We start from the raw sequence: 61,103 nt of genomic DNA, 5'->3' as shown, positions 1-61,103 counted from the left end.
TAATGAACATAAATAAGTTAAGAAGGACTTTATTGTTTCTTTATAACATAAAATCGTTATTTTTCAATTTTTTTCTCTAAGCAAATGAACTCTAAATTAAGTAAGACTTAATTCATTAGATTCATTAATGAGTTTATTAATTTTTTACAAATAATTTAAAACTTAAGTAATATAAATTTATGGATAAAAATTGGTTTACAATGATTTTATTATTATTTTTCTACATATAGTTATATTTTTATAAATATTCTCAAAAGAAAAAAAAAACTTTAAGTCAAAGGATATTCTCATTTTAAGAAGTTCTTTATTTTATTTTTCACTTTCTTCCCAATTTTATTTTATTTTTAATTATGTAAAGCTTATTCATAGATTTTTAAACAAAGAAATTATTAAAGATATAAAATTTGAAAAATTCTAACTTACCAAGTGGATATTTATCGAACTATAAACATGTTAGAAACAAGTGATACTAGAGTATAAATAAATAAGATTAAGGTACAATAAGATGAAACTAAGGTTGATATTCACAATACAAATAAATGATATTCAGATACAAAAACATGACACTACTAGATTGATGATATCTTTTCAATAGATACTGAAAAAGTAACTTTCAACCCTAGAAAAACTCATAAAAAACTTAGAATGATTTGTTTGGAATTTCATATCATCCAACTCAAATTTGGTATCTTCAAGACAACAACTAAAATCAAATCACTAGTGAAGTTTCTAAGAAGGTTCAAAATCAAAATCAATCTACTTGTCAATTCTAATAAAAGATATTCAGGACAAACAGAAACATACACATGTTTTCACTTTGCCCATAACATTCAAAATCCAGTCAGTTAAATGGTTTAAATTTTTTACTATCAGAGAGAGAAAACTGAAAAGACTGGGGTTTTGGAGTATGATTACAGAAAATCTAAGATTACAAAGTAGTGAGTAATGTGTACAAAATTTATAATTGTTACAAATGAAGCAACACCCCCACCCTCTGCCTATCCATCTAAACCTCTCTATTTCTATGTGCCCCCCAAAAAAAGGAAAAAAAGAATTCATTCACTCAACTCTTCCCCATCAACACACAACGACATAATAAAAGAATATGCTACACTAAACACATTATACACTTTCAACATGGATACATTTCTTATGTGCAAAGCTGGTGGATTCCCACATCAGTGGTGGTGTGTTTGATTAAATGAAGTCATGCTCTAACACTGATTCCTATATCTCTGCATCAAATTTCAATTGTTGCCCTGGTTTTGATGGGTTTGAGCTTGATGCCTAGGCTCTCAGGGGAGAGGAGCTCTGGTGCTATGCAGGAATGGCTCAAGGGACTGGCGGGGTTCGATCCATTACTTGAGGATGATGCAAAAGGCAGTTGCCTGTAGTACCCGAAACCCATTAAGAACAGCTCAATGGGAATTAGCATGGCATATGGGTGTTCTTCTGTCACTAGTGAGCCACAAGCCTGAATCTGTTACATAAATTGATCACATCTCAATCTATGGTACTTCAATGCAGGTTATAATTCAAGCCAGAAAGGAAAAAGAACACAACAAAAAATTTCCCTGGTTAATTTTTTAAGTTTGTGTAAGAGGGCAGCTTCTTATTGCCACGATAGTTCTATTAGTAATTCCTATACTTTTCACTTGACTATTGCTTTAGGTATCAAAACTAGCTGTGGAAATGCAAATGTACCATACATGCAGTTTGTATACTTTTCACTTGACTATTGCTTTAGGTATTGAACCTAGCTGTGGAAATGAAAATGTACCATGCATGTATACAAAAAGGGAGAGCTCATGGAAAGCTCATAAAGGTGGCCCTCAATCTCTGGTCCTTCTTTCTTTGTCACCATTCTAAACCAAACATGCAATAAAGGGAGAGCTCAAGGAAAGCTCCCACCTCGATGAGAAGAGACTTCTACAAGCCGTAAGATTCCATGTTTGTTTTGTTTTTGTTGTCCGTGAATCTTAATATAAAACCTTTTTTCAGACAAACAGAAATGACAGTTGTGAACTATTTATGTAGCTTTCATTAGCATAGTAAAAAGCTAGATTATTCTAAGAGGCAGCATGTGTTATCCATGAGAACAATAGAATTGAGAATAAGTGAAGCAACAACCTAGAAAGCATCCTACCTCAACGAGAACACTGCTTTTTCTGTCCATTTTGGCACTCATGTGCACAGATTCAGCATGGAATGGACTACTTTCACCAACAAATATAAGCGTCTTGCACTGCAGCCTCTTCAAGCTCTCAGTGAGGTCTTGCCTCCTGCAAACACACTTTGTAATTAATTGAGGGCCTGATTCTATTGCACCCCTGCTGACCAAAAGTTTTATTCATTCTGTTGCAAGTTAGACATCTATACTCTTTATTTTATTGAGTATGCTGAATCACCAAAATTGAAACCCATCCTCTTAGAAGTAATGCTACCTGTATAAATGAAGAGCCCCCTTTTCATAGGTAAGTGAAAATCTCCTTTTTGTCCAATATTAGAGAATATGGGATTGCGAAAATTGAAAAAAAAATTGCACCTTAAAATTTCAACTCCCTGAGTGAAAGAACATTTTTCACATGCATTAGGTTTGGACAGAAACAAAAAGGACCAGGGGGTTGAGATCAGGGTAACAAATCAAAGAATTTCAACTCCAAGTTTTTTCACGGTACTTTTTTTAGACTTCAAGTGAACCTTTTAACCCTAGTAGAAACATTTCACACATAATCCCACCTATCCAAGACTCCTAATTAACCATCAACCTGCACACTATTATTCAACTATTTCTAATGCATTTATCAACCATTGAATTAAACAATATCTTTGAAACATTTTCAGATGCTCTATCATTATTAAAAGAAAAACTGAATTGAGATTATTTACTTATATTTTCTCTAAATGGTATCCCTGAGAAGTATTGATCCTCTAGATGTTGACATGGAAAGATATAATTGTTCCATTGACTTTGTCAGATATGACTTAAATGTAGGCAACTTCCATAGATTTAAGTCAGGGTCTTGGGAAGTCAGACCAGGCAGTTGAAAAGCTTTGCATGCAATGGGTGTGTCCAGCTTATCATAGACAAAGGATTTTTTTTTGTTATATTTCAAAAAATTACCTGTAGGAAGCATGCAACTGAAGGCTGAAAGGTAGCATATCACAAGCCAAAAGACCTTTTTGTTTAGGGAAAGCACAAGAAGGTCTGGAAAGTCATCCCTCTTTTTGCATATCGTTTTTTGGACAATTTGGGAAGAAAGAAAATGAAGAGTAGTCAAAAATGTGGAGCAGCCAGTTTAATTGTTGAAGAGCTCCTTCTTGTCATCATGGGTTAGGATGTATATGGAAGAAATATCAATGCCTTTAATCGATTTTGTAGATTGGGAAGGATCTGGCTGAGGGAGGGAGTAGTTTTTCTGCGTTATCTCTCCTCCAGGTTATGCCTTTTGTTTTCCATTGTATTTATACTACCTATCTACCTTAGAGTGTAGTTTTTTGAAGTTATCAATATATACTTTTTGCTTATTTATCCAACAAACACACACACACGCACACACAAAAACAGACTAGGACAAAATTCATCGGTCCTCTACAATTTTCTATCTGCAACATTAGTCCGTGCCACTATTGAACTTCACAAGGAAGCAGACACAGAAAAATTAAAAGGAAATATAACAAAGTTATAAGCATGTATTTAGGGAAAGGTGCAAGGATTTACTCATTAATTGCTTGAAGAAAACGCATGACATTCAAACTCTGCCTCTCATCCAGTAGCTGCAGACACAATACATAGGATCAAAACATGGTCCAAGCTGTATATGTAACTTCAAATCAGCAAAGACTCAACAGAAAATTAGAGGGTTGCCCCCCCTTCTACCTATAAATCAAACATTGCTTTAACAGATTAACAGTAAACATGTTGTAAATACACCATGATGGAAAGGCCTACATGTTGAAGCATTAAATTTGTTAATTGAACTCCACACCCCCCACGCCTCTAACCAAATGACTGGAACAAAAGAACCTCCACTTCCCTCACACAAAACAGACTAATTGTCTGGTGAGTACTCTACATTACATTAATGCTCAATTTTACACCAGTTCTATTTTTCCCAAACAAGAAAGATAAACAGGCATATCCCTGTTGTGCATGAGAATTCTTACCCTTCGGCAAGATTGTATTATATCTGATTCTGCCCCATGCAGACCACACCTGAGTTCCTGTAAGAGCAAGTTAAGAATTTAATTTTTACCAAAATCAGAGAAGAATATGAGAGCTAAGGTAGTGTGAAGTACCTTACTGAAGTATCGCTGGAGAAGACATTCCTTCAGTACACCACACATGCCATAAAAGTACAACAGGTTTAATAATACCTGGAGAGAGAGAGAGAGAGAGAGAGAGAGAGAGAGAGAGAGAGATCAGATAAATTAGGGGAAACAACTCAAACTGTCACACAAAGATATGCTTTTTCTCCCTTTTTGAAAGGACAAGTGTAACAGGTTGGAAACCCAATCCACCATGGGCATTGCAATTTAGATTAGGGTTGATGGTAAGCTTCTTAAAGAGTCATTTTATTTGGAACCAGTTGCAACATCGATAGCCTTTTACCCTCTCAGTTCAAATAAAAAATAGTGTTTACTGATGAACAAAGTTCAGACTAGATAGTAAATGCAGCCATTGACTTCAATACCATGGAGTGATACCAACACACGGCATAACAAGGACATCCTTTGCCCTTTTAATGTATCAATTTCATAACCATGCAATACCCATATAGTGCATTGCCATTCAGTTTTTAGCAGGTTGCCATATCAATATTCGTTTGGAGACTAAACACCTATCTGTGCCTACATTGAGTTGGTTGCAGATTTTCTGATTAGCATCCATAGTGGGTTCCATACTATTTTCACTTTCTCACAAATTGAGTTGACTTAGTGATTGAGATCAAACCTTATTGTAAAGCCATTCAGTCCATGAAGGTGCTTTGCAAACAGGGGAAACGAGAATTAACCCAAGTACACGCTCTTTATATTTCATCTGCCAAGAAGAGAGATACATTACACTACTTAAAGCCAGAATACATCAAAGCAACAAAAATTACAGCTGAATTTTGCTAACTCACTGCAAAAAGTGTAAGGATGTAAGCACCAGCTGTAACACCCAAGCATAAAACCTCTTTCAATCTGATTCAGAAGATCATTAATTAGAGCTAGAACAAATTCCAAATAAAATAAAACAGAAAATCGTGTATGTTTGATGAAAATTATTTCAAGGATGACAGTTCCTATCCTTAACAAAACTTTGAAGCACGGCAAATAATATTCATAGGCTATGCTTTTTTTGCTATATAATACACTAAAGATGATGATGATAATACCAAGTCAAACACCTATTCAAGGAGTAGATTTTCGGTATAAATTAAAGGAATGTACCTAGTGTATGGTGAACAATGATAAGCCTTGACATAACATGCCTGGGATGGGTTTGGGCCAAGGTATGCCAGCCCCTTCCACCCAAGATAGAAATAAATTTATGGTTTCCTTATTTATGCAGTAATTAATGCAATAAATAGTTTTGTTCTCTTAAATCCCCCTTGCTCATATGTTTGTCTTTATTGCCTCTATTCACTATAAAGATCTGAAGATGGATATTAAGTTATCAAACTTTGTTTGGTTTATCTTTGAGGTTGAGCAAGGGCTCCATTCCTTAGTTGTCTTTGAGGAGGGACAGAGGGCTTTTGGTGGCAAGAGAGCTATGAGACAACAACCATGACTTAGGTGTATCACAATCCTTTTTCTCTACTTTCTAACTGGCTTCTCCATATCTATAGCCAAACAAGCCCGCTCCTTCATGACCATTTTTCTCTCTTCTCAAACCCTAATAATACTCCTACCATCTTTGAGCGTTGACAGATCCATTGCCATTGTTTCAATTTCAAAAATTTCAACTCATGAACAAGGTGGGCTGGACAGGGACTGATTTTTTGCATACAAGATGAGATTGGAACAAAATAAAGCTATCAAAGAATTCAGACAAGGAATGTTCTATCTTAAACCCTCATTAATTATAGGTGGCTTTTAGATTTTTGTACCCCCAAATGCCACTTAACTGTACGCATCAAGGATAAAAGATATATGCAAAGTTTCAAGCACATTTTCATTACTTTAAAAAAAAAATTATTTGATGATAAATGAAGCCTTTTTTGGTTAGTAAAAAAGCCATGAACTTAAGATGGCTTGAATTACATGGTTATTTAACTTCACCAGGGTTAGTAGATTATCCATAACAGTTGCACCATAATTCATAAAAGGGTGATTTTTATTTAATGTCGCAGCTTTCATATGGTTAGTTAACCTGGTCGTTTTCTGAGCACATAGGGTTAGTTAACCTTGTCATTTGCTGAGCACCAAGGTTAGTAGATTGACCATAACAGTTGCATTATAAAAGGGTGGTGACATCATGGTCATTGCTGAGAACATAGATGACGTACATGATGAGTAATACATGTGTGGAGGAAACAGAGTGCGACTTTTATTTAATGTTGCAGCTTTCAAATGGTTAGTTAACCTTGTCATTTGCTCAAAAACCATGTGCGTAATATTGCTTGAAGTACATTGTTAGTTAACCTAAACCAGGATTAGAAGGGTAGAATAGACACCTGAATAGTAAAAGCAGGTGGTGACTTACAAGGATAGTCAGGCACATACAGCACATGCAGTGATTAATGCAATTGTGGGTAAGAAAATATAATGTCATTTTAATGTCAGCTAGCAGCTTTCAAATGCTAGCAAGTTTTTTCAAATAGCCAGAGAGTATGTGTGTGTATGTCAGTGTGCAGATGTGGGATTGGTGGTGGCACCTTTGCTGCACAAACACAAATATTTTTTATCCAAACACAAACACAAACACAATATAATCAATGAAGTTAAACAAAACATCTTCAAAATTTGAACTGATTGTTCCATCTAATCAAAGGTCCTATAATTCTGCTCTAACCAAATAGGTCATTCTCCATTTTACTTCCTTTTCATCCTTATGAAACTCCCATGGCACCTCGATAAAACCTCTTTAACCAACCTTGGCAGAATTCATAAGGCTCCAGAAAGTGCAAAAACCAGCTACCATAAACTTCCTGTAATACCACAATAAATGCGGATGCACTTAATTGATTCCTCATTGTTTCTACACGAGCAACACCAGCTTGCTAGAGGCCTTTCCTCTTCTTCTCAGTGGATCCAGCATTAAGATCTTTTCCCAAATCCCCACATGCAAACAAACTCTCTTTTGTAAGGATCAAATTCACTTTCAAATGCTGCCATTATCAGCCTTTATCACACATTCTTTACATCGCATGTTTTGCAGATCCTATCAGCAGAGAAAATGATCTCTTACCAAATAAAACTCTATTTTCCTTTTCTATTACAATTAACTTAGGGGAAGCTGCTATTTCCACCATCATTTATACCAATGTGACAGTGGTAGTCAGAGGTAGAAAAGGTGATCAGCAAGTATTCAGGAGTGAAAAGATTTGTCTAATTTAAGAGTATTTGACTACACCAATAGAAAAGAATTAAGAATATCTATTTTCAAGGATTAAGAATAGTTATTTACTATAAGTTTTCAAAGAAGTAAATCAGAAGGTCTACTCCAAGCTATCACCTATCATCCTCTTCTTTTCACCCAATTGAAAGGAGACCAAGTTTGAGACATCTAATTAACAAAATTTATCCATAAGGTTATCATTTTCTTAAAATTATTTTAGATATCCAACTGAGAGTGGGCTGAGTTCAGACATTTACTTAACTAGTTTGATAGCATTTAGCCCTCCTTCACCATAGTGTATTCATAGCTTTTTAAATATTTTATATTGGTTGTAAAACGCTAAATGTTTTCAATTGCTTGTGCAGTCACTGCAGAACATCAATGCAAGAACCCAAAACCAATGTGGACCTTCCCATAGGGATAAAGACAACAATTCAGCAAAACCTCTTATAACGAAAAATAAATTTGGGTTAGCGGTTCTTTGAATAGGTCAATGTACCACTGAAGTTGTTGGGCTCCTTGGAGCTTCATGCTTAACCCTTAGAGGTGAGTCTGAGAAGGGCAGGCCTCTTCTTCTGTAGCAGAAGTGGGACTCTTGTCCCTAATTCAAAAACCAATTAGGGTTAAAAGTTATATGTCATAAAATGGTCATAATAAAACACACCAAATCAGTTTGTGGACAAGGGATTTATATTTAATGGGTGGCACAGAACTGTATAAGGCAAGACTAAGAGACACGTGCAGACAACGTGTCGAATAGATTTTTGTTCCTATAAAGAATATTTATTTGATGCTAAACAAATCTTTGTGTACCAAATTAGAAAAGTAAACTCTAAAATGTTAATGCGTTTCTGACATCCCAACATTTAACAAACAGGTAAAAAGATTGTCTTCTTTTCATGAGCATTCATATTAAGAATATTCTTCCATACCACCTCCAAGCAAAGATGCTAACTTTTGTTAGAGTCAAATAGATCTAAGCCTCATTAGCAGGAAAATAATCAAACATGCTTGGGGCTCAAAAAACTAATGACATGATCTGACAGAAAAAAGTTACCTTCTTCACTCACCTTCATACTGCATTGTCCAAGCAACCCACCAGCCGAAGCATCCAATTATGGAAATTTATCCAAAGACTAATGGTCCTGACCTCCTCTGGCACAACAAGATTAGCCACTCAAGCATTCTTGAGAGAAGCTACCCAACAAAGCTGGAAAAAGACAAACATATTGATTGCTCTTACACTCAAGTTGCACGCAGTTAGTACAACTTCCATCTCCTACAGTAGTACTATGTATGCCTAGAAGGGGGCTCACCCATCAGCCCACAGGGTGGACTCCATAAGCCTCCATCCTTCCTTACAAATGATACCTAAACCTCATATCCTTTTCTAACGAAGCTGTTTACCACTTGAAGTTTTCTTCTTTAGAGATTTTCTTTCTCCAATGGGAACCTCCAAAGACCACCGTCCGAATAACAATAGGTTGAGAATAGAGCTATGGTACCTAAACCCCATATTCTTTTTCTAACCAAATCATTTCTTCTTTAGAGATCAAACCCAACCCACCTCCCACCTCCTGGAAATCCCTCTAAATCTCTAAAACCACTTTCCAAGTAAGGTTTTGTTGAGACCCAAGATACAATACCTAACCCTCCTTATCCTTTTCCTAACCAAACTACTTAAAAAATCACTAGGCAAGTCATCTTTAGAGATCAAATCCAACCCTCACTCCCCTTTACCCTCCTGAAAATCTCTATCAGTCTAGGGAGCTCTAAATTTGCATAAGTCTTCCTTGAGAGAGAGATTTTCACTTCTAGCAAGCAAGCCTCTTAGAGGACTTCTCTTCAACATAATCCCAAATTGAAAAAATCACATGTGGCTCAAAATTGCAATCCCACATAAGTAGAATGAAGCCTCCCCACCTTACACCCAAGAAAGAAACTAAACGACTCACAATCTCACACAACCTCGCTACGATGAGTTCATTTTTCTCTTGATATATCCTAAGATCGTCTTAAAGCAAAAGATAATCCATCTCACAAGTAACAACTAGTCACCATTCACATCATAAGAAATAAGAGAATCATATGGGATCACCTATTTGGGTGGCAATCAATTGTAATATATAAGAATAGAATTTAATTGTCTCTTCGTGCAATCCTTGAGAGAGATATTATCTCTTCTAGCAAGCATGCCTCTTAGAGAACTTCTCTTCAACATAATCCCAAATTGAAAAAATTACACGTGGCTTGAAATGGCAATCCCACATGAGTAGAATGAAGCCTCTCCACCTTACACCCAAGAAAGAAACTAAAAGACTCACAATCTTCACAACCCTGCTACTATTAGTACACTTTTCTCTAGATATATCCTAGGATTGTCTTAAAGCAAAAGATAATCCATCTCACAAGTAGCAACTAGTCTCCATTCACATCATAAGAAATAGGAGAATCATATGGGATCACCTGTTTGCATGCAATCAATTGTAATATAGAAGAATGGAATTTAATTGCCTCTTTGTGCAATCCTTAAGAGAGATATTATCTCTTCTAGAAAGCACGCCTCTTAGAGAACTTCTCTTCAACACAATCCCAAATTGAAAAAAATGCACGTGGCTCAAACTGGCAAACCCACATGAGTAGAATGAAGCTTCTCTGCCTTACATCCAAGAAAGAAAATAAAAGATTCACAGTCTCACACAACCACAGTGCAATGAGTTCACTTTTCTCTAGATATATCCTAAGATCATCTTAAAGCAAAAGATAATCCATCTCACAAGTAACAATTAGTCACCATTCACATCACAAGAAAGAAGAGAATCATATGGGATCACCTGTTTGTGTGCAATCAATTGTAGTATATTAGAAAATAATTTAATTGTCTTGTCTTTTCTTTTCTAAGGTTTCCTCGTGACAAAATAGATGGTAAACCAAACAAGTAAAGAAATCATTTAAATACCCAAAGAAATCAAGCACTTCTGCGACCTGGTCAGCAAGGTCATCAACACTGAGCAAGGGTACATCTGAGGAAATCACGTCAGCTCCCAACTACAAGAACTCTTAAACAAAGGGAGACAGAATCCATTAGAATCGCCAAAGAAACACCAATGAGCAATGAATATACAAATAAACAACAATCCAGATTCCAGAGCATAAAGAAAAATGCAATAGCAGTACTGACCTCATGTCCAGGAGCATCAATGTGGTAAATGCAGAAGTTATGAAGCAGCAAAGAAGCTGCATCTGGGCAAAAGAAGAGCCCTTGAAAACAAGACATGTCTGTAAAATCCCAGAAGCAAAAAGATACCCAGATATTAAGACATGCTCATTTGGACTAAAACACTATTGCTCAACACCCACAAAAACATAAATTAGCACATCAATTTCTGAAAGCAAAAAACACCCACCGTTCCTTTTCAAATTCTTGGACTAAAACTAAACGGTCCAATAAAAAAAAAAAATCTAAAAGAAAGCATTGACTATCATAAATTTTTGAAAACAAAACAACCAGATATACAAAAAAACATTCATTTTCAACATAGTGGAATTGAAGCACAAAACCCATTAAAACCATCTTCAACCACACATAAATGAGCATTTTTCTGAAATTTAAAAGGAAAAATAACAAAAAAAAAGAAGAAATATACATCCATTGTCAACATTATGGATTAAACCACAAGAACCCACCAAAACTATCTCCAAAAACAGGCAAATAAGCACCAATTTGCAAAACATAAACAAGAAATGAGGCATACAATTGAGAGCAACATCTGGGTATGTTATCAAAGCAGGCTTTTCCTGATCCCCACAAACAAAAACAGATATTGAACCTTTGCTTGTCTTCACCACACATTCCTGCAAGATTCCATCAACCAAAGAACAAACCCATAAACAAAACGACCCACAAACTCACACAACTATACACACACATAAACTGCATTAAAAAAAAAAAAAAAAAACTCAAAAAAAAAAAAATGAATGGTTTTTTGTTGGGTATGCTGATATCAACCCAAGTTTCTCACCTTTCCTCCTAGTGGAATCATCTCAATATCAATAGAAACAGAGTCACTTGACTCACCCATGACTCAGTTCCCGACAATGCAGCAAAAATGGGACACCAACCACTGAGCCACAGCCTCAAAAACACAATAAAAAACCCAGCTATGTGGTTTTGCTTTCATTTTGCCTCTCTGGTTTTGGTATATCACACTAAATTACAGACACACCCTCAAGCTGATGGTGATCTCACAACAGCTAGTGTTCTCCTTTGGGACACATAATGACGACTTTGTCCTTTAGTCAACTCTTTGACTCCTTGTATTTTATTTGTATTTCTGACTAATCTAGTGACCGTTGAAGTTGGTAAAAGGGTAATTCCCCTTTCTTTCCATACAGCTTAATTAAATATTTTAATAATCACTTGGAAAAGCACTTTTATCCCCGTATCTCAACAATATCCTTAATATATATTAAAAAAATTTAGATTTATTTACAAATTTAATTTAAATTTTCACAATTTCCACGTCAGACTATCAATTTCAACCTTACGTTTAAAATTATAAATAATACTAATTTATTTTTAAAATATTTTTTTATTTAAATGTGTCGTATAAAAAATAAACCAAATGGTAAGATGGTAATTTTGAGTTTGACGCAAGGCATTTTATTGTGGGGAATAGTGAAATGGGGCTTGACTGGTATAAAACGATGCGCTTTGTCTATTGCTATGAATAATGGTGGGTATGGGCATTTAGGTAATTTACTATTTGATTGGCATATACAGCTGTATGCCACCTGGAAGCCGCAAAAAAGGAATATTCATTCGCAAATGGAGCATACACCGCCAGCTCATCACACAGTATGCTTTTACTATCTCCATGCCATCTCAACCCTTCATTTTTTTTTCCCATCTATATATTCTTATTTATAGTTTTAAAATTCTTATTTATAAAAATTCAGAAATAATTTTCACTTTTATTGTTATTAAGTGACAAATCACTTGTTTTTTTTTTGTTTATTTAATAAAATTAAAAATATTGTTTTTTAGACCATTCCACTTAATTTTATAATATTAATATATATTAATTAAAAATCTAAATTTATTAATTGTCCATGGTGGAAAATGGATAAGAAATGGGAAAAATAAAATTAAAAAAAGAAAAACTAAGGACCTTTTTTATAACTATTTTTTAAAATGGTTCTAACAAATAATTTAAGAATGGTTTTTAAAAATTATTTTATGATATTTTATAAAACAAAAAATATATTTAGAAACTTAAAATATTTTAAACATATTTTTAAATATATTTTAAAAATAATTTTGATGTTTATTGTTTTATTTTTATTCATTTTATATGTTTATATAATTATTTTTAAAAATAGCCCTTAAAAAATAAATGAAAACAATTTAAAACAATCAAAAAACATTTTTCAAAAATGCTTTATTTTTTGTCTTTGAGAATATAAAATAAAAAATAATTTTTTATTGTCAAAATGTGTTTTCCTAGTCTTTTTGTTTTGAAGAAAAAAATTGTTATTGAAAATAATTGTCAAACATGTTCTAAAGTTTATTTAATAATTATTTTTGAAAATAATTTTAAAAAATAATTTTTGAGAATAATTTTTAAAAATTATTTTATTATATTTTGTAAAATAAAAGTATGTTTGAAAATAAAAAATTTTTTAAATATATTTTTAATATTTTTAAATATATTTTAATAATAATTTTTATATTTAGTGTTTTATTTTTAATTATTTTATATATTTATATAATTATTTTTTAAAATCCAAGTAAAATAAGTGGAAAATATAATAAAAAATAATTAAAAGATATTGTATAAAAATATTATGTTTTTGTTTTCAATAAGAGAAAATAAAAAATAACTTTTTGTTATTAAACGAGTTTTCTTAATTTTTTGTTTTAAAAAATAGAAGAATGTTTTGAAATACTGTTTCGCGTAAATTAGTTTGAGAATCGTAAGACTCATACGAAGACGTAGGTGAACGATGATGAAACATAATCAAAGGGTGAATGATGATGCTTCATCATTGCCAACCATCCTCACATGCAACACCGTAGGATTTCCCAAACCACTCAAGCGCATGGGATATGATTGGTCTGTCACTCACCACCAAAACGCGTTTTCCACGATGATTGTGGCCTCCTCCACGAAATTACCGTTCTACCCTTTTCGGTCGTCGCTCAGAAAAGGATATCGGCCGAACAAAAGAGCCGTTGCACGCAGTCGTTCAATAATGCCCCTACATAATTAGCGCAGGAAATTGTGGGGAATTTCAGCAATGCCACCGTCGAGGCACGGATTACGGGGGGGTGTCGGTGACTGTATGAACACTGAACTAATTAACCTAACCAGGGTTAGGAGGCTGACCGTGGTATGTATCGAGAAAGGGGTCACGGCTGGTGGTTTTCGTGTCACGCGCTTAAATGATGGTAATATTTAAATCCACTTTTCATTCCTTTAATGCATTAAATTTAATCCTTTCTAAGTGATTTTTTTTCTATAATATTCTTCCAATAAATTAAAAGTTACAGAAATTTTACTTTTTATAGAAATTTTACTTTGTTTTATATAAAAAAAATTCCATTATTAATAAGAAATTTATGATATTAATATATTTTTCTTAAAAAATTATGATAATAATTTCAACTTTTAATTTTGATTAAAGTGAAAAATATGAAATCATCCCTCGGTAGGGGATCAAGAAAATAAATAAAAATAAAAATAAACAAATAAATGATAAAAATCACATATTTTATTTTAAATCATAAAATAATTTAAACTGATTTTAAGTTTAAATTATATTTAAGTTATTGACTTAAAACTTATTACTTAATTTTAATTTTAAATATTAAAGTTATTTGATTAACTTAAAATTTACTTTAAATCATCAAAGTAACATATTTATCCTCATAAATTATAATTAGAACAAAAGATGTCAAGTAATAATAAAAGTTGTGATGTAAAAAAAAAAAAATTCATTCAGATAATTGGGATAAATATAGGTAAAAAAATAAAATAAAGATATAGATTTAAAATTGATCAAAAATTCATATATTTTAAAATTATTTAATTTTTATATAATAAAGAAACATATAAAAATAATTTATTAAGTTTAAACTTACTTTTATTTTCCTTCATTCCTTCTTTTCTTTTACTTTTTTTTTTTCTATTTTTTTTCTCTTAAATTTTCCAGGACCAAACATAGCCCAAGTGTATGATTTCTAATTGTATTACAAATAAATAATAAATAAAAACTTACCCAAGTCACATACATCTAGACAGCAATCTGATCTGACATAAGAGTAGACATGGTAAATGGTAAATTGGGACAAACAATTTTTGGTCTCATTGGTTTGGAAACAAGCTCATGGGATCTTATTTTTTAGATGAATATGCTTTCTAAAGGAATAAATTCACATGGGTAATGGAAAAAGGAGGAAACCATGCCTATTACTCACAAAAAATTCACAATGAGTGAGTCAGAAAACCAAACTAATGAGTTAAAACCACAAACCAAACTTGGGTTCCCAGCTGCTTCCTGCTTCCTGCTTCCTGCTCTGTACTGCACATAGGTTGAGAATTCAAGGCCTTGACATCTACTGCTGAAGCTTGAGCTTGGGCATGTCTGCCACTTTCCAAACTACATAAAATCAATGTAGTGTTAATCCTTGATTTAATACAATGCTCAGAACTAATGGTATTGGTAATTTAAGAAAGAAATGCTTACTGTTGAGATGTAATGACCTGAAGGAAACAAAAAATGTTGTAGCGTAATGGAACCCGTCGTATAATCTGTTGTCCAACAGTCGATTTCGGGAGTTTCAGGTGCTATAGATGATCAAAAAGGTGACTGCATACTCCATTGCTGCATTAACAAGATCAGCATAATCAAATCCAAGTGGCTAGGAGAAGGCATTTCAAACAGAACGGTATTTCAATGGAAGTGCATTAAACAAGAGAATACCAAGATTTCATGAGTCAACAGAAAGCTTTGGCCTTCCACAAGCTGATCAGCAGGAGTTGTCTTTCTATTTACAAGGAGCAGTAGGACAGAAAAAAACTCAGCAAGAGATTGTGTGATACATAACAACCAAACACTGAAAATATTTAATAATAACAAAACTGGGGGGTGGTTTCCAAGATCAGTGAATGGGCTGAACATGGGAATGCATCATATTGTCAAATGTTGAAGAAAATCAATCTAAGACAGGAGGCAAAAGTGTCAAGCTAATCACCCCAATGAAGTAAATATTACGCTTCCTTCCTAATAACCATCAAAGTCCTGGGAAATGATTATTACCATCGATTGAGGCGATGAAATATCATTTATTATGTGTATAAATAATGTCTCAGTATCTTCAGCAACAGCCCATTAAGGAATACAACAATACAACTATGAGCAGGGCAGTTGCTTTTAGCTTTCTTATCTCTAATGGAGAAAGCAACACTTTAGCTTCAGAGATAATCAGACAAATATCCTCCAAGCCGGCTGATGGTTCCAGTTTAGAAACATTAGTAACTTCTTGCACAGAGGTCAATGCTAACTATTTGCAGCTGATATGTTACTTGAATGCCTTAACCCACCAGAAACTGGATCCTGTCAAAATCTGAAAAAAAAAAAGAAAAAAAAAGGGGATTATGGGTGCATATTTGAATGAATTCAAGGAACAAAATGCTCTTTTGACTCTAAAAGGCATAAATAACCATACATGATTTACACCATTGAAACGGATGTTAACTACTAAAAATTTAACGCTTACACAGAAATTTTTAGGCAGAAAAATGAAATGGAAAACTGCCAATGTTACTATGTTCTTTGATCTTTCAACCCTCAGATTGCTAATATATTCCATAGATGATCACTAAACTAACATGAACTAAAACTCTTCCAAGTCACTGTATTGTCATGTCTATTCACACCTGTAATGAGAAAAGGGTACTTCAGATAACTAAAAGCTAGACATGAAGCCAATGCCAGAAGAATATTTAGAAACAAATCATTCTATTTTTTGAAGGTATACTTTTTCTGCTAGTAAAATTAAAGGCTAATTTACAGAAGCCGCACTGGTGCAGGCGTTATACATTAAAAAAATAAAATATTTTCTGGTGAAAAACATTGGACACTGTCACAATCTTATGAGGTCATCTCTGTACCACAAACAAGAGTTAACCCAATCCCATTTTCCCTAACTCACTTTATTATAGGGTAATGACACTTTTTGGTGGGAACCACAGAGAAATTCATGATGTGAAATGGTTCCGTTTCAGTGATCTTTGTACTTGACTTCACACAATCCATTATTGTCACTTCCCACAAGCAATTTTCCTGACGGTGCTTGTTTACAATTGCCTTGTCTAGATCAAAGATAGGACCGAGACTTAATGGCTATTTATAGACTCTTTGCAGAAGCTCTATGGTTTCTTGTTCTCCAATCAGTTTCCTCTTTTGAGAGGGGCAAAGGAGTGGAACAGAAACAGTTTTGGAAGGGTTGAATATAGAAAGAATACGGCTCTGGAGCAGATGGAGTATTGGGATGCAAAGGAGAAAACCAGCAGGCTGTCATTCGAAGAGCTGGAAGCTAGAAACGAAGCGAAGGAGGAATATAAAAAATGGGTCTTACTTGAAGAAATTACGTGGAGGCAAAAATCTAGGGAAGTGTGGCTGAAAGAGGGAGATAGAAATACCGGTTTTTTCCACAAAATGGCCAACGCACACAGGAGGAGGAATAATGTGGACAGAATTAAGATTAACGGAGCATGGCTTACGGAGGAGAATGATATTAGGGAAGGGATCGCCAATGCTTTTAAGACGTTGTTGTCTAACCCGGGGGAATGGAGGCCTTCTGTCTCTGGGCTGCAGTTTGAGATGTTGGAGCCTTTGGACGCTAGCGCATTGGAGACTCCTTTTATGGAAGAGGAGGTATTTGACGCTCTAGTGGGCTGTAATGGGGATAAAGCCCCGGGGCCAGATGGATTCTCTATGGCCTTTTGGCTTTTTGCTTGGGATTTCGTAAAGGCTGATGTGATGAGCTTCTTTAAGGAATTTTACGAAAATGACAAATTTGTTAAAAGCCTAAATGCAACATTCATGGTCTTAATTCCAAAAAAAGCAGGGGCTGAAGCTTTAGGGGATTATAAGCCTATAAGCTTGGTGGGAAGCTTGTATAAGTGGCTGGCCAAGGTATTAGCCAATAGGCTAAAAAAAGTGGTTGGAAAGGTGGTCTCCAAAGCTCAAGGGGCATTTGTGGAAGGTAGACAAATCCTAGATGCAGTGTTGATAGCCAATGAAGCCATTGATTAGACCCTTAAGAATAATGAGAGCGGCATTTTGTGCAAATTGGATATAGAGAAGGCGTATGATAAAGTGGACTGGAATTTTATTCTCACAATCATGAAGAAAATGGGCTTTGGGGAGAAATGGATTAGGTGGATTCAGTGGTGCATACCCACTGCAAGTTTCTCAGTGATGATCAATGAAACCCCTACGGGCTTCTTTCAAAGCTCCAGGGGTTTGAGGCAGGGCGATCCCCTTTCCCCCTACCTCTTTGTCATTGCTATGGAGGTCTTTAGTGTTTTCATTAAAAGGGCAGTAGAGGGAGATTTTTTATCTGGTTGTAGGGTGAAAGGTCTGAGCGAAGAAGGGGTCCTAATTTCCCACTTGTTGTTTGCTGATGATACACTGGTGTTTTGTAAACCTTCACAAGATCAGTTGACTTACCTCAGTTGGCTTCTTATGTGGTTTGAGGCTGCTTCAGGATTGAGGATAAACTTGGAAAAAAGTGAACTAATTCCAGTAGGGAGGGTAGAGAGTATGGATGATCTTGCTAGGGATTTTGGCTATAGTTTGGGTAGTCTTCCAACCACCTATTTGGGGATGCCCCTGGGTGCTCCTTTTAAGTCAGTTACAGTTTGGGATGGTGTGGAAGAGCGCTTTCGAAGAAGGTTAACCATGTGGAAGAGACAATATTTATCCAAGGGAGGAAGGGCGACTCTCATTCGTAGTACATTATCGAATTTACCCATCTATTTAATGTCATTGTTGTGCTTACCAAGCTTAGTTAGACGGAGATTAGAGAAAATCCAAAGGGATTTCCTATGGGGTGGGGGCAATTTGGAACATAAGCCTCATTTAGTAAGATGGGAGTTGGTGTGTTTAAGTAAGGCGAAAGGAGGTTTGGGGGTCAAAAGCCTTTCCCTCCTTAACAAGACTCTTCTTGCTAAGTGGAATTGGCGTTTCGCAAATGAGAGAGAGGCCTTATGGAATCAAGTGATTAGAGGGAAGTATGGAGAAGCTAGAGGGGGATGGTGCTCGCGGGAAGTGAGAGAGGCTCATGGTTTGGGTTTGTGGAAAGGAATTAGGGCGGATTGGAAGTTGGTGGGTGATAGGTTGGCTTTCATAGTTGGTAATGGGAGAAAGGTGAGCTTTTGGAGGGATAGATGATGTGGGGAGTCTCCTCTGTGTATGACCTTTCCCTCTCTTTTTGCTTTGACGGTTGAGAAGGAAGTGTGGGTGGCAGATATATGGGATCTCTTGGCTGAGGGGGGATGGGGGGGTTGGAACCCCTGTTTTTTAAGAGCGTTCAATGACTGGGAGGTTGAGGAGGCGGAAAGATTTATGGAGAGGATTCAGAGTAAAAGAGTTATTGAGGATGTGGAGGATACGGTATCCTGGACTGAAACCAAGAGCGGTAAATTCTCGGTCAAGTCTCTATACATAGCTCTTGAAGCGGGTGGTTCATCTTTGTTTCCTTCAAGCTTTATTTGGAATGTGAATGTGCAGCCTAAGATTAGCTTCTTTGCATGGGAGGCTACGTGGGGCAAAGCCTTAACATTGGATCTAGTCCAGAAAAGAGGATGGGCCTTGGCGAATAGATGTTTTGTGTCTTGAGAAAGAGGAGAACATAAACCACCTTCTTCATTGTTCCAGGACGAGGGCGTTATGGGATCTTCTTTTTGCTTTATTTGGGGTGTCTTGGGTTTTGCCTTTTTCAGTTAGAGAGATCCTTCTAAGTTGGAATGGTTTTTTCCTGGGCAAAAATCGCAAGAAGGCGTGGAGAGTTGCTCCTCTTCACATTTTTTGGACGGTTTGGAAGGAGAGGAATAGATTGGCTTTCAAGAATGAATCGTTGTCAATTCAAAGATTGAAACACTCTTTTATTCTTACTTTATGGGCTGAGGCTAAGTTGTTCATAGACGATTGCCCTCTAACTATAGCTAATTTTATTGATTGGTTGGGTTCTAAGTAGGCTTGTGGCAATCGGTTATTTTTGTCTTTTGGCCTTTGATGGCGGGTGTATAGGTATTGTATACTTAGAGTCGTTATTTTAGTGTCTCTTTTTTTATTAATGAAATTCATTTACTTATCAAAAAAAATAATAATAATAATTGTATTAAAAAACCACCAAAGCAGTGGCTTAAAGAACACAAGGAAGAAAACACCCCCCACACCCTAGCTGGAAGCCAAGGATGTAGGAGCAGCCCGACCTACACCCTCAATGGGTTCCCACCCAATCAATAAAATCAACTAAAGTCGAAGGACCATATTTTATAAATAGTTTCGTCTCCAACCAAAGGAAATATACAAAAGAATTCTTAAGTCTTTGGATTGACAGCTCTTCTTCCTCAAAGGCAACTTTGTTCCTTGCCTTCCAAACCGTCCATAAAAGACACAAAGGGCTTGCTCTCCAAACACCCTTCCTCTTTTTCCCCACAAAAGACCCGTCCCATCCCAGAAGCGTCGCCTTAACAGTGGCTGGCAGCACCCACTGCACCCCGAGAAGAGAGCAAAGCAACGCCCAAAGAATCCTTGCCTTGTCACAGTGGAGGAGAATGTGAACTATTGATTCTTTGTGCCTTTGACAAAGGTAACATCTGTTCGCTAAAGACCATCCTCTCTTTTGAAGTTGATACAATGTAAGAGCCTTTCCCCACGTTGCTTCCCACCTAAAAAAACTCACTCTAGGCTGCACATAAACTTTCCAAATGGCTGACGAAGGGAAAGAGGCTGGAGGGCCTGAAACTAATGATTTGTAGAGAGACTTAAGAGAAAACTTCCCACATTTAATCTCTCTCCAAATCACCCTATCTTCCACTGCTTGCTGGACTCTCTTCCCATTAAGGCCCAAAAAGAATTTGCATACCTCATCCATCTCCCAATCATTAAACGGTCTGGAGAAAAGCGGGCTCCAACTCCCCCCACCCTCACTGGAACACCACACATCTTTGACCCAAGCATCCTTGAAGACAGCCAAAGAAAAAAAAGAGGGAAAAGAAACACAAAGAGGTTCATCTCCACACCATCTATCTTTCTAGAATTTCACCCCTTCTGTTTTTAACCAGTTCTTCATGATAACACTCAAGGGTATGTATGCTTTAAACACTTTTTTATTTGGGGTGGACAATAATAAGATTTAATAAACAAGTGCCAAAAAACGGTGCACCAAGATACATAGGATGTATAAATAAGAACCAAAGGTACAACCGGAAGAGAAAATAAAAAACAACTTCCTCCCTTAGCAAGAAACCAATCAACAAAATCAATTAAAGGCATTGAATTTTCATCTATGTACAACTTTATCCACAAAAAGAGATTACTTAGGAAAAGGCTCATCAGAATATGATCAGACTGCACTGTGCTTTAAACACCATCCATCATCTTATGAGAAATTGAAGAAAAACAACATATTATACCATTTTTTTAGAAAGAAATTAATCTTCTCACAGTAAACCCATATTTCTCAATTCAGTAAATTTCCAATAAGTTGATAAATTTGTTTTTCCATAAAAGAACTGAAAATATTCATAATTCCTTAATTCAGTATTGAAACCTTCACATGTTAGCCACAAATTTATTCACATCAGGTGTAACACAAAATTACGACATGATAATTTGAAAAAATAAATACTGTAGTATAATAAATAACTATAGTGAATCACATTCCACTATTCAATAGATATTATATACATGATAATCCTATGATTGTAACAAAAGTATAAAATGATAATTTTGAAAAGATAAATACTATGGCATGATAAATGAATTTCATGAATCACATAACACCATACAATAAAGGTTTTCCAATTACTCAAAAAAATTCTAGTGCAAATATATGATTTCAAAATGGATATTTAAAAACCTAATTCATGCGTTTATGTTTAGATTGTGTAAAACACATTAATTAAACAATCTTTTAGGACATAAACCATTAAGAAATCCATTGAGGTTACTCTATAATATTGGTTCACACTTCTAACAGTATGCAATGCAGAAGACTTCCACATCAAAGGAGTTCTCTTGAAACTAGATCAAATTTAGCATGCATAAATCAAAGGCTAATATAAATATAGTACACACGAATTGGTGTCTGGAAAAACAGCATAGCCTTGACTAACACAAAAATAGAAGTCCCAAGAACAAGCATATCTATTATGTGCATTGGATAAATAACAAACTAATTTCATCCTCTGGTATCTTAGAATTAATTCCAACAATATGTGTTGAAGCAAAATTCCATCAATGATTCTCATGGTTACCACTACCATCAATGTATTACATGTGATTGTTAACTAAAAAGTTTCCCAATACAACAATTTTTACCAACAAGTTTACTTCAATAAACAAGCATAGAACCCTTTCAAACAAACATCATGTCTATAAAGGGGGGAGGCTTACATTTATCTGGAGCACATGATCTAGTTTGCCCATATACATTATGTCATTGTCCAATATTTAGAGGATTGAGGGTTGAGAAGATTCAAAGAGGTTCCCTTTGAGGATGCAAGGCTTTAGAGAACGAGCTGCACTTTGTGAAGTGACCAATTGTCTACAAAAAAAAGGGCAAGGAGGGATTGGGCATTAGATGCTTTTTTCACTTAATAAGGCTTTTTTGTGTAAGTGGAGTTCACAATACGCAACTAAATGGTGAGCTTCCTAGAAACAGGTAATAATTGGAAAATGGGGGGACAAAAAAGGAGGATAGCAGTCTTGTGAAGTGAGCTGAATATAGAGTTAGGTTATGGAAATCTATCAAAAAGGATTATGACACATTTATAGTATAACTTTCTTTTTTAAGGGAAATAAGAGGAGTGTGAAGTTTTGGAAGGATATAAGATCAGCCTTTGTATGTTTCTTTCCCATCTTTATATGCCTTAGCCATATCAAAAGAGGTTTGGGTAGTGAATTTATGGGACCAAACAGGTGTGAGGGGTCATTGGAACCCTTGTTTTGTTAGACATTTGAATGATTGGGTGCCGAACAATGTAGAAGAATTCTTCTCTACAACGAATGTAGGTGAATGGTGAGGGGGAGGACAAGGTGACATGAAGGGATTCAAGGTATCATTTTTCTGTTAAGTATTTATATGTTATCTTCGAACAAGGGATTCAATTCCTTTTCTGACTGGTCTAATTTAGAATCCATGGGTACCATCTAAAGCAAGCTTCTTTATCTTGTGAAGCTAGCTAGGGAAAGGCATTGACTCCAGATCAACTTTAGAGGAGAGGGGTCACTGGTCAATAGATGCTTCTTTTGTAAAGTTGAAGAAAAAAAAATCCATTAATCGCATCCCCCTTTACTATGCCGATACAAAGGTCTTTTGGTAATTGCTCTTCACTCTATTTGGCGGTTTCTAGGGTCCAATTTGCCACTATTAGAGAGAATCTTTTAGGGTGGCATGAATCCTTTGTGGGAAGAACAGGTAGGAAGTTTTAGAGAGTCACTCCCTTACACAATTTTTGAACTATATGAAAAGAAAGAAATCAAAGGTCATTTGATAATGAGAAACAATACACCTACTTTGAAAAGTTCTTTCTTTGGTAATCTTTTCTTGTTGGTGAAGTTGTACATAGAAGTAGGTTCTTTACCTTTAATTGATTTTGTTCATTAGTTAGATTCTTACTAAGGGAGGGAGTCATTTTTTGTGTTCTCTCTTTTTTGTGCCTTTTAATGCTAGTTGTATATGTCCTGTGTACCCTAGTGCGTTGTTTCTTTGGTACTTGTTTATGCAATCTTATTATTTGCCTAGAAAAAAAAAATGTTTGCAAATGGATATTTTTTTTTTTTGATAGATAAATTTTTGTCCCCATTGGGACTTGAACTTGGAATCTCCCACAAACCCTCCCTACCCTATATGGGATAAATTTGATTTCCCTCCCTACCCTATCTTGCCCAACCTCGGGTTGTGATAGAGATATGGGAGGAATGAGGTAGAAAGAATACCTAACAAAAAAAGAAAATGGAAAAAATGAGGTAGAATGAAGGGCAACTAGTCTTGAACTAACCCTATCAACATTATTAGGTGTGGCCGTGTGGGGTATGTGCTTTTCTTTTAAAGCTGGGCCTTTTTGTTCGAAAAGGGATCAAAGAAAATCCTCAAAACATAAAAATTATGAGGAGGCAACATTTACTTAGTATAACAATATATGGAAGAAAAAGGAGAAATCAACCTATCATATCCTCATGTAAAGCAAGTGAACACAATTTTTGTTATCTTGGTGATTTACTTTATATAGGGTGTCTTAGATTTTGCCTTGTTCAATGAAGGACACCTCACCTTTTTTTTCCTTGACGGACAAAGACCAAATATATTAAAAGCACCTAACAAAAGGATGCACAGAAGCATATGCACTGTATAAGAAGGTGCCATCAAGCCATATAAAGTGGGGAGAGATACAAAAAGCAATTCCTTCTCCCCACTTAGAGCTTAACCAATAGACAAGACATTGAGAAATCACCTATTGAGGACAACTCAAATTGTCAACATCACGATTTTTTGTTAAAAGTAGGAGGTGTATTTGGAAAATGCAATCTCTTTGTGCTTATTTTAATGTGCTTACAAAGAGCAGAATCAAAGGATTTCTCATGGCATGGGGAGCTCATATTTCACCAAGAAAGGTTTCAGTCTTAAATATCCTAGGCAACAAGCTATTTGTGTGTGTGTGTGTGTGTGCACAACAACATTTGGAAAATCAAGGGTAATTATGGTTTATGAGTGAATGCACTCAAAATTAATAATTTAATGTTAAGAACTCATTAGTCAACACAATAATAAAACTTTATGCCAAGCAAACAGTATCAAGGATCATGAAATTAATACATGTGTCAAAAAGAAACAAAAGAGGTACTATTTCCCAAGAGGAATACTACAACAAAGTCAAACAAATGCAACTCTCAAGGCACTAGAACCATAATAGCGATAGCATATGGGATCATGAATATAGCTTTTGTAGAAAACCTCTAGATGTATGTACACGGCATGCCCTAAAATGCCATTTAACAAGAAGATCAACCATTGCAAGAAAAAATGCTATCCCAAATAGGCAGAAGTGTGTCCCACCAGGCTAGGGAATCAGCTTAGCAATTTTGGAACTTCCACATGTATCCACATATGAAATTCATGTTGTGATGATGACTCACAAAAGTGTTGTTTGCTAATTTTAATTAGATGTTGTATTGATCATCATGGTAATTTTCCTTAATGAATTCAATCTCAATAGTCTTGTCTTTACTTGAGTGAACCCTATAAAAATTTATCCAAACTACCATTGCCAACATCAGGCCTGGTCAGCGGAGCAAGGTTTGTGGACCTATAAAATGGTAAAATGCACAAAGCCAGGAATACCATCTCATGTTAACAAACACATTCATTAATTTCACCTAGACTTTTGTCTTGGATGATCAAGTTAATTCAAAGCTTGGTAGTGGAAGCCAAGTTAAATTTGCACCATTAAAGCCCATTCACTAATTTCATCTAGGCTTTTGGCTTTGGATTATCAAAGTTGATTCAAAGCTTGCTTACAGGAGCCAGGTTAAATTTCCACCATTAAGTCATCCAATATTTCAACTCCATGCAGTGGCTATTCAGGTGTTGTGTTTTTTAAACTTGAGACACAATAATTCCAGTTGTGCAAAGGTCCATGATCAACAAAAGTCATGAATTGAAAATCATGCTAGATAAGAATTCAAAGATTGATTGTGTGCATTAAGAAAAAGTACAATAACAATTCTTCATAAAAACTCTTTGTTGATCAAGTTGGTAAGATATATAAGCTCCAGAAGAGAATGAAGTAGGTTCAGAGGTTCGAGGGTTGAAGAGTGTGGTAATAGATCCTAAGCTACTCAAGTGGAAGTGCCTAGAGAAATAGAGAATTCTAACAATTGGATTTAGTCTTGAAGGTTTCTAACCCTTTGCAAGGTAGCTCACTCAGCCTTCATATACAGATTGTATGTGAGAGGCAGCTCCCTTTAAGCTCATGATCAACTGGACAACGTCATGATACTAACCAGCTGGCCTTACCAGCATGAATGTGTTGGAGATGACATTTTTATTGTTGATAATGGTGAACATCCCTCTTTCCCATTTTGCTAAAACAACCTAGCCATATACACAGGTTCTTTCCAATAGTCACTCTAACTACCACGAAGATTCTCAAACCATTTAATGTACTCCATTTTGGGAGGGATAAGCCCACCACGGAGGTGCACTAGGCTTATTTTGGGATTCTCAAGCCTTGCTCCGTATTTGGACAGTGCTGGTAGTATTTGGATGTTAAGCAAGTAGGAACCATTGAGAGAAGTGCATTGAATTGGTTTGATCTTGACACAATGTGACAAAGGAATATCCTTAGCGGCCACCCTTTTGGAAGGGTATAGAGAGGTGGTTGTCAAAGGTAACCTCTTGACAAGTTGAGAAGCGAACTAACCCACCTCATTACTCTCTTGAAGACAATGCTGATTTAGAAAGGTGGTACCCTCTTCATTTTGGCGAATGAAAACACTAAGTAGAGGCGACAAGTGAAGGTGGCCTCACATATATTTGCATTGCCTGTCACATCTCTATAGGGCAAGCCTACAAGGCAGTTTCTTCCATCCTAAAATAGATAGGAGAATCTCCATCAATATTTGCCACAAATAAGCATCCACATTTGTGTCTAAGTAGCTTGAGCATCTACTAAGCAGAAATTTGTGCAAGCACCCCACACTAGGCATAGGATAGGAAAGAATTTCTAAGAGGAAAGCAATTTGGAGACCATAGTTGCAGAAGTCAGGTAGAGAAAGGGATGAAACATGATACGCTAACAATACTTCCACATTGACTAGTGCTAGGCTACAAAGGAGACACTTGAAGGTGCATCCTATGTTAAAGTGGACATCATAGTTTGTGTGAGCAAAAGTTGGACATCAAACAATGATTTATTCAACATGCATGTAGGATCAGTAACTAAATGCAGTTATATGTTGTTATCATAAGCTGATGCATACATAAAAAACAAGCAAGACTATTGGGAGTCATACCAAAATCCATGAATTGTTGCAGTTGGATATGCGTACAAAACAGATTCTTTACCCTCTAAGTAGTACCCATGTAACATATCCCACACCAAAGGAAGTATGTGGTATTCAAACGTCTTACATAGATGCTAAACACGTTCTAAGCTTGAATTCACCTTGCTTTGTCAGTCACTATGGCTTAAGTTTAGACCCCTGCAACATAAAGAAATCAAGCACAATTAATGGTCATATAGCAAGAATGAAAAGACTGACATTGTCAAGTTCTTCATTATCTCTTCTTTGAAAAAAGGGCATACTTACAGCCAAGGCATGCCATGCTCCCATATTAATGACAGAAAGATATGATGTGTAAAACTGCTAATACTGCAAATTATGCAAACAAAACCAAAGAGAACTTTACACAGCCATTGGTCTAACTAACTACAGAATTTTCGATAGAAATATAGAAAACAAAGTTAACAAACACTGGCTTGAAGAATATACAAACTCAGGACATCAAAATCGTCCCTGTTCTATTCAAATCGCTCCAACTAGTCAATAGGAAAAAGGATAAGGAAAAAAAAAAACAAAATAGACCATTTATAATCAAATTTTGTAATCCAATCACATTGTCAATGAAATTCACCACTCACAAAAAGATTTTGTTAGCACTTGATGAGGAATCTCAAATCTCTCTATTCATTTTTCAAAGCATGCAAGATCAGCGAGAAACTAAGAGCTTGCGACTGGGAATCTCGGAATCTCTGTGAGCAAGACAATGTTACTACATTTGGATCTTGGAATACATTCGGATCTGAGAGTGGTTGGCTAGCCCATAACTTCTCTGCAGAGAGGCAGGTTTTGAACAAAAAAACAGCATTTCCAAGAGTTGTACTAAAGAGCCAATTATGGACATCCCAGAAAACTTCAACTGCAAGGCCATCAACTGCAATGGTATGGTTGCCCCGAAACTTCCACCGAAGCTGCTTCACCTGCATCACAATCTTACTGTCCACACGGATCACCAGGTATGGATCAGTGACACCAATAGTGTCACATTCAATCATGAGATCGTGAATTTGCCCATTATCACAAAACTGAGCCTTGGTTCTGAAGACTTTCTTTCCAAAAATGTTCTCTCTCTTGGCAATAAAAACGGCATTAGAAGGAACAGGGGTTGCATTTGTCTTCTTAAATGCCTCCTTTCTCAAATCCCCGAGAAGGAGGACCATTTGACGATCAAACACAACCCCGACATAAAATCCCTCCAATGGCTCGGGCCCAGATCCAAATTTAGCTGAAGAAAAGTCCCAATAAATATCAATCTTACTAGAATTTGCTTCTAAACTCTTTGACCCTTTTCTCTTGGAGAACAACCAAGGCTTAATATCAACTTTACAAAGGCTTTGATTTGCAGAATCATCGATCCCAACACTAAGGCCTTGGCCCATCAAATTCTTGCTCCACACAACAGTAATCAAACAAGACCGGCCACGCAAACGGCATTGATACACGCAGGTAACCAGGTTTTGAGCAGTTTTAGTAGCATTAGAGGATGAAGAATCAGCAACTTGAACACCATTTTCACCAAAACAAGATGGGAAATCCCTCATTTTGAACCAAAAAGCTTGAATTCACTCTTATATTTTTTTCCTCTGGTTTTTTGACAAACACTTGGTTCCACTTTTGCATCAAAACAAAACAAACACAATTGAAAATAACTCAGAATTGGGAAACCCAGAAACAACCACATAAACTAAACAAGAGATGGATCCTGTACCTCAATTAATCAGACATTAGCTGAAAACCCATTTCGTAAAATGCTTGCCGACCCTTGAGATCTGGGTGTAGAGTCTTCGACTCATTTCTGCAGGAACCCATCAATCTAAGTTTAGAGATAGAAAGAGAGAGACAAGTAAAAAGGTCCCTTCTAAATTAGAGACAAATTCAGGGAATGTAGGCAGTGAAATAATTTAGCAGAGAAGACAAAAAGTACAGAGGTTTCACTGTCAATACTCAACACCTCTGTCAAAACAATTCCTAAACGTAAACAAATATATCTACATCTATCTCTAAATACCCTCAAAAGATTTGAACAAAAAATGAAAACAAGAGAGACAGAAGACAGATGTACCTCAAGATTGAGACAGCTTACATGCAATTTTCAATGTAGAAGGGGCAAGAATGATGAAATTTAGCAACTGGGTATTGCGGGTAAAGGCTTGTGGTTTTGAATATGACTACACTCTAAGCTCTGAGAGAGCAAGATAATAAAAAAGCATCTCCCTCCCCTGTCCCTCTCTCTCTCTAAAACCCTGCTTTGACTGCCCTTTTGCCTGACATTCCCACATGTATATTATACCATAAAGATGCCAAATTTACAAATTTAAAGGCATTGACAGCTACTCAAACCCTTAATCCTAGAAAGAGAAATAAAAAATCAAATTATTTATTTAGAAATAATTCTTAAAAAAAAGTTTTCATAAATGGAATTGATGAGCTCTAGTGGTGGGGAAAATTAAAAGTTGAAACCCCCCATTTATGAAAAAGAATGAATAAAGATGGATTTAGTTTGAGTTAATGCACCATTCATCCCAATTAATTTTTCATAACAAAGCAAGTAGAATGCATTGTTAGAAGAAAAATATTTATTTTCAATTGAATGATTCTTGTATAAAATGAAAATGGTTGTATGTTAGTGTTTGGAAAAAGAGAAAATGGAGCGTGGGAAGGGGAAAAGGTGTGAAAGATTTTGGAGCATTGAATGAAGGATGGGCTTTTGGAAGTATTTAAGAGAAGAGTGATTGTGAGAGAACGGTTTGAGAAATGGGGTCCATAAACTATGTTCATTTCCATTCACTATCTCTAACATTTAATTCACTAAATAATTCTTACTTGCCAAACACACCCAAGAAAAAAAAAAATGAAGAGATTGAGGGGGGGAGTGACCCACAAATCAGACACCACCACCCCCTCTCACTCTCTCTCTCTCTCTCTCTCTCTCTCTCTCTAAATTCTCTCTCTCTAGAAAATGTCCATATATGGCTTGGATGGATTTTGATTGGTTGGCCAAATTTTGGGCAAAGGTTTTTGCTTTATTTTTGCCTTTATTTTACAGGCTATTTTAGTCTCCCATACATTGCAGGAGCGGCGCGTGTAGAACACGCTCCAATTAATTAAAGGTAAGACGAGAGGTTTTTCAACTTTTAAGTTGAAAGTGGGATGAACGCGCTCTCGATGACGCGTGAGAAAAGGAGGCTTATGTAAAGACAGAGAATATTATTGTGATTTTTTATGAATTAATATTTTTTGTTCTTACTTTATGGACGTGAGTGACGTGAGTCGTGGCCATCACGTGCGCTTGTTGAAGTTTGGTGGCACGCGTTACGGCCCAAATTCGGCCTATTTTTGGGAAATATATTTATTGTACCTAAAACAGCCCATCATATAGTTCTTCCTTTTCCCTTACTCAAAAAAATAATAATAATAATTTTTGAAAAAAAAACACTAGGGTTTATTTCATTGAACTCCCGATATTTTGGTTAAATACACTTAATCCTCATTGGTTCGAGATTTCATCAAATATCTTTTTTACCATTCTCATTTTATATTTTCACCCACATTCCTTCTAATTCAAAATAAATATGATATTTAACGAATATTCAAACTAATAAAGGTTATTTTTATTTAACTAAAATCTCAAGAAAGAGGCAAATCAAATTAATCCAAAAAATTAAGGCAAAAATATATTTTTATACACTCATATAAAAATAATTACAAAATAAGAATACTGTAAAAATAATTCAAGTTTCATGCATTCACGCATCAAAAGTAATACCTAAAATGGTTAGACGAAGTCTTATACCATTAAAAGGTAGTACCTAAATAGTAAAAAATACTATATTTGATCAAAACATATATAAAATGCTTGAAATTTATATTTTATAAGCTTGATTTCTTATTTTATGATTATTTTCATAAAAGTGTATAAAAACACACTTTTCAAAACGTAAGAAAACACACTTTTCAAAAACTAAGGTATATGGAATTAATTATTCATTAAGATCAAGTCAAAAAAAAAAAATCATCTTAGATAACAGGGACAAAAATGTAAATGTGTGGGTGTGACTATTAGACTAATAAAATTCCTAGTCCACAATTATTAAAGTAGGGAATGACCCATATCCCGCGTTCATCGGACAACAAATATTTTAAATATATATATATATATATTTAATGGATTTTTAACATATTCTTTTTCACAAATCATTTGAGGGTAAATGTGCCTCTTTAATATTTTATTTGTTGCATTTGTCTTCTCATGCCTTGTCCTTCTCTAACATAGTAACATGCTTTAGCTTATTCTCTAAGCAAATTGCACCAATTTATTATCACTTTCCTATGCACTTTTGTTGTTTTTTTTCCTTTTTTATATTTTAAATTATTTTATGTGACTTATAAAAATCACCTTTATACTTTTATAGTGTATTAACTTTTAATATTTTATTTCATAATATGATTTTTATTTTATAAGCTCTTAAATAATTATTTTGTTTAATGACTCGTGGAAACTGATGATGGAAACTTAAATTGCCGTTAGGTTTGGTACGCGGTAGGAATTCAGGTTGAGTTCGGTACAAGTTGGAATTAGGTATATTAATATCTTGAATTTGGCACAGGTTAACCTAACAATTCACCAAAGTTATAGTATTACGAATCGATCAGAAATGGTATCTAAGGTTGTAACTTGGGTTGGTCAATCGTGCCTGATTGGATGTTTGAGTTGACATGACCAATGTTTGAACAAATTACAGAAATACCAATTCGGAGTATTAGGAATAACATAGGTTGAAGGTTTGATCTATCTACCTAAACATGAACTTACACATTATTTATTGATTTATAACCATATTATATATTGTTTTATTTAAAAATATATAAAAATGATAAGAGAGAACTATAATTGTTCTTAATTTTAATTATATTAGATTAATGAATTTATTATTTACTTTAATTATTAAAGTATCTTTAATGGTTGAAGTCTTAATTTATAAATAATTGTTAATGTTAAATTAGTAACTAATAATTTATTCTATGAATTTTGATATTTAGGTTGAGTTTGGTTTAGAAAATGTTTTATAGTTTTTATTTTTTAAAAATAATTTTCATTTTTCTATGTTTTAAAAAAAAAAAATACATTTGGTTAAAAAAAAAATGGTGAAATTTGTTTTTATAAAATGAAAAAGAGCAAACCTTGTTTGATACTAATTTTTTTTTGGATGAAAAATAATGAAAATAATCAAATTGCATTTGTTGATTATTCTTTTTTTTCTTTAATTTTCTTTTCCCATAAATATTAGTTATTTTAATAGTATAATAAAAAAAATACTATAATTAATAGAAAAAATTGATCGATTGATTGTATTTGTTTATTTGGTATCGATTTTTCTTACATGAAAAATAATTAAATAACTAAATTATATCTATTCATTATTCTTTTTTTATTTATTTTCTCTATTAATTATTATAATAGTGTAATATAAAATTTTAATATATCTATAATTAACAAATGAATTATGGAATTGTGCACATTTTGATCCATTGAAATAAATTACTTTCTATGATATACTTTTCTTAAGAAAAATTTGAAAATACCAAATTAGTGTTTCAATTTTTCCATTTTCTGAATTTAATTTTACAGAAAATAGAAATAAATATCCAACCATATTCTCAAAGAAACATGCTAAACAAATCAGGACTTAATTTTTTAATTACTAAAGAAAGTTAATATTTATCCTTAATTTAAATATTAGTATTTATCTATTTATTGTTAGTTTGAATTAAAGTATAAGTCTATTATTAGTTTAAAGTTATAATATAAGATAGAGTTTGAATTAAAGTAGAACTCAAATGTTATTTGTATATAAATATTCGGTCATGCCATATTTTTTCTATCTTATTCTTTCTTTATATGGTATTAGAACTTTCATACTCATCCTTTTCCCTAGCATGAATGAGGATGACCTGTGCTTTATCTTCTACACCTTACCCACTCCTTATTGATTCTCTTCTTTTTTCTCTTTTTTGTTTTAACAAAGTTTCTTCATGGGATTGTCGGAGGCTATGCCATTTCTCACTACCTTTCCCCCTTCTCCCTTTGCATCCATCCCTCATCTTTGTGCTTGAAAAAAAAATGGTGATCATCGAAGTTATCTTTTATCCTTTGTTGATCATCTCTCTTACATTAATTCAAATGGTCATCCCTTTCCAACAATTGATACTTTCTTTATGGCTATGCAAAATCTTTTCTTTGTTAGCATATTCCTTTTTTAAATATTCCTCATCAATTCTTCTCACAACAACCTCTTTTTCCATGATTAAATTATTTCTTTTCCAATTTAAATGTTTCATTCTAGTAGCCCAAGGATTCTTCTAAGTGAGTTTTGATGATAACAAATAATGGTTAGCATACTAATGAATTAAAATCGAGATGAGTTTTAGGTAGTAATCAAGAAAATCAAGTGAGAAATTAACTTAATCATCAAAGGATTCAAGGAAAGCAAGATCAAGTGTGCATGAAAACTAACTCAATGTAAGATGAATACTTTGGTGTACTTAGGACTTTAACATATGCATGCATCATTTTTTATACTCGGTTCAAGCTTTAAAGTTCATATTTTATCAAACTTGAGTATATCTTTTAAAACCTTAGGCAAATTTATTTTATCTTGACCTACTAAGGTACCTTAAGGTGTTGACTAGGTGTTAGAAGGGTTTTAGAATGAAATGTATAAGTTTTTACTTGAGTTTTGTTCAACTGGTAGACAAAACGTTTGATTGTCCTTTCTTGGTTGAACATTAGTTAAGGGGTGCACAAAATTTTATCTCTTTTCCAAAAGAGTTGCTTCTTGGTCAAGAAAAATGCTTTCCCAAGCAACGGGTACCCCATTCCAGGTCAAGATTTGGTTGAACCTTAACAGTCACTTATAGAGTATTAAATGTCCAACGACTGGTTATGTCTATCGGTGCATTTTTTGGTGTTCGAGGTTCCAAACCTATAAATAAAGAATTTTTAGTTATTTATTATAACGAGAACACTTGCACTTAATTTTCTACCTACTTGTTTCTCTCTTTGAAAACTTTCATCTCTTTTTGGCGCATTAAAATCTCTTACTTGCAAATATTTCCTAGTGCACTCTTGTTGTTCATCCTAGTTTCTTTGTACTTCTTCATTAATTGTGCTAAGTTGAGTAACTCTCATTTATTGAAGTAACGATTAAGTGTTAAAGTTTTAAGTTAGGGATAAACTTGAAGAGTGGTTTGTAGCGCTCATTGGATCTGATGAATCCAATTGTAAGAACTTGAAAGCTTTGTTGGAAGCTTTACATTAGTGGAACCCTCACACTAAAAGATCTTGGAGAGAGTGGACGAAGGTGAGAATTGTCAACCCACTATAAACCCCGTGTTTGCAATCGTTCTAATTCTTATCTCTTTATATTTATTGTTATTTTATTTGTTGATTAAGAGTAGCTTTGGAAAAATCTTTTAAACCCAAATCTCCTCCCCTTTCTTAGGTGTTTTAGCATAATTAAATTAGCCTTTATTTTACGCATTCTCTAGTTTAGTTCAACTTTTAAATTACTGGCATGTCTAGTTTTTGCTTCAAATCTTCATCCTCATCAATCCCTTTTCAGAACCTTTTATAATAATCTTTTCCCATAGCAACCCATGCTTTATCTTCTACACCTTGTCCACTTCTTATTGGTCTTCTTCCTTCTCATCTTTCCTGCTTTGACAAATTTTCTTCATAGGATCGTCGGAGCTTATGTCATTTCTTGTTGCCTCTCCTTCTTTTCTCTAGATTCAACCCTCATCTTTGTGCTTGAAAAATATGAAAATTATCGACGTTATCTCTTATCAAAATCATCTTTGTGCTTGGATTCTTATTTTATGATTATTTTCATACAAGTGTATCAAAACACACTTTTCAAAAACTATGGTATGTGGAATTAATTATTCATTAATATTAAGGGAAAAAAAATTAACTTAGATAATGGGGACAAAAATGTAAATGTGTGGGTGTGACTATTAGACTAATAAAATTCCTAGTCCACAATTATTAAAGTAGGGAATGACCCATATCCTGCATTCATCGGACAACAAATATTTTATATATATATATATATATATATATATATATATATATATATATATATTTAATGGATTTTTAACATCTTTTTCACAAATCATTTGAGGGTAAATATGCCTCTTTAATATTTTATTTGTTGCATTTGTCTTCTCATGCCTTGTCCTTCTCTAACATAGTAACATGCTTTGACTTATTCTCTAAGCAAATTGCACCAATTTATTATCACTTTCCTGTGCACTTTTGTTGTTTTTTTTTCTTTTTTTATATTTTAAATTATTTTATGTGACTTATAAAAATCACCTTTATACTTTTATAGTGTATTAACTTTTAATATTTTATTTCATAATATGATTTTTATTTTATACGGTCTTAAATAATTATTTTGTTTAATGACTCGTGGAAACTGATGATGGAAACTTAATTACCGTTAGGTTTGGTACGTGGTAGGAATTCAGGTTGAGTTCGGTACAAGTTGGAATTAGGTATATTAATATCTTGAATTTGGTGCAGGTTAACCTAACAATTCACCAAAGTTATAGTATTACGAATCAATCTGAAATGTTATTTAAGGTTGTAACTTGGGTGGGCCAATCACGCTTACCTAGATGTTCGAGTTGACATGGCCAATGTTTGAACAAATTACAGAAATACCAATTTGAAGTATTAGGAATAACATAGGTTGAAGGTTTGATCTATCTACCTAAACATGAACTTACACATTATTTATTGATTTATAACCATAGTATATATTGTTTTATTTAAAAATATATAAAAATGATAAGAGAGAACTATAATTGTTCTTAATTTTAATTATATTAGATTAATAAATTTATTATTTACTTTAATTATTAAAGTATCTTTAATGGTTGAAGTCTTAATTTATAAATAATTGTTAATGTTAAATTAGTAACTAATAATTTATTCTATGAATTTTGATATTTAGGTTGAGTTTGGTTTAGAAAATGTTTTATAGTTTTTATTTTTTTAAAATAATTTTCATTTTTCTATGTTTAAAAAAAAAAAAAATACATTTGGTTAAAAAAAATGGTGAAATTTGTTTTTATAAAATGAAAAAGAGCAAACCTTGTTTGATACTAATTTTTTTTGGATGAAAAATAATGAAAATAATCAAATTGCATTGGTTGATTATTCTTTTTTTTTCTTTAATTTTCTTTTCCCATAAATATTAGTTATTTTGATAGTATACTAAAAAAGATACTATAATTAACAGAAAAAATTGATCATTGACTGTATTTGTTTATTTGGTATCGATTTTTCTTACATGAAAAATAATTAAATAACTAAATTATATCTATTCATTATTCTTTTTTTATTTATTTTCTCTATTAATTATTATAATAGTGTAATATAAAATTTTAATATATCTATAATTAACAAATGAATTGTGGAATTGTGCACATTTTGATCCATTGAAATAAATTACTTTCTATAATATACTTTTCTTAAGAAAAATTTGAAAATACCAAATTAGTGTTTCAATTTTTCCATTTTCTGAATTTAATTTTACAGAAAATAGAAATAAATATCCAACCATATTCTCAAAGAAACATGCTAAACAAATCAGGACTTAATTTTTTAATTACTAAAGAAAGTTAATATTTATCCTTAATTTAAATATTAGTATTTATCTGTTTATTGTTAGTTTGAATTAGAGTATAAGTCTATTATTAGTTTAAAGTTATAATATAAGATAGAGTTTGAATTAAAGTAGAACTCAAATGTTATTTGTATATAAATATTCGGTCATGCCATATTTTTTCTATCTTATTCTTTCTTTATATGGTATTAGAACTTTCATACTCATCCTTTCCCCTAGCATGAATGAGGGTGACCTGTGCTTTATCTTCTACACCTCACCCACTCCTTATTGATTATCTTCTTTTTTCTCTTTTTTGTTTTAACAAAGTTTCTTCATGGGATTGTCGGAGGCTATGCCATTTCTCACTACCTTTCCCCCTTCTCCCTTTGCATCCATCCCTCATCTTTGTGCTTGAAAAAAAAATGGTGATCATCGAAGTTATCTTTTATCCTTTGTTGATCATCTCTCTTACATTAATTCAAATGGTCATCCCTTTCCAACAATTGATACTTTCTTTATGGCTATGCAAAATCTTTTCTTTGTTAGCATATTCCTTTTTTAAATATTCCTCATCAATTCTTCTCACAACAACCTCTTTTTCCATGATTAAATTATCTCTTTTCCAATTTAAATGTTTCATTCTAGTAGCCCAAGGATTCTTCTAAGTGAGTTTTGATGATAACAAATAATGGTTAGCATACTAATGAATTAAAATCGAGATGAGTTTTAGGTAGTAATCAAGAAAATCAAGTGAGAAATTAACTTAATCATCAAAGGATTCAAGGAAAGCAAGATCAAGTGTGCATGAAAACTAACTCAATGTAAGATGAATACTTTGGTGTACTAAGGATTTTAACATATGCATGCATCATTTTTTATACTCGGTTCAAGGTTTAAAGTTCATATTTTATCAAACTCGAGTATATCTTCTAAAACCTTAGGCAAATTTATTTTATCTTGACCTACTAAGGTACCTTAAGGTGACGACTAGGTGTTAGAAGGGTTTTAGAATGAAATCTATAGGTTTTTACTTGAATTTTGTTCAACTGGTTGACAAAACGTTTGATTGCCCTTTCTTGGTCGAGCATTAGTTAGGGGGTGCACAAAATTTTCTCTTTCTTCCAACAGAGTTGCTTCCTGGTCAAGAAAAATGATTTCCCAAGCAACGGGTACCCCATTCCAAGTCGAGATTTGGTTGAACCCTAACAGTCACCTATAGAGTATTAAATGTCCAATGACTAGTTAATCACTCGATCGAGCTCGATCAAAAAATGCCTATTGGTGTATTTTTTGGTGTTTGAGGTTCCAAAACTATAAATAAAGAATTCTTATTTATTTATTATGATGAGAACACTTGCACTTAATTTTCTACCTACTTGTTTCTCTATTTGAAATCTTTCATCTCTTTTTGGCGCATTAAAATATGTTGCTTGCAAATATTTCCTAACGCACTCTTGTTGCTCATCTTAGTTTCTTTGTACTTGTTCATTAATTGTGCTAAGTTAAATGACTTAAACTCTCATTTATTGAAGTAAGGATGAAGTGTTAAAGTTTTAAGTTAGGAATAAACTTGAAGAGTGGTTTGTAGCTCTCATTGGAGTTGATGAATCCAATTGTAAGAACTTGAAAGCTTTGTTGGAAGCTTTACATTAGTGGAACCCTCACTCTAAAGGATCTTGGAGAGAGTGGATAAAGGTGAGAATTGTCAAACCACTATAAACCCCATGTTTGCAATCTTTCTAATTCTTATCTCTTTATATTTATTGTTCTTTTATTTATTGATTAAGAGTAGCTTTGGAAAAAAGTTTTTAAACCCAAATCTCCTCTCCTTTCTTAGGTGTTTTAGCATAATTAAATTAGCCTTTGTTTCACGCATTCTCTAGTTTAGTTCAACTTTTAAATTATCGGTTTGTCTAGTTTTTGCTTCAAATCTTCATCGTCATCAATCCCATTTTCAGAGCCTTTTATACTCATTTTTTCCCATAGCATGGGTGACCCATGCTTTATCTTCTACACCTTGTCCACTCCTTATTGCTCTTCTTCCTTCTCATCTTTCCTGCTTTGACAAATTTTCTTCATGGGATTGTCAGAGCCTATGTCATTTATTGTTGCCACTCCCTCTTCTCTCTACATTCAACCCTTGTCTTTGTGCTTGAAAAATATCATAATTATCGAGGTTATCTCTTATTCTTGGTTGATCACCTCTCTTGCATTAATCCAAATTGTCATCTCTTTCCATTGATTGATACTTTCTTTGAGGCTATGCAAAATCTTTTCTTTATTAGCATAATCCATTTTTAGATATTCATCATCAATTCTTCTCACAATAATCTCTTTTTTCATTATTAAATTCTCTTTTTCTCGATTGAAATATTCCATTCTCTAGTTCAGTTCAACTTCTAAATTACTAGTCTGATTGGTTTTTTTTTTTTTTTTCAAATGTTCATTCTCAATCAAATGTTCAGTTTTTTTTTTTGTCACCATCCAACCTTTCATATTCAAATTTCCAGTGTCTAATGTTTTCCACTTTTATAAACTTTACCATTAATCTCTATTTTATTTTCTTTTAGGATCAATGCGATTTCCCAAAAAAAAAAAAAAAAAAAAAAAACGTCATAGATTCGCTTTATTTACGTCGCATTATCCTTTACTAAGACTTTCAACAATTTTTCTTTAAGCAAAAAGATAAGTTAATTTTCATACATAGATAGTTGTCATAAGGCCTCCATCTTCTCCTCTCTTAGACCCAAGACTCTCTCATCTTTATCTTTCACCATCTTCTCCAATTCTTCAACCCTCTTCTCGAGTTGGGTCATGGCCTTCATCAGATTTGACTTCTCACCTTTCAATTGCATGTATTAGGTTATTGTTTGTCCATTTGAACCACTTCCTCAAATATGACAGTTCCTTTGGAGATTTTGGAAATGCACTTAAGAAAGATCTCATTGCTCTTGCATAACCTTTTGGCCACTAATATCACTACAAGAAATCATATGTTTGGACACAATTTTTTTGTCATAAACAAAATTTCATCTTAACTTATGCTAGGAAAAGCTAATGTCCGGATAAAAAACCTCCCATTGTTATAGAAAGAGAGCAAGGTTTATATAGACTACCTTGAGTACAAAAATATGATAAAGTGAATTTTAAAATTTTATATTTTTGACTTATTCTTTATATTTTTTAGAAAATAAATATTTTTATTCTTAAATAATTTTATCATAAAATTATCTTCTTTTAAATAAAAATATATCTTTTAAAACAAATGGGATAAATTTTTAATCAAATAAGTAAATAAAAAAAATTTAAATAGGTAGTCAAAGTGTTTTTTTTTCACTACAAATAGTAATATGTATATAAAATAATTTTTATTATTATTTTATTATTATTATTTTTGTATATCTTTTTTTTTCTTTTATTATTGATAAAAATTATAGGTTTTTAAGTACATTTAGTAACATATTTTTAACATTAAATTACACCCAAAAATAGTAAGTGAATTTTAAAATTTTATCTTTTTTATTCCATGTTTATCCTTTATATAAAATAAATATTTTTATTTTAAAATTTCTCTTCTTATAAATAAAAAAGACACATTTTGAAACAAAAACAGATAAAATTTTTATCTATAATTTATCAATTGATAAAAAATTATAAATAGGTTGTCAATTCACTATAAATGGTAATAAAAAAATACTTAAATTAATATCATAATAGTTATATCCAACTTTGGACAAGTTTTATTTTCAAAATTATATGCATCCAAAATATGGTAATAATTTTCATACTTTCCAAACTTATATTTAAAAATAAACTACCAAACTTCGGTAATCTTGTACATATAAATATGATATTAATTTCCAACAAGGTTTTTTGTTTTTTTTTTTTCGGAATAAAATACTACCATAATGCAAACACTCCAAATATGAAAAAAAAAACTTCTCATACATGAAAAGTCTTTTTTTTTTTTTTTTCACTAGTAATGGACATCTTTTTTACTAATACATTTTCAATTCTAAGAAATTATATCATGTTTAATTGAGGAAAATACTTACAATTCAAAAAGAAGATATTCAAGAGGATACTACTTCTCTCACTAATTTGAAAATAATGCACAAAGTATTAGGCTATGTTTGGTTCCTAAAAAATTTAAGGGAAAATGTAAGAGAAAGAAAATGCAAAGGAAAAGTAGAAAAAAAGAAAAAGTGAAGAAAAATAAAAAATAGATTAAAAGTCCATAAATTATTTTTATTTGGTATTTTTAACTCATTTTATTTATTTTAACTTATTGATATAAAAATTAAATAATTTAAAAATATATAAATTTTTAAATAATTTTAATTATGTTTGATTTTTTTTAATATTTTTCATAAGATAACCAAATATGAAAAAATAATTTTCTTTTACATTTTTTTTTCTTTAGTATTTTCCGGAACCAAACACAACCTCAGGAAAATGATCAAACTATATAATGAAAATTTGTATATAAATGTTCATTACCATCATCAACGAGAATGTTATGCAATATTTTCTGTATCTTGCCTTTTTTCTATATTAATCTCTATAAAATAATCATTTTATTTGATAATAGAAGAAATCCATGGTAACCAATAAGAACCCGTATTGTCCATAGACTTTGCATGGGTTTGACGTAGGCTTATTGATGGATAGGTTTGGGTTGTTCTTAGCTTGAACCCCCTAAACAAGAAGCCTAGGAGGTGGGTAGAGCTAGAATCGCAAATTTAAAGTTGTGGTTTTAATACATGTTGAAAAACCGTGTTTTCAAATTGCGATTTCTAATTTGTATCATAACGATATATATGGTGTTTAGTTGCACCATAACATTTTCCAAAAGAATGTAGGATAAGATCGATGACAAAGATTTTCCGAAACAAGGTCACTATTTTTTGTTTGCGAGTGTGAAAACTTTTCTGATTGTTTTCAATCGTCCGTGCTAAATTTGGAGGGCTAAAGAAGAAGACAAGAGTGGTTGTGGAGACAGAGGGGAAGGAGGAGCGGAGAAGGGAGATGGGCGTGCAGTCTCTGTTCATAAATGCATGGATTAGAGAGGCGCAAGAGGCTTCAAGGTTGGTGGAGAACTTAGAGATCAAAATCGAAAACAACCCACAGCAAGCACTTGGAGACACTGCTCGATCCAATCTTTTCGACCTTGGAATCAAGCTTGATCGACTTGAATCTCTTCTTCACAACCCACCTTCCAAACCCATCTTGTAAGTCTCTCTCCATCTCTCTACTCAATACTCATACTCTTGTGTGGTTACATCTTTGTTTTCTCACTTGGGTCTTTGCGGAATCAATTGGGCATTGCCTCTAAGTTTGTTTGTTATTGCGTTGTAGATTGGTTTCTTTGTCTTTTTCAATGAATACATGAGTGTTGGGTTTTGATGAAACAGAACTTTTTCCCCTTCTCTATGAATACTTCAAGTGTTGTTTTCCTTGGATGAACTCTATAATGAATTTATGGATCAATTCATGTTTTATACCATCTGATATGTTGAGTTTATGATTTTTCTTTTTCTTCTTGACCTCTCCTGTAAATTTATGGCCGGTGAAATAGAGCAAGATTCAAAATTCATAGTTGGGCTGATTTAGTTTTGGGTGCATAGAACAACCTCAGTCCATCAGAAGTGTTACAAGCAATTGAGAGAGTTCCATGATTTGCAGAAAGTCTTTTGAGGCTCATTTTGAGTGACACTTTGCCATTTAATTGGCCTTTGAGTAGTTCATGTCTTGTTAGAAGTCTTCAATTTGTCAGTGCTTTACATTTTCAAGTCCAAACAGATCTTATGAGTATGATTTTTCCTTTATGTTGAGTAGGCTGGTTTAGAGGTGATTTCTAGAGCTATTAGGGTTTTGTCAAGCCCGTTCATGGCATTTCTAAAAAAATCATACTGAATTGGACCTTTGACAGATGCTTGACTAGGCCACCCTGCAACTTGGGCAGGTTAGAAGGTTGACCATTGCCAAACCCATCTGTCAATATGTCTAACCCACGCCTTACCTAACCTGAGGTCTTGTTGGGAATTATCTATCCATGCCAAGCTTATGGGCAACTTGGGTTGCCATGGTTGCCATGAGTTCTCTTAGCGTATTAAATAAAACAATTATTTTAGTCTATGCCACATAAATCATATAAATGACTAAAAACTAAATGTCTCAGAGCCACCGTAAAATATATTTATTAGTTGTTAGTTTAATATAAACGACAACCCATAAACTCAAATTTCAACATTCTACAGTACTGTAACAATTAAACGGGAATGATAAACTCATCAGTTTAAGATAATTTAAAAGTGAACGGAAATGATAAACTCATTAGTTTAAGATAATTTAAAAGTCAGAAATGTTAGATTATTCCTTCTAATTTTTGTGCTTCAAATAAAATAATAGATAATATAATTAAAATAAATAATAAATAACTAATAATGTGTAGGTTTTAGTTTTGGCAAGCTATGTGAACCTTTAACCTATTTCAACTTTAATATTTTCTAGAATAATTGGGTTGATATTTTTCTAATCCAGGCCTGACCCTAACCCGTTCAAACCTTGCTCACACCAACCAAAACCATGGGTTGGATGACCTTGTGATATCTTACATCGGATAGGGAAAGAAATTCCTAATATTATATATGTATAAACTCCTCTTAACAATGTAAATGTATTTTAAAGTCGTGAAGACCCATGAAACATAAAACTGTCAATATTTATATGAGAGGAAGCGAGTTATTTTAAATAGTATTAGAGTCAATCTCTAAGCCTTGTGTGGGGCTCTATCTATTCCACTTTAAAAGGAGAGTTTGTTTGTTTAGTCCCACAATTTCGTGGGATACTAAGAAAATTGTCTCTGTAGGGGAGATAATTGTGATGTCCTATAAAGGATATGAGAAAAAAGTTTTTGACACTATATATATGTATGAGTTTCTCTCAACTATGTAGACACGTTTTAAGGTCATGAGAGCCTCATTGAACCCAAAACGGATAATATTTACATGGTAAAGAGTAGGTTGCTACAAATAATATAAAAGTTGATCCCCAACCCTTATATGAGCCTTTGTTTTGTTTGTTCCAATAATGAATAGCTATTTATTTAACCCTGCAATCTTATGGGACACAATGAGGACATCGTGTCTGTGTGGGAGGTGATTGTGATGTTCCACATTGGATCAAATAGGGGAAGAAGTTTTTGACATAATATATGTATTAGTTTTTTTTCACTATGTAGACACATTTTAAAACAATGAGAGTCCATCAAGTCTAAAAAGAACAATATCTACATGAAAAAAAGCAGGTTGTTACAAATGATATCAAACTAAATTCCTGACTTGGTGTGGGAGGTTGTTTGACCTTGCAAAGGATGTTTGTTCGTTTGAACTCGTTCTCTTATGGGACACGACAAGGACATCATGTTTGCATAAGGGGTGATTGTGATATCTCACGTTAGATAGGGGAAAAAGTTTTTGACACTGTATGTGTATGAATTTTTCTTGTCGACGTGAAGGCCCATTGGGCATAGAGCGAACAATAAGGGAGTAGGTTGTTATATACCAAACCATAATGCACCCTAGGTTTGAACAAAACCAGCCTCTTCTTCCTTCAAATTTAACAAAACAGAAACTTGACAACTTATTGTTTCAACAAATTGATGAGGCTTACCCTTTTTATGGCAAATTCTATTTTCAGAATTATTGCAAGGGGTATAGTGTTAGATACTGTGTCCATCATAAACGGTATTGTCTATGCTTTGTGTCCTATGTCCTATGGTAATATGCAATATCTCTTAGGCCTTTTGACAAAATGTACTCAATTGAAGGATATCTAGGTCTTTCAAAAGAAATAATAGATAGATTTGCATCACAACCTTGAAATTGAGCAATTTTTTTACTAAGTAGTATAGGTATTGTTTTCCATTACATGGCTACACAAACTACATTTAAGATTTGAATTGTTGACTGATCCAAGCTCAGTCTGACTAAAAAAGTTGATAGCAAGCAACTTTTGGTTCAGCAATCAATAGGTGTTATAACTCCAATAAATAGGTGTCCCTTTTTTATTATAATTTCATTTGAATGGTTATGAATTTAAGACCTTTTTATCAGTTTTGTTTGTGTTTAATCAGCTCAAGGACCATGGGAAGTTATGAAGCCTTGTCTACTGTTTTTCTCCTCGGCCTTATTATTTTCTTTGCCTTCTCATTGGAGCACAAATCTCCAATTCTTAGGACTAGCATCTTGGCAATCCATTTTTCATTCTTTCCATCTCTTTGTAAAATCACATGCCAGTTATGGAAACCTAATTCTTGCTCTGCATGCTAAGGGAGAGTGTGATCTGAGTTCAGGAGCACTGATTAGTATGGTATGGAGAGATTATGGTATGGATGCAATCCGTGGGCTCGTGATCATGTCACAAATCTGGGATGTTCCTGATTATAACCAATCCACTTTAGCAATATGCTCAATCATCCTTTTGTCCTAAAATCTTTCTGAACGTGCACATCAACATATTACAGATTATCATTAGTGAATCATCATAGCTAAAAGTCCTTATGCAGCCACATGAAGGAACAATAATCCATTAAATTTGTAATTCTTTTGCTTCTTAAGTAATGTGTAGATTATTGCTGGAGTGGATTTACAGAACTGATCGAGATTTGGATTTTCGATGGAAAATGCTATCAAATATCCAGCTAAGAACAAGAATGGTGTTTCAGAGTCTGTATGCATTGCCATCCAAAGAAAGGTATGGCTATTGTCATCTCATTTTCCCTCTTAGGAGGCAGCTGAGCCATTATCGAATAGTGTACACATTGAAGCATGACCTATGCGGGTGATCTATTGCTAATGGATTTTGTAATGCTTTTACTTTCTGTGTAGCTATCAGCAAAAACAGGGTTTTTCTGCACACCACCATTCCTCACAAAAATTGAAAAAACCACTCCCTTAATCAGTGTCTCTCTCATGTTGCCAAGTTTCCGATGTTCTTGAATTAATAGAAACACTAACATAATTTAAATTATCTTGTTCTTAGAATCAACATGCTCCCATTCAATGAACTACCATTGTATTCATTTTTCTATTTCCCTTGTAGTGCTTGTCCATTTCCATGATCTTACTGAACTCTGAAGCATCTCAAGAGGACACTTTGTAGTGGCATATAGTTCTAGGTGTTGATGCCTCGCGCTCCTGGTGTTCCACGTAGTTGCCAAATGGATGGATGCGCGACCTCAACCAATATAGGTTCTTGACTCAGTCGCTATACCTGCAAAAGACGTCCGGACAGGGTGTCCAGACGCACCCTCCGATGGTTTTGTCAGCCATGGTTGGAGAGAGATAATCAGTTGGCTTTTTACTAGGTATCGCAAGCTTACCTTCCTCTCTGTGTGAAGGTATATATATATAGTTCCAAGAGCACTGTTCCTCTCATTAATGGTGGAGAGATATTTTATGTTGTCATGATGACATTAGGTGGCAGCAGAGCCATCATCACCCTACGGGCGGCTGACAGGGATCGTGGTAGGTGATGCGGCTGTCAGAGATCGTGGGAAGTGATCATGTGGAATGATCGTAGGAGGTGACTTATTGTCACTTCATTCTGTCCTCTCACCCTGTAGGTGGCGAAACGTGGGCCATGGCTGGTTGTTGTGATAACGTGTGAGACTTGCTTACTTCAGTCAATGATCCGGACCATTGTATCCGGATGACATATGTTGATCATCCGGATGTATTGTGTAAGCCGTCCGGATGATACGTTTATAAGTGTCGTTTGATCTTCCTTGAGGTAGTCCGGAAAAGCGTGCCATGTGTGCTTTATAGGAAGATTCGGATGAGGGTGACTCGGATGACAATGCGTGCCATATGTCACTGTAAGATGCGTGCCACGTGTTCTCGGAGGGAGGGGTCCCTACACTAGGGTCGCACCTGCTTGTTTTGTTTGGGTGTCTTATCTTTAATATATGCATCTTATTTGTGAGGAGCATTAGGGGATGACTTGGTTGAATTGTAATAAGCTGTTAAGCTCTAATTAGACATTCCATATCTTGTATTTTATATCTTCTTACTGAATTCATGGTTGTTCATCAAAACCACTTAGAAGATTATTGGATTGATGAGAATATACTTAGAACCATTGTCAAAATACAACTTGCACATCCTTATATGACACCTTCATTAGGGTTCATCTCTTCGATTTGCTAGGGTGACATTTTTATTGCTATGGGCTTATTACTTTGCTGCCATGTCTATTTCTTATACAGGTCAGGAAACTTAGCTACTGGGGATGCCAAAGAAACCTCTGCAACGGACATTGGTTATTACCAAGGTACAACTTTAAAATCTTGTATGAGACAAACAAAAAATTATTGTACTGGAAAAGTTGGAGCTTGAGATGAGTTTGGTTTGGGGCCTGATATTCAACTGCTTACCGAGCACCCTCACTGTTACATCCTGGAGGCCAGACCTGAAACTGACTCTTTTGGTTAAAAAGCTAACCTGTCGTCCCCGCTTTATTAATCAGTGATAGAACATTTCATCAACTTTCCTATGGTGGATTGAGGAGAGTAACCTCGAATCAACTTGTTTGTATAATCCAAGGGATTTTGCTTGCCTGGATTTGTTCCATATTGGAAGATAGCAAACTTGAACCATTCATTTCAAGTGGGTTGTTGGGCTGCCAAGTGAGATTTCTATCTCCCAAGGAATTGCCTTGTTTTAGTCAACCTTCCACTCTTCTATATGTTATTGAACGAAACTTCAAATTATCAAAACCAATGCCCCACAGCCATTCTTTTACCTTTGTTTCTATTTCTCTCTGCTTAATAACAATAGTGGAAAATGAAATTGTAAAACTAGGACAACTGGAATTCCCTGGAAAATCACCACTTTGATTAAAATGAGACCATGAACAAGCAAGGGCTAAAATGAAAGAGCTAGGGTGGCAGCAAGAGTCTCTCACAAACTCAAGTTCAAGACCGATCCACTTGATTTAATCCACTAGAAAGGACTAAAAGATTAGTTAGTTGGAGGTGACTAAACTGCAATTCATCTTTTTTGCCTTTTCCTTTTACTTGTCTTCTTTGTGATGCAGATCATACAAAGGTTACATTCTCCCAAGAAGACCTGGAGCTGCTGATGCCTCTTATTGTAAGTTGCCATAGCTAATCATTAAAGGACAGTGTTCTTGAAATTTTCAGCATCAGCATTTTGTGAACTTCCCTGACTGTTATTTCTCCTGCTTAATGACAGACAGATGATGCAACCCGCAGTCAATTGCAGGTACTCCCATTTTGAGCAAACTGTTTTGCATGTTTCTTCTTTATTGTTTTCCTTTCTTTTCTTTTGCTTACATATTCATGTTTATGTTTTTCTGCAGATCACGTTATCCAATTCTTTCGCATCACAAAATTTGCACTGGAGGATTTGCCGGGTGATTCTTGTAATTTTAGGAGGGGGGGCTGTGTTTCTCCTTGTCTTGGTTATCATCACTGCAGTTGTATAGTCTATCTGCTCATCTCAATGATTCCATGTTGAGATTTCATAAGTATGAAGCAGCATTTGATTGGTTCTTCACATCTGAAGCTATGGAAGAAATTAGACAGAGCTGTTAGTTCATACATCTTTTCAATACTTGGTGTTTTAGCAAAGAGGATCTGGAGTACTATTCAATTTATTTATAGTTTTATATACATGAAATCTTTGACTTGAAGCTTGTCTTTGTTGTCTTTCTCACTTTCATGTGGATAGTGCAAAATATAAACTCTCAATGGCAGGCGTAATCTTGAAGGAAGTCCTTTAGGACATGTTCAGGTGAAATATTTTGGAAGAATGACTACCTTTTGGACTTGGTATTTTTTAGCCTTGTGGAAGCTTTTAGATATGTTTGTGTTGGATCGGATATGGACGACGATCTCATTTGAAAACCAATTGGTGTCCAATAAAGATAGGTCAAACCTTTGATGGCATACAACATCACACCCCACAAGCCTATTCTCAGAGCCATCACTTGGGTGAGGGTCCTTGGGCTTAAGAATGGTATTGTTGCAGACCAACAGTGTATTGGCATTTTTCTATTTCAATGACACTAAGCTGATCTCCACCTATCTTTGATTGGCAAAACAGGTGTTAGCTGCACAGTTCTCATCCTGAACCTATACCAATTCTGTCATTATACTCACAAGTGGTGGACCAGAGAGGCACAGAGAAGAAACCAAAGGCAAGTAAAAGCTATAAAATGATATAAATGTGAGGACACTGTGGGCATTTGAGAGGAGAAATGAAAGAGCTCAGGAATCTTGGAAAACGACTGATAAAAGAGTTGGCTCCTCCTGCAAGGAAAAAAGGGGGTGAAAAGACTTGGCACCAAAATAAAATTTTGTTTTTTCATTATCTTTGGCCTGTAGAAGAGTGGAAAAATGTGTTAGAAAATAGTAATATCTAATGCACCCTTGTCTAAGCAAACCAACAGTTCCCCACCCCAACCCCCCCACCCCCCTCCCTCTATTTCATTCCTTCCTTTCACCTACCATGAAGCACACCCATTTCTCCAAATGAGGTGGCTTCAATCCCTCTTCTCCCCATTGAGGAAGCTCTGGTTTCGCCTGCACTCCACTCAAAAAAAGAGTATGCCCTCCACATTCAATCTTTTAACATTCTGGTTTTACTGTTTCCATAGTTATTTCATTTTTTTTCGCCTTCTAGCAAATCACACACTAGCATTAGCCAGTTTCTTCACATTTCTGCATTATTAACATACGATTCCCCCCCTCTTCTTCTTCTTTGCTGTTGGTTGTTCATGCAAATTATTAGCTTACTCTCTTTCACACACATTTATAGCAGTGTTATGATCCAATAGTCTCCCCTAAAGTTCTGAAAAACATCGGTTAAAAACCCGGCATTAAACTCCATCATCTCTTTAATCTGGAGCTCTATATATATATATATATATATATGTATGCTGAACTTTGAGCCAATATCTTGTTGCTGCTTCACTGCTCCAGGGGTTTTCATATGCCCATATCATAGAAATGAATCCACTGAATCCCATGAATGCCTCATGCATCTATTTCACTGTAATCTGTTCATCTCTCCGTCCACATTCAGTTCAGCCATTCCATTCTTGAGGTTGATTATTTACACTCCTTTTGGTTAACTGCAAATCATCTTTCTTTGGTGCCTTTTTTCAGGTAGAGGGATATACATACTGTACGAGGATGTGAAGTCCTGCCAGTATGAAGATGTCCAGATTCTATGGTCCATACTGGTGGAGTCCAATGCACCAACCTTGCCATCAAAGCAATGAAGGCTGCTCTCAGCCAATTCTACCATGTACATGTAAATTATAGGCCCTGTGTCTGTTTTAGAAGGTTTTGTTCTTGCCATGTTGTGAAGGAAGTTGAGTTGCTTTGTCTATTTTTGGGCAGTTGGGGTGGCAGTTGGCTCTTTTTCAAGTGTGTAAAGAACCCTTTTTGGGGTTATGTAAATGCATAATTATTACGGAATTGATGGGAGAACTTGATGATGTTTTTCACTAGAGATTGATTCTAGAAGCCACAAGGAAAGTAGCTCATATTTCATAATCGATGATTTATGATCAACAATAGTATGTACCTTGTAACTATGACCTTATGTGAAGCAACTTATCATTTGAGGGGAGAAGTTTTTAAGTAGAAACTTCTCGACTAGATTTTGTTGTTGAAACAAAAAAGTTGATTAGAGATTTCATTTACTCGTAGAGGAATTATAGGGTATTGATTAGGTACCTGTCAAACTTGTAATTTCTATCGTTGAAAGATATAACGAAATTAAAGTATGGGATCAAAGTAATAAGAGATAAGTTGGATATAAAGTAATGAAATCAAAGTATATACATTTGGTAGACGTTTTCACGATGAGACCATTGAAAAACAATACCTACTACTATAGTCAAACAAATTGTCCAAATTGTCCTTTTTTTTTTATACTAGAATTTCTTATTTGCTTGTTTGATACTTAATAGAATTTGAAATCTATCCTATATATATATAGCTAAATCTAAATAAAACAATGCTTTTAATTTTTTAAAAGGTGTTTACAACAATAATTGAAAAATATACAATCTTTTCTATAATGAAAGGCGAGGAATATAAAGATTGCATCAAACAAGAAATAGATAATTAGAATGAGGAGTTTTGTACTAAAATAATATTGTTTTTAATATAGATTGGACTCGAAGGATTTGTTTGGCAATTGATTTTTAGAACAATTTTATGTTCTATAGAGGTAAAAAAAAAAAAAAAAAAAAAAAAAAACCAAAGTAAAAAAGCACGTTTGATAATAAGAAAGAAATTGTTTTCTATTTTTTGTTTTTAAGAATAAAAAATAAAGTATTTTTAGAGAATATCTTTTAGTTATTTTTTTATTGTTTTCAATTATTTTTTTAGAGTTGTTTAACAAAATAATTATATAAACATGTAGAATGATTAAAAATAAAGCATGAGATATAAAAATTATTTTTAAAATATATTAAAAATAAATTAAAAACATTTCATGTTTTTAAACAAACTTTTGTTTTATAAAACAACATAAAATAATTTTAAAAAACTATTCTAAAAAATTGCTAAAACAGTTACAAAACAAGAACTAAAATAACTCTTGATTTAATTTGTTTCATACATACTGTTATAAAAAATAATTTTCTAATTTCAAAATTAAAAAAGATGGAGAATATGTTTGACAATTAGAAAAAAGTATTTTATTTTTGTGCTTAAATAGAAAATATGGTTTTTTATTTTTCAGACAACACATTTTAATTGTTTATACATTTAAAAAAAAAAAATTATAAAAACTTGTAAAATACTAAAATGATTAAAAAAAAGTACTAAACATTTTTTAAAAATTAAAAACATCCTAAAAACATTTCATGTTCTTAAACAAATATTTATTTTATAAAAACATCATATCACAATTTTAAAAAATTATTTTTAAAAATAGTTATCTGAACTCATTTTTAGAATTAAAATGCTTTTGCCACAATGGATGTCCACGTGATCATATCACATTAATGTGCTTTTTTTTTTTTTGGGAAAAACAAAAACATGTTATGTTGAGTGAAAACTATACAAAGAGCACATGGATGTGGAGTGACTCGTGAGACACATGAACAAAAAAAAGGGTGTAATGGGGTGACAAAACCACCCAACAAAAGAGACCATAGAGGCCTTAGTGCTTTCCTAAAGGCACCGCCCACCAGGCACCACCCTCCATTTAAATCAATTTCCATCACCTTCCATCTGCTTCCTTCCCATTGGCTCCTTTCCCCACTATTCATTAGTCCCAATCACATTTCTAATCAACCTCATCCCCTTCATATTTTTTTTGTCATATTCCATAACCCTTTCTCAATTTATGAATTTCACGTAAACCCTAATCCTTGACTTTGTGACAACCTCATCATTTTTCCTTTTCTCATTCATGTTTCTCTGTTGAAGTGGCTTTAGATTTGGAGTACCACCTAAATTTTCGAATTAAAGCCATGTCTGGCATCTGGTTTTTAATGCAGATGTAGAGAAATAATTTTTGAAAATAAGAAAAAAAAAAGTTTGTTTAGGACTATTTAGTACCAAGAATAGGTTTTTGTTCTTGAAAAAACAAAAAAAAGAAACAAAAATCATAACATAACATACGTTTGACAATAAAAAATTATTTTTTATTTTTTATTATTAAGAAAAAATAGAGTATTTTTAAATAATATTTTTAATTATTTTTCATTGTTTTTATTTTTATTTTTTAAGGGTTATTTTATTATTATTATTATTATTTTTCAATTTTTTTTTCTCTAAAAAATATAAATTATTATGGAAAATAGTTACAAACTCTTCGACAACTAAATGGAACCTTAATTTTAGCTACGTGTGTATAATCCATCATTCATCACTTAGATGAATTTGGAATGTAATGAAAATTTGCAAGCATCTATGCGGCAAATATAGGGGGAGTAGGAGTGGGAATGTGATAAGTGGAAGTGCGAGCAACTGGAACACTCCATGCACTTCCAAAACTCTTCCCCACAGCATCTCCTCCACTCAAGATACCCATCTGCCTAACCCTCTTTCTTTCTCCTTCTAACCCCATTTTTTTTCTCTCTCTAATTCTTCCTCGACTTCAACGCTCCTTTCCTCTTCTAAACTTCGATGATTTTTGCCTGAAATTACAAAATTTACTCCTTAATTTTCTCTGTTTCTGCTTCCTAATGTCTTCTTCTATTCTTTTTCCTGCTGCTGGAAGCAGGGCTGGGTTCCGGGGCGACACTGTCGGGCTCTTTTTGTCCGGTGGCCGGCGTCCGATGCCGTCTCAGTTGAAGGGTCAGAGGCTTTTTGTTCGGTCTTCTTTGGACTCAGACGTGTCTGACATGAGCGTTAATGGTATACTTTCGGTTTTGTCATTGATTTTTGTTTTTGATTGATTGTTGTGTTTTGGATAGGGGTTGTTCGGATGGTGTTATAATCTGGGTGTTTGGGGTTTTGGATGAGTTCGTTTGTGTGAATTTGATGGAAATTATGGTGATTTTGTTGTGAATTTGGAGAATTTATGATGGGTTAGAGAGAGAAAGACTTCATTGGGCGTTGTGGGTGAAGATATGGTGGTTTTCATGACTCTTTTGGTTGCTGAGAAAATGAAGGAAAAGACAAGAAAGTAGAACTTAGAATGTTACCTTTGTGTTATTTGATTTCCGAATTGGGTCTCAATAATGGAAAATTGAAGATTCAAAAATTAAATTTCTTTGAGTTTCCCACATTTTCGCCGCAACCAATTGGAGTGTACTCTCGGGATGTAAAAGATTAATGTCCTCCATGAAGGCATTTAAAGAGAATGAACTAGAAGAAGCTTCATACTATCTTTCACACCCAGAACAGTTTTACAATATCTTTCATACATGCTTGGTAGTCCCATGGAAATTGGATTGGTCCATTGTCATTTACAGAACATCAACTCTACTGTCTTTGTCAAGGGACCATAAAAGAAAAGCGCATCCATCTCACAATACTATCAATTCAGGAAATCTCAAAGTTGATAACATACCAACATTTTAGCAGTGCATTCCATTTTCTTTATTGTCCCGTTCATGGTGGTGGATTTAGCCCTCGAATAATATGTAGCACAATGAGCCATTCAAATACCATGGAACTCCGGACTGTACCATTTAGATCATGGGGAAATCAATTGGTTTGACAGGATGGAAAGCACTTAATTATGCAATTGTGTTGTGAAATGGGATATCTTTATTTTTGTTCGACATCATTGAGACCTTGAAATCATTTTATGTTTAGCTGTATCTTTTTCTATTATCATTATTTTTAATTTTTAATTTTTAATTTTTGTACCTTTTTCCTTTCAATGTAAGTTTGAAATTTAGCAGCTCTGAGGTGTTATTATTCGATTTGCGATTCTTAAATGGATGTTTGCTTGCCAGCTCCAAAAGGGTTGTTTCCACCAGAACCTGAACACTATAGGGGACCAAAGCTCAAGGTGGCTATCATTGGAGCTGGGCTTGCAGGCATGTCAACTGCAGTGGAGCTTTTGGATCAAGGCCACGAGGTTTGGATTATATATGTAAAGATATGTTGGATGTATCTTTGGCATTTATCATACTTTCAAACAAAACATGAATTAGTTTTTCAGCTAAGTTTGTTTCAAAATGGAATTCCCTTGGATGATTTTAATTTTGGCTTTGCTGATTTTCCATCAGGAGAAAATTGGTTTATAAATGGTTTGGTTTGTTCAGGTAGATATATATGAGTCAAGGTCTTTCATTGGTGGAAAAGTGGGCTCTTTTGTTGATAGACGTGGAAATCACATTGAAATGGGACTGCACGTGTTCTTTGGTTGCTACAACAATCTCTTTCGTTTGATGAAAAAGGTGAAAAGCACTTGCTTGGTTTTAGTGCTATGAAATATTAGTTATTATGTTTCTTTGTATTCTGTACAAGTGAAAATTAACTAGAAAGAAGGAATTTTCTTGCCTTGCATGAGAAACATGACATGTGAAAATGAGGAATATCAGTATCCATTGTCAGGTCATGGCTGTTTATTTATGGGAATAAATAATCTAACAGTGCTGCCCTTTTATATTGCCATTCTCAGTTCATTTGTTGTGCCTTTTAACAAGTCAGGTTGGTTGTATCTAGGTAACCATTGGATTGATTAACCATTGTTATGCAAGGAACTGATTTGACGAATGAGTCTTAAGTTCTATACTGATGTGTCAATCCCTTAATGTAGTGCTTTCATCACATCTTTGCTGATGCACAGTTCCTCACTCGTATTGTCCTTGCTGCTTAGGAAACTGTAGACATGCTTTTGGATTTAGAGAGGAAGAATGTGGTTCTTCATTCTACTAGGTTCTTCTAATAGCTTGATCTTTTACTAGGGGAGTTGTTATATGTACCATTCCATATGACTCATCTTCGGATGACAATGGCATTATCAAAGTTGTGGTTAAACCTAAAGTTGGTGCTTAATTAACAAAGGGTTGTATGTTGAATCTTATGCTTTCTGCTTGGGAAGAATTGTTTTTCCTTTTCTTTTTCTTTCTGGTTGAAAAAGATTTTTTTTTCGATGACCAAAATAGATATATTTATTAGTAAGTGCCCCTGCTGGTTTTCTGTAAGAGCATTAAGAAACTTTATAGCTTTGCATCAAAACAATTTAATGAATTGAATGTGGAATCGCTGATTCTTCTGTCATGCAGGCCCACTATTTTATATGGCATCTGACTGTTTTCCTTGGATATCTGCATAAACCTAGGTGGGTGCAGATAAAAATTTACTTGTGAAGGATCATACTCACACGTTCGTAAACAAAGGGGGTCAAATTGGTGGTATGGTTCATGTTTTATTTCATTTATTTGAATTTCGCCTTGCAGTGTGTTACTAATTTGTTTTTATTTTCACTGAAAACTGATTTGGAATTATTTATTACTTCTCTTCCCCCCCCACCCTCTCCCTCTCTCTCTTCTCTCTCTTTTGCTCTCTCTCTCTCCCTCTATCGCTTTTCTTCTTTTTATTTTTCTTTTGTCTGAAGTTGTTTTTGCCTGAATATCAGTTACATAAAACATTCCATCTCAAAGAATATTCTACATATGTAACTTGATTTCCCACTGCAGAGCTTGATTTTCGGTTTCCAGTTGGTGCACCATTACATGGAATTCGTGCATTTTTGGCTACAAATCAGCTTGAGGTAATGTGCACATTGCCTGTTGAACCTGCATTCTGGATATCTTCATGTTAGTCTATGAGAGCACCTCAAAGAATATTCTACATATTTTCTTATTTATTTTACCTTTGCTGTATTGGAAACTCTGCATTTTGATACTGATGCCTGTGTTGATGTTCATTTCTCTTGAGCTTGTCGTGTCAACCCCCTTGTATCTGTGTTGGACATTAACATCCATGCAGTAGTGTGCTAGTGGTAGCAAGAGGTAGTGGTAATGGTGACAGTGACTAGTAGTAGTACTGCAATTAGTAGTGGCAAGTAGGCAATGGGGCACTTCACGTCCCTTGGTTAGGCTAACTGTTGAACTGAGCCAAGTTCATTCAGGTGTCAAATTACTAAAAGCTTTTGTACCTTTTGCAGCCACAATTTCTAACAGGGTTTTAAAGTCATTTGAACTTGCATAGGCTAGTCTGTTATCTAGATAGAAATGGTTCAACTTGGAGTCTTAAGTATAAAAACCTTAGCCACAAGATTTGCGCATGGTTGACGTCTCTCTTTAAAAGGGGGGAGAATTGACTAAGAGAAAGAGAGAGCCTTGGAGGTATGATGGGTGGCTTCACCAAATTCAAGCTGCTGCTTGCAATTTGGATTGTTCCTTCTCTTGGTCTACTTGTTTAGTGAATCATGTTGCTGATCATTTAGCAAAACATGGAGCTAAGTGTCTGGTTTCTTTTGTAGGAGATTTCTTACCCCCTTGAGGAGTGTAGAGTTGGTTTAACCTATACAAGTTCATGTTATATTCATGAGATGTATAGCTAGCTATTTTTCCTACTTGAGAAGTTCACCCTCTTTCTTCATTTAATCAAATTTTGCATATTTTTGGAAGAATTTCTCATCATTTGTACTTGAATTCATATTAATTAATTAGTTTGTTTTTAATAAAAAAACTTTTAGTCATGGCTTCTACTTGATAAAACTGCTGTCTACTTGTCCATTTTAGTAGTGACCTAAAGTTCAACATGAAGTCAAAGTATAAAGCTCTCTGTCCCTATACGTGATGTTTTGGTCTTAAAGTTCCTTACGGATTAGTTCCATTCTAGGGGGACTCAAACTGTATTTATACATTTATTGAGTGTCTTTGTTATGGTGAAGGAGATTTGCTTTGTTTAAAAGCATTTCGTGCACTTTTTGTAGCAAGTGGTAAGAGCCAAAAAGCTTGTTGGAGAATGAACTTGGGAGTATTGATAAAATAAAAATAAAAAAATAAAAAAATTCAGAGGAAAGTAGAAAAATATGGCCTTTCATTTGAAGTAAAATTTTATTTCTTTGAAAGAAAATTTTTTGCTCTTACCTTGCATCACTATTGTCATCATTAATTCATCACCATTACCATCCTTACACCACTACTGCTGTTAACCCCACCAAGAAAACAAGATAACTATGCTGATTCTGTTACCATGCCATTACTTAAATGTTACTAGATTTCTAGAGCTAGAAATCTGGAGGGTTTGGTTGTGTGCAATCTAAACTGGCCTTGCTTATAATTGAGTTTGAAATTTTCTTCCCAATCCCTACCCTCTTGGGTCCACGTCAGTGTGCCAGTTCAAGCAGAAAATTATAATCTTTTTCCAACTAAATTATATTTAAAAATAAAAAATATTGAAAACAGTAAAATAGGATTAATTATAGATTCACAAAAATATAAATTATTTAAAATTGCCTAGTTAACATAATTGGGTTAAGTTCTTACCTATCAAAAAAAAATAAAATTAATTGGGTTAAGTTCTCGTCGGTAGTCCTGTGAATTGCACCCAGCAGAATCTGTTTATGATTGGCGCAGGCTTGGGTTGATTTAATGGTTTTTGATTGCATGAAATCTCCACTTGACCTCCCTTATTTCAGGTTGTTTGGAAGGTCAAGGTTGGGAATTACTATCCCCATGCTTAACCATCATTACGACCACCGGCTTAGTTGGCATTAGACAACATAAAACTTCATTTCTGCCTCCAATAATGTTATCGCCTTTCCAATTGTTGGCATCACCTCTAACACTACTTCCTGCTGTCTCCATCAATGCTACTGGCTGTTATATCACTAGTTTACTGCCGTCATCTGCAATGCAGGTGCAGGTGCATCCACTACCTTGCAGCTACCATGACAAGTGTCAGTATCAATGCATACAAACATGTCTCCCAATTTTTAGTGGAACAATTTTTTTTATCAGAAGTGGAACAATTTCTTTTGCATTCCAGTTTCTAGCTGACACACTTTTGAACTTCTGATTTGCATCAAAGCAAAGGGAAAGATGGTGGTTTTTATCTTCATAGGACTCATTAGTATTTTAAAAACGCAGAATCAAATATTACATATGTCTTGCTCTTTTGGAATTTGAGTTTAATTATTTCTCTTGCATGTTGTTCAAGTGCAGACTTATGATAAGGCAAGAAATGCTTTGGCTCTTGCCCTTAGTCCAGTTGTTCGGGCTCTTATTGATCCAGATGGAGCAATGAGGGACATACGAAATTTGGATAGTGTAAGAATGATAACTTTTATCTCAGGTCTTTGGATAAGCTCCTTTGTGTTTTTTGTTGGGAGAAGTTTATCCTTTTCTGTTCATCCCACTTCCCAATTACACTGTCTTTGGAGGTTATGGCCCAACTAAATAGTTATCCCAGTCTACTTTATGTACATGTGATGTGGTTATCTGGTTATGAACCTTATGTAATTGTTGTCTTACTTAAAATCTCATTTGTTTTATACAGATAAGCTTCTCTGATTGGTTCCTGTCCAAAGGTGGGACACGCATGAGCATCCAGAGAATGTGGGATCCTGTTGCTTATGCCCTCGGGTTTATTGACTGTGATAATATCAGTGCTCGTTGTATGCTCACTATATTCTCATTGTTTGCCACTAAGACAGAAGCTTCCCTACTGCGCATGCTTAAAGGTTCTCCAGATGTATACTTGAGTGGCCCCATCAGACAGTATATCACAGATAAAGGGGGCAGGTACGAACGTGAATGTGGAAACTTTAAATGAACATGATGTGATTATATTTCATTATTGGTTGTGCCCTTGAGGTTTGGCTCAAGTGGTAAAGGGATGGGGAGGGTTTGCGTGAGTTTCTAGATTTAAGTCCCAATGGGGACAAAAATTTACCTATTAAAAAAATTATGTCATTATTGGTTGTTCCTTCCCCTCCCCAACCCCATTCATCCAGAATATTTATTGATTACTTCTCCATTTGAAATCCCTTTATATGCTTTGACAGGTTCCATCTTAGGTGGGGATGCAGAAAAGTACTTTATGATAGATCTGCAGATGGAGAAACATATGTCACTGGACTTGCAATGTCTAGGGTAAGTGCTTCCATTGCTGCTCCTTTTTAATTTTGTAAGCGCTAGAAGTCATGCTTTCAGTGAAATGTCATTAAAAATTTGTACATCTTAACACCAGCTTAACTGTTCTGATGTTGAATAAAATTCTGAATCAACTGTTTGATCTTCATAGCATTTGGCACTATTTATGATGTGGGACAACTCTTAGAGTACCTGGCTACAATTAAATATTGTTGTCTTATGACTTTGATTTTTGGGGTTTGCTATAGGGAGGGTGGAATTAAGGTTTGTGGATGGAATGAGGGTTAGGTTGGCTATGGTTTAAGGTGCTTTATAGGATGAAATTAAGAGGAGAAGCTTGCTTAAATTCATGAACTGTAAGGGAATTTTGGGATTTTAGTGTCAAGGTAATGGGGATAAAAGTGGAGTTACAGTTTTAAGGGATGGAGCTTTGGGAATAAAATTTGGGTTAAGGGACAGCTGGCTGTTGATTATGACAGTGTGCAAAGCCACACAGAAAGTATATTAAAGAAGAAAAATAGACAAATCCTTTGACTAATTAAGACCTTCTAAGAGGAGATTTTCAACTTAAGTAGTTTCCACCTCTTGTGGGCAGCATGAAGTTTAATTTTGATGGATGTTCCTTGGGTCATCCAAGACTGTTTGGGATTGGAGGAGTGTTGATGAGAATCAACAAGTCAAGGATCCATTGCATGTTCTAGTTGGGCCTATTACTAAAGCAAGATCCAAGAAGATCAAAGAAGCACGTAATGGGCTAATTCAAGAGATTTGGGCTGATTCTAACACAGGACATTCCAAGCTTGGCCCAAAGGAAGATGAAGGTGTAATAAATTTAATCCAAGCTATTGAGGGCTAATCTGTCAGTTCACATCAAGTGTTTAGTGATCAACATGGTACAGTATTTATAGCATTTTCCAAACTGGTGGTAGAGCTATTGAGGCAGAGATTTAAGCTCTTTTAGTGGAACTAATGCAAGCTTTGAGATTTTCAGATTTATTGGTTGAGGGTGACTTTGCAATTGTCATTTCACGAGTGTTGGATAGGAAAAAAGGTCTATGAATGTACGATGTGTGGATCTGGCAAAAAGATCAAACAAACTTGCAAAGGAGTATAACTTTATAAAACCATCACTATTTTCTACTAACTTCAACATTGGTCCACTAGCGTGGCCAACCTAGGATTTTTGCCCTTTTATTTTTCTGCTATTGAAAAGTTTTAAGGCGGCTGATCCCATCAATCTGTGTGTGTGAGTGTATTTTCTTTTGTAGTAAATTATCACTTTTAGTATATGCACATGTGAGTCAGGTACAGATTGTAAAGCTAAGGATGCCTAAGCAAAGTAATTAAAATTAGCTCAAGTTTACATATTTTTTGTTAAAGTAATCATTCAATTCCTTAGTCGATGAACTTCTGGTTGACTTGTTTGGGAACAAAATTCTGATTCTGTACTATTGAAAGATGTATGTATTTGTACGTGCATTATAAAACACAAATTATTTTCATGTCATAAATGCATGTCAAATTCAAAACTCGAACAATTTTATGTTATTGTAGTGAAAAATGGGTTGTGAGAAAATATTTTTTCATAAGAGATTCTAAGACTCGTAGCATTTCCTTTATTTTTTCTTTTGGTTGGAGAGGGGGCCATTTGTTCTTAATTGAAACCATTATGATTATTTAATAATCGTGGCTAATGTATGGACGGGTGGGGGTTAGTTTGATCATTTTCTTTGGGGACAAAGCCCAACACTTTTTTTCTTTTTATTTCTCAGGCTACTAATAAGAAGATTGTGAGAGCAGATGCTTATGTTGCAGGTTTGTTAATAACGTTTCTTCAATTCTTCTTTGTTCCTTTTCCCCCCCTTTTTAAGGTTGCTTAACCTCTAATGCATTAACTTCCATTTGACTACAGCTTGTGATGTTCCTGGAATCAAAAGATTAGTTCCGGCACAATGGAG

The 61,103-nt window shown here is 34.1% G+C and overlaps 4 protein-coding genes across 18 annotated transcripts in view; 2 read left to right on the top strand and 2 right to left on the bottom strand.

Moving 5' to 3' along the window:
- Positions 1-884: 884 nt before the first annotated feature.
- On the bottom strand, positions 885-11,760 carry LOC100262295 (protein NDL2). Its single transcript, XM_002277547.4, has 11 exons — positions 11,569-11,760; positions 11,302-11,401; positions 10,728-10,825; positions 10,506-10,594; positions 5,127-5,187; positions 4,955-5,041; positions 4,300-4,377; positions 4,168-4,224; positions 3,722-3,777; positions 2,147-2,282; positions 885-1,480 (listed from the first exon to the last, which is right to left on the bottom strand). The coding sequence occupies exons 1-11, from the start codon at positions 11,626-11,628 to the stop codon at positions 1,241-1,243; spliced, it is 1,062 nt and encodes a 353-aa protein (XP_002277583.1). The 5' UTR covers positions 11,629-11,760; the 3' UTR covers positions 885-1,240.
- A 3,030-nt stretch (positions 11,761-14,790) lies between these two features.
- LOC100267457 (uncharacterized) lies at positions 14,791-29,590 on the bottom strand. 10 transcript variants are annotated; one of them, XR_009467607.1, is made up of 5 exons: positions 28,971-29,590; positions 28,617-28,703; positions 26,861-27,049; positions 15,296-16,175; positions 14,791-15,208 (listed from the first exon to the last, which is right to left on the bottom strand). XR_009467607.1 is itself a non-coding variant. In XM_010661600.3 (3 exons), the coding sequence occupies exon 3, from the start codon at positions 28,447-28,449 to the stop codon at positions 27,532-27,534; it is 918 nt and encodes a 305-aa protein (XP_010659902.1). In that variant the 5' UTR covers positions 28,450-28,519; positions 28,617-28,703; positions 28,971-29,585; the 3' UTR covers positions 27,265-27,531. The 10 variants fall into 10 exon arrangements, 3 of the variants coding, with proteins under 3 accessions (XP_010659902.1, XP_010659906.1, XP_059598564.1); XR_009467605.1 differs by having other exon boundaries at positions 28,992-29,590; XR_009467606.1 differs by lacking the exon at positions 28,971-29,590 and adding an exon at positions 22,241-22,391 and having other exon boundaries at positions 28,617-28,824.
- Positions 29,591-41,354: 11,764 nt separating this feature from the next.
- LOC104881413 (uncharacterized) lies at positions 41,355-50,129 on the top strand. 6 transcript variants are annotated; one of them, XM_010661613.3, is made up of 7 exons: positions 41,355-41,816; positions 45,217-45,342; positions 46,856-46,908; positions 47,686-47,741; positions 47,844-47,873; positions 47,971-49,217; positions 49,781-50,129. In XM_010661613.3, exons 1-6 carry the CDS (start codon positions 41,614-41,616, stop codon positions 48,094-48,096), a joined length of 594 nt encoding a protein of 197 aa, XP_010659915.1. In that variant the 5' UTR covers positions 41,355-41,613; the 3' UTR covers positions 48,097-49,217; positions 49,781-50,129. The 6 variants fall into 6 exon arrangements, with proteins under 6 accessions (XP_010659915.1, XP_010659914.1, XP_059598597.1 ...); XM_010661612.3 differs by having other exon boundaries at positions 41,358-41,816; positions 46,856-46,920; XM_059742614.1 differs by having other exon boundaries at positions 41,359-41,816; positions 45,241-45,342.
- A 1,831-nt stretch (positions 50,130-51,960) lies between these two features.
- The window catches only part of LOC100245154 (zeta-carotene desaturase, chloroplastic/chromoplastic), a 13,993-nt gene continuing 4,850 nt past the window's right edge, over positions 51,961-61,103 (top strand). Inside the window, exons 1-10 of the mRNA XM_002277312.5 lie at positions 51,961-52,996; positions 54,046-54,170; positions 54,358-54,492; positions 55,380-55,452; positions 55,738-55,811; positions 58,216-58,320; positions 58,550-58,794; positions 59,058-59,145; positions 60,918-60,960; positions 61,058-61,103. The exon at positions 61,058-61,103 is cut by the window's right edge and continues 111 nt beyond it. Of these exons, the coding sequence (XP_002277348.2) occupies positions 52,825-52,996; positions 54,046-54,170; positions 54,358-54,492; positions 55,380-55,452; positions 55,738-55,811; positions 58,216-58,320; positions 58,550-58,794; positions 59,058-59,145; positions 60,918-60,960; positions 61,058-61,103 (1,106 nt within the window). The 5' untranslated portion in view covers positions 51,961-52,824. The remainder of the gene's footprint in view (positions 52,997-54,045; positions 54,171-54,357; positions 54,493-55,379; positions 55,453-55,737; positions 55,812-58,215; positions 58,321-58,549; positions 58,795-59,057; positions 59,146-60,917; positions 60,961-61,057) is intronic.

This window comes from Vitis vinifera, chromosome 14 (genome assembly GCF_030704535.1).
Source record: "Vitis vinifera cultivar Pinot Noir 40024 chromosome 14, ASM3070453v1".
Classification (NCBI taxonomy): Eukaryota; Viridiplantae; Streptophyta; class Magnoliopsida; order Vitales; family Vitaceae; genus Vitis; species Vitis vinifera.
The sequence above is the reverse complement of the archived record's forward strand: the minus strand, read 5'-3'. Positions and strand labels throughout refer to the sequence as shown.

Coding starts and splice junctions, on each gene's coding strand:
- LOC100267457 (XM_010661600.3), bottom strand. CDS start 28,449: ATGAGGGATTTCCCATCTTGTTTTGGTGAAAATGGTGTTCAAGTTGCT.
- LOC104881413 (XM_010661612.3), top strand. CDS start 41,614: ATGGGCGTGCAGTCTCTGTTCATAAATGCATGGATTAGAGAGGCGCAA. Junction 41,817..45,216: donor CCACCTTCCAAACCCATCTT/GTAAGTCTCTCT, acceptor AGTAATGTGTAG/ATTATTGCTGGAGTGGATTT. Junction 47,874..47,970: donor CAACCCGCAGTCAATTGCAG/GTACTCCCATTT, acceptor GTTTTTCTGCAG/ATCACGTTATCCAATTCTTT.
- LOC100262295 (XM_002277547.4), bottom strand. CDS start 11,628: ATGGGTGAGTCAAGTGACTCTGTTTCTATTGATATTGAGATGATTCCA. Junction 10,826..11,301: donor CCCAGATGTTGCTCTCAATT/GTATGCCTCATT, acceptor GGGATTTTACAG/ACATGTCTTGTTTTCAAGGG. Junction 1,481..2,146: donor AAAGCAGTGTTCTCGTTGAG/GTAGGATGCTTT, acceptor TTTATGTAACAG/ATTCAGGCTTGTGGCTCACT.